General features: G+C 37.5%; 4 protein-coding genes across 8 annotated transcripts; 2 read left to right on the forward strand and 2 right to left on the reverse strand.

Moving 5' to 3' along the window:
• Positions 1-650: 650 nt before the first annotated feature.
• plppr4b (phospholipid phosphatase related 4b) lies at positions 651-15,323 on the forward strand. 3 transcript variants are annotated; one of them, XM_079601460.1, is made up of 7 exons: positions 651-967; positions 4,106-4,291; positions 8,065-8,194; positions 9,365-9,560; positions 11,812-11,869; positions 13,171-13,344; positions 13,771-15,323. In XM_079601460.1, the coding sequence occupies exons 1-7, from the start codon at positions 890-892 to the stop codon at positions 15,202-15,204; spliced, it is 2,256 nt and encodes a 751-aa protein (XP_079457586.1). In that variant the 5' UTR covers positions 651-889; the 3' UTR covers positions 15,205-15,323. The 3 variants fall into 3 exon arrangements, with proteins under 3 accessions (XP_079457586.1, XP_079457587.1, XP_079457588.1); XM_079601462.1 differs by having other exon boundaries at positions 862-967; positions 4,135-4,291; XM_079601461.1 differs by lacking the exon at positions 13,171-13,344.
• Positions 15,324-29,592: 14,269 nt separating this feature from the next.
• On the reverse strand, positions 29,593-42,128 carry LOC306993042 (asparagine synthetase [glutamine-hydrolyzing]-like). 3 transcript variants are annotated; one of them, XM_079602489.1, is made up of 13 exons: positions 41,939-42,128; positions 36,857-36,928; positions 36,521-36,770; positions 35,959-36,196; positions 35,052-35,237; positions 33,813-33,914; positions 33,589-33,716; positions 32,613-32,739; positions 31,505-31,611; positions 31,152-31,252; positions 30,983-31,064; positions 30,606-30,761; positions 29,593-30,519 (listed from the first exon to the last, which is right to left on the reverse strand). In XM_079602489.1, the coding sequence occupies exons 3-13, from the start codon at positions 36,767-36,769 to the stop codon at positions 30,310-30,312; spliced, it is 1,686 nt and encodes a 561-aa protein (XP_079458615.1). In that variant the 5' UTR covers position 36,770; positions 36,857-36,928; positions 41,939-42,128; the 3' UTR covers positions 29,593-30,309. The 3 variants fall into 3 exon arrangements, with proteins under 3 accessions (XP_079458615.1, XP_079458616.1, XP_079458614.1); XM_079602490.1 differs by having other exon boundaries at positions 36,853-36,928; positions 41,939-42,060; XM_079602488.1 differs by lacking the exon at positions 36,857-36,928 and having other exon boundaries at positions 41,939-42,065.
• Positions 42,129-46,658: 4,530 nt separating this feature from the next.
• Positions 46,659-54,950, forward strand: LOC306993043 (asparagine synthetase [glutamine-hydrolyzing]-like). The gene is made up of 12 exons (XM_079602491.1): positions 46,659-47,231; positions 48,972-49,221; positions 49,938-50,175; positions 50,462-50,647; positions 51,135-51,236; positions 51,333-51,460; positions 52,224-52,350; positions 52,988-53,094; positions 53,408-53,508; positions 53,596-53,677; positions 53,752-53,907; positions 53,994-54,950. Exons 2-12 carry the CDS (start codon positions 48,973-48,975, stop codon positions 54,201-54,203), a joined length of 1,686 nt encoding a protein of 561 aa, XP_079458617.1. The 5' UTR covers positions 46,659-47,231; position 48,972; the 3' UTR covers positions 54,204-54,950.
• Positions 54,951-55,392: 442 nt separating this feature from the next.
• Positions 55,393-69,145, reverse strand: LOC306993064 (60 kDa lysophospholipase-like). The gene is made up of 17 exons (XM_079602532.1): positions 69,050-69,145; positions 68,653-68,806; positions 64,808-64,937; positions 63,801-63,912; positions 63,596-63,721; positions 63,448-63,531; positions 62,958-63,084; positions 62,617-62,729; positions 61,641-61,826; positions 61,451-61,564; positions 61,211-61,330; positions 60,975-61,070; positions 59,411-59,574; positions 58,201-58,287; positions 57,470-57,569; positions 57,187-57,249; positions 55,393-56,766 (listed from the first exon to the last, which is right to left on the reverse strand). Exons 1-16 carry the CDS (start codon positions 69,065-69,067, stop codon positions 57,199-57,201), a joined length of 1,782 nt encoding a protein of 593 aa, XP_079458658.1. The 5' UTR covers positions 69,068-69,145; the 3' UTR covers positions 55,393-56,766; positions 57,187-57,198.
• Between the last annotated feature and the right edge of the window lie 2,944 nt (positions 69,146-72,089).

A 72,089-nucleotide genomic window follows, 5' to 3' on the forward strand; every position in this document is an offset into this window, starting at 1 on the left:
CTTTTGATTGTTTAATTCTCCAGTCATAGGCAACCATATGTCTACAGCTGCAGATAAAATGACATTGTTCACTAGAATAATCAGTGTTTGTAGCCTTTACAGCAAAGCATATACTTTTATATTATAATCAAAGTAACTTAAATTGATTAGTTAGCCAGCATTTAGCTGCAGTGTTACTTGTCTTTCTCTAATTTAAACTATCCATGAATGACGTTTTAGGCTAGCTTTTTTTGTATTGCATTGCTCATGCATTGCATTCTATTGTACTGGATCCCATTGAACTGCTTTCTATGGCATTGCATTGTGTTGTACTGTTCCTACTTGTTACATGTTCTGAACACACACACACACACACACACACACACACACAAAATGAAAGCATGACATTTATTTCATGTGAAATGAAAATGACTTTCTATAGCAATGTAGATTGTTAGTGTGCATATGTACAACCTTCTTGTGACATTTAATAATAATAAAAAATACTATTTTAATTCATCCCATATTCTACAAGAACACGTTCAACGGTTACCGTCTATATTCGTGACATTATTAATAATAATGCGAATGACTGGAGGAATGTAGCCTACAGCTTGTGCGCATGCGCGTCAGGACGAAAGCCCCTCATCCGAAAAATCTGATGTCATCTTGCCGGCAATATTTTCCTCTCTGTCTGTATTTTCAATTTCAATCATATTCCACTCCAATACAAATAGCGTGTGCAATTGGTGAAGGCTGTAGTAGACTGTGTGTCGTTTGTTTCTGTTTGCACCCACATCATGCATCTCCATGGAGCAGCAGCAGCTGATCTAGACGGCTTGTTTTGTTGAATGAAGGTGGACGCTTAGGACACAACAGGTTATTAGCGTTTTTAAAGGAGATAAATACGATGTCTGCGAGAGAAAGACTGAAAGAGAAGATGATAAAAGAGAGCGTGACACTGCTGCCATGCTTTTATTTCGTGGAGGTAAGTGACTATCTGTTTACATTTGCACGTTTGATTTGACAGGTGACAACTTAGGATATCAGAATAAGATGACAATTGCATCAGGATAAATATTTAGCCTATATGTTACATTCTGAATTGGTAAATGTATAACTAGCAATAGTGATAAATTAAACCTGAGGAGATTGTATTGCCCATGCTCTTTCATAGATCATGGACTTCCCATTCAGGTTTCAAAGTATCAACTTCATGTCAGACGTTTCTGCTAAATTTATCAGGAGAAATAAAACAAATGTTTGAGTTCATATTGTAATTGACCAGAAGAAGAAAAAATAGCTGTAGTTATCGAGCTTTTGATACGTTTTATACATTATAAGCTTTATTCACGACGAAAATTATAAAAAAAATTGTTGTTGCTGGTGTTGACATAAAGTAACAAATTAAATAATAATAAATTCAATTAAATATAATTTGATATAGGCTACAATTTTACATTTTTAAAATGATTTTTAAATTCAATATAATATTGAGTCATTTATTTTTAAAGTTTCTTTTTCTTAATAGCTGTGTAATTGATCTGAATCTTTGACTGTTTCTGGCTTTTTGAAAGTCACAGTTGAAACATCGAACTCAATGCTAAGGATTTTTTCTACTGGCCCAATTGGGCCAGTGGTTCAAATTTTTACTTGTGCTGCCAAAATTTTCACTGGCCCCACCACAAAAAGTAATTTAAAAAAATTGACCTCGTTACTGTCTTTTTTTCTTTGTCCTTTGTTGCTTGATTTGCATTAAAACAAAGACAGGTTTATTAGGCTGCTGTCACTTTAAGAGCTGCATGGATCCAATATACTGTTACACATGCATTTTTTTTCTCAACTTTTTATGTTCACTGATACAACAGATTATGTTTACTGGGATACTTGCAGAGACCAGCACTTTTTTACGTAATTTTGTGTGAAAATGCCCGTTCAAGTGCAAGAAGACGTGAAGGAGAGCTCAATTCAGCATTCACACACTGTCTGAGAAGCGGCTTTTAGGCGGGCGCTTCGGATGAGTTATTTGTATTAAATTAAACAAATAACAAATGAAGGTCACCGATTTTGGGATTTTTATAAGATGCTCGTTGGTTTCACGTTGCACCCATGCTTTTTATTGAGCATTGTTCATTTCTGTACATATTTTCCTTGTAAAATATCATATAGTTTGATATGTATGACTGCATAGAGTGATGTCAGCACTGGGATGCTGTGCTTCTGTCAGCTCTTCTTCTTAGATGTTCGCCCCAGGAGGTGCTGCTCTGCTCTCCATGCATCACGAAGGGGTTAGTGGAATATATGTAGGTCAGTGTGACATAAAGAATTGAGGCAGTGCAGCTTTCACACCGCACATGCATACGCAAAACACGTGATCTAGTACTTAAGAGGAAGATCTAAGCGTGCACTCATACATTATGCAGGGTTGTGCTGAATCGGACATTTTCATTCATTTATTCATTCCTCCATTTGCTGTTTTTCTGTGAGGTTTGCAAAAGTCTTTGTAAATACCAAGGTCTAGAAGATCAGGATTATCATATTTGAAGGTTTTAAGCTGGATTTTGTGCTTGTCAAGATCTCATTGAAGTTTCCTCAGGTCACAGAAACCTCCCTGACCCAAGCACATCTCCTCAGCAATACTCTTAACGTAACCGGTCCTTCACCAAGCGGACACCATCTGTACCTGCTGTGATGGTGGCTGTCCCACGTGGATCTGAAAATAGCCTCTAAGAAACACTATCCTCCCCAATTACAGCAATCAATTATTAAGACCTCAGTGTCACCTCTTCTTTTCATCTTAAAACCAACATGAAATGCATTCACAATCCATTATTCTTCCATAACATGATTGGAAATGGATTTTCAATCAGAAAAAAAATGTAAAGGATTTTATTTGATAATTTTTTTTAACTTATACTTTATATACAGTATCTGTAATCACCTTAATTATTCCACATATGAGCAAGTGTGTTTGCAAAATCGGCAGATTGTTTTGTTGGTATTTACCACGGTAAGCCAGTTATTTAAAGCCCTTCATTAAATTTCTTTACAGTAGAGTGATCAAGGTCAGTTTGCGGGCATTTGATATGCAGATGGTTACAGCAAGCAGCTGGCGTTCTGTGCTGATTCTGCAGAGCTGCGCTGTGGCCGACCGATACCACTGACCCATATTTTCTACCAAAGCACTGGCACTTGGGACAAACCGTAGGAGATTTACAGTCCAGCCAACCACATGAACGTCAAAGAGAATCATGACACATGATATGGCACCCGTCAAAACCCTACTTCTTAAATTACAGTAGATTTTAAGTTTTACATACCAGATAATTATTCTTACTGAGCCTTCTCCCATCAGAGCACATTGCACATTTCGGAGGGAGGGGCTTCATAGAGACAGAAACTAAACGGAGCGTTACTGACAGACTGGGAAGAGAGGTGCTGCAACAGTGTAAAATATGTGAAAATCAAACAAAATCAACACTTTGAAAGGGCGCACAATTGATCCCCTTTAATATTTATGTATTTGAATGGCATATCATTGCATTAAAATCTAACATAAACAAACCAACAAACTTAATTTGATACATATTTATCATTACATAAATGAAACGGGTAATATTTATACACTTACAGTATATGCACTCAAACATGGCATAGTTTATTATAAATTGTATTATAACTATATCATTGTGAAAGCAATTTATTTTAATGAAAAAGTATGAACATGGTTACAATATGGCTAGCTGTGGAACAAAAATCTGAGTGTAAGCCATACCAATCCCCCCCCCCCCAGTACCAATCAAATCATATTTTCACCATGTGTAACTATACGAGTTCCTGATTTAAAAAGAGCTTTCTCTATAATGTTAGTGTGACTCCATATAGTTTTACTGCAATTCTGTGAATCTGTCACTGGTCTGTTTTATACTGACCTGAACTCATTAAATGGCTTTCATATACCTAGGATATTATTTATTTAGTAAGTACTGCCCTATCTGGGTTTATTTTGCAATAATGACAGGCAGACAGTATGTACATTTCCATAGGGACATGTTATGTGGTGGACAATCTAATACCTTGAAAATGTTTGTTGAAGAGTTATATGATGTTTTCTCGTCTCTAACAGCTTCCTCTCCTGGTCTCATCTGTGGTCAGTGTGTATTTCCTGGAGTGGACGGACATTTTCAAACCGGTCCGGTGGGGTTTCAGCTGCCACGACCGCAGTCTGAGTCTGCCTTATATCGAACCCACGCATGAGGTTATTCCCTTCCTCATGCTCCTCAGCCTCGCTTTCGCAGCTCCTGCTATCACGGTCAGTCTAACCCTGTGCTACATACACACACATACATGTACTGCAAGATACACTCATGCTTCCGGATACTGTACATTGGATAGGATGTCAGAGAGATAGGACATGTCACCTGCATATAGGTACAAATGTGTCTTGATTTGTGTGTATTCAGGCACTTTGTGTTTCAGACAAGCAGGACATGACTGGAACAACATATTCAAACTATACTAACGCTAGTCTCGCAGTGCCAGAGCTTTCGGCTATTGGCATAGAGTCTAGTCTACTCTGCATCTTATTCTAGCCAAGAAACGCTCACTTAGACAGAGACTGTCAGAATAACATAAAGCACACAAACAGGTTGTATTCAGTGGACTAATTTTTAGTTACTGTATGGACTTTTCCATTCGTTTTATTTGTATTAAATATATTAATAATAAGAATAAATGTTTCTTGAGCTGCAATTCAGCATATTAGCGTCACATTCATGTTTAGTGTCTGTCTTGTTCATTTTCGTCTTTGCCTGATTTGACCAGTACACATTATACGATTTTCGGCTGTCCTAGACAAAAGATGAACAATCGTGGTGATTTCTGAGGTCGTGGATCCTAACGGGTGGTTCTACGTCGTACAGTGAGAGAGGTTCAAAGATGGCCGTTGTCACGGCGCTTCGACCAAAGATAGCATGTAATACTTTTCTGACAGTGTCAGATGTTTAGCATGATCATCTCACAGTGCGTTTGCTGTTACAATCTACTGACTAGCCAATAAAAATGCAACATGAAATGGCGTATTGATCAACGCTAAAGCGTAAAAAAATTTACCCTTAAGCTCCATTTGCAAAATTGGCATGACAATTTGGCCTTTTTTCACTAGCATTGACCATATTCTCCTCTTTCGCTTCCTCCTCCTTTTTTCAACGCACATAAAAACCACAATTGCCAAAGTGAGATTCATCTCGCTCTATTTGTTCACCAAGTTTTATTCTTCTATACTAACTTGCATCGTAGCTTACGATTCAATAGGTGTCCTCATCGTACGTCTACATGCATGTCGTACCAAAGTTTATTAGATCCATGTTGTACAGTGTGATTTGTAATATCTTAAAATTGCACAGTCTGTAGCAGGCTTTAGTTCTAGTTCATTCATTAGTTGCAATGGTCCTGATTAGTTCACTCCTGTTCCCTGTTCCTTTGATCTTTATTGGGTTATGCTGCACAGCCAAACCATGACAGTTGATTTCTGAAGGATCATGTGACACTGAAGACTGCCGTAATGATGCTGAAAATTCAGCTTTGCCATCACTGGAATAAATTGCATTTTGCAGAATCGCTTATGTCACAAATAGATTATGTCACAGACAGACTACTATATGTATTTGACTTGCTGCTTAATGCGTCAAAAACTTTGAATATCTTTTCCAAACTAAAACTGAAAACTCAATGATGTGCATGCAGGAGAATGTCCTACTTGAGTAAATGTATAGTTTGCCTGTGGTCTATTATCACAGCTGACACACACCAACTGGCCTCCTCTTCAGAGCCTTATCTGACACAGTACAGAAAAGAACGCTTGTGCACGAATAGCTCAAACACACAATGAGATTTTCCTCGCGCTACTCCGTGAGCAATGAGCTGTCAGATAGCATCTTCCTCTCCTCAACTCTATGACACCTTCAGTACATCAGTACACCGCCAGAACGTCTGCCAGCCCTCTGAGGATGCCCTAATGACACAGTGAATTTGCTGTTCTCTTCTTCTAGCTAGCAAGGAGTCCTCAGGTTAACTGCTAGTATTAGAGGAGATGAGTGCAGATTCGCAGCAGGCTTTACTGTGGATTTTTTTGGTAGTTTGGTTGTTCGCTCGTACTGAAAATCGGATTATTTCACACTCAAATTCATGTTGAGTTTTTGGGGCAGATTGCTGTTGTTTCGGAAATGCAGGATGGTTAGTTTCACAAACGCTAATGGGCACTTGGCGCTAATGAGTGCGGTTCTCATGTCTCTGATCCTCTGAACATAGTTACTCTAGTTAGTGGCAAATTAAAGAATCAAACATAGACGGAGATCATCTTCACACTTGGTAAGTTTTCTAAATACACCGCAGGCATTTTTTTATATTAAGGTCAAACATTTATCAAGCATGTCATCAAATTTATTTTACAATTCATAAGATGATTTTTTTTATCTTCAGGCATAATTAGATTGGATATATCATGTTAACATTAATCAAAAGCAATCAAACATTATACAAAAATCTCCAGTAAAATAACATCTAAATATGCCCAGAAGGTAATTGTATTGCTCAGACAGGGGTTTATATAAACTTTGTCTCAGATTTTACTTTTAGAATTCCTTAGGAGAAATAAAAATGCACACATTAGTTGACATTCAACAACAGTATAGAGCTATAATATTAATGCGGATGAATAATCTGGCCTTGGGAGACTCTAATGAAAAATGCTCATACTGAAACCTCTGACATTCTTTAGATTTGCAAATATGAGCACGTTTTGAGACTTTGTTCTCTTTTGAAAGTACAGAGAAGACATGTGAAATGAATGGATTTTTTTTCAGGACAAATTTTTTTCATTCCTACTGTGCAGGAAAGAGAAACAGAAAGCACTGACTGAACGACTAAAATGACTAGCATTACAAAGACACCCGATGTACTTTTCTCTGCAGCATGTGGCCACCATGCTAGCTATTTTAGGTAATTCAATAATTTAGTTTGAGTAGCAAGCATAGAGAGCTCTGATCACATTTTCATCTTATCTCAACAAGTTCTGCTGCATGAAAATGCTTAGCAAAGTGTGTCTAAAAACTCATTTTAGCTGTCCAATAATGACAGTCATTAAAAATGACCCACTCCATCCTTTCCTTAGCACATTCTGGGTCTAAAATCTGTTTACCTAGATAGGCCTGATTTAGCATCAGGCAGGAAGTGACTGCAGGCATTGAGATGTCCTGTTGTTTCTCCAGGTGTCATGACACAATATCAGTGTCTGAGAGCCGAGTTGGTCAGATGGGATGGGACGGTGGGATCTGCATGCTTCCTTGGATCCGATTCAGGTCACGGTGTGGCACATGGACATGCCAATGTTTAGATTGTATACTTAGCACCTCCCCCACTAGGCTGGAGCGTAGAGCACAGCCGATATCAATCCCATGATCCCACTGGGATTTAAACTCCTCAACTGGCGACATACGCAATGATATAGAATAGAAGATAGCTAGCTGTTGAGTATGTACAGCCTAAATTGAGCTATTTTTTAAAATAAAATTCTTTAAAAATACACATTCAACAATGTATTATATTGTATAAATATATAGAACTACTTTATATAGTTCACTTCAGCACTTTCCAGCCCTAATGCTTGTGCAGAAGTGGGTGCGTGATTTTCAGAAGACAGGGAGGTGAAACGAAGAGGACAGATCTGGAGCAGATTACGGATGGATGTGCCTTTGATGCACAGTGACAGCCCTGCTTAAGATGGGCATTAATACATAAGTGTGCGATGATCAAAACGGCCGCTCTCTCGACCCATGAGAGAGCTGATTGCATTATGGCTCATCAAAACTGTGCATTTACAAGTAGACAAGGACATTATGGCTGTTATGTTTGGAGGCATCTGTTTAGAGGCTTCACTTCAGAGCTTCTGGATTTGGTGTCATGGTAAAAAGAACCCCCTGAAGAGTTAGTATGAGACCGTTGAATGCAATCTGAGAGGAGAGATATCCAGCGTTCTGAACATTTGATCCACTCCCACCTCTGTCTTGGTGTGTTGCATGTCCACAGATCATGATCGGAGAGGGGATTCTGTTCTGCTGTCTGTCGCGAGCGCAGTGCGGAGGTGGAGCTGAAGCCGATATCAATGCGGCCGGCTGCAACTTTAACTCTTTCGTCCGGCGAGGTGTCAGGTTTGTGGGTAGGTCACATTTCTAGCAGATAATATTCTTACAATCCTGATTAGTCTTTATTCTGTTAAAGGACCACATGGAATGTTACATTTTTGTGGGTGGAATTCTGTGGAATGAAATTAAAATATTTTTTTCTTCTGCTGAGCTCAAAAGAAGAACTTCTGAACAATGTTCACGCGGCTACTTGTTACGCATTAAACGCACACAAAAGAAACATGTATCTCCCAGAACAAGCATCTAAATATTCCTTGCAATAAAATGACAAAATATCAGTGGACATATCGGTATCGACTGTATCAGTAGAATAAACTGATTCATTATAGCCAAATGATCATGGGATCCCACATTATTTCTAGTTGTCTAACTGGTTGATAAACGTGAAGGCTCCACACAAATCAGATTGATATGTAAGGGATAAATGTACATCCAGCCAGTTGTATCTCTGTCTTGCATCAGCCTGAAGGGGGTTTATTCTGAGATAACATCCGGCTAGATGTACATTACCTGCTTATTACACGGCTAACTTGCCACATAAGTAAATAATTAGACACGAAATATTGATCTGAGTTGAAATATTTTATTAGGTCTTTAAACTCAAAGCTTCCGCGGAGAGAGCAGTTGCTAGCGCGGCAAGTTCAAAAGACGGACATTTAAGATATACGGTATCGTCATACCACTTATTACACAGCATTTCGACACATAAATAATTATGGAGATAAGAGATATTGATTTCAGATTAAACTGTTTTAAAATCGTACCTGTTTGTATCTAATAATCCAAAAGTGTACAAAACAATAGACACTAAATGGCAGCAGCAGCGTTTGTATGAAACAAGAGAGAGCGAGCACACGATACTGGATGGCATAATTAAATAACTGTACACAAAATATTGATTTGACTGAGTTTTAATATTTTATTAGCTCACCAAATGCAAAACTTCCACACACACACACAAAAACAGTTCCTAGCTAGCAAGCGTATAGCGCTACTGACTTTAGTAACCCGGATGAGCCTGTGTTATTGGTTTTCAGCGGTTGATATCTGGGAATAACATGCCAAAATCAGAATCAAGGATTCCCCAGAGCTGAAATTATCCAAATATACTTGTTATCAACTTAAAGTTAACAATAAATATCAGTAATCAGATATCGGTGCATTAAAGTCCTTTTTCTTTTCAGGCATTCACGTGTTTGGGTTATGTGCCACTGCTTTGATTACCGACATCATCCAGTTGTCGACGGGTTACCCCGCCCCTTACTTCCTGACTGTCTGCAAGCCCAACTACACTCACCTCAATACCTCCTGTGAAGAAAGTTTCTTCATCCTGGAGGACATCTGCTCAGGATCTGACGCTGCTGTCATCAACGCCGGCAGGTACAGCTCTGATTCTTGGCAAACGGAGGTAGATCTCTGTTGGATTAACAGTGCCACAGTCATGTGAAACAGATTATCTTAACACCCGCTGATACAGACAAGTTGATAAAAAAAATCTTTAAGTGCTAGTCAAGTGTGGATTCCTGACACTAAGGAATTCATACGAAGGATACAGGCACAAGAGCCCATACAGATCAAAGCCAAGCATCACTGCAGCCTATGAATAGGGGCTGTAGATTAACGGAACAGCTTTTGATGTACTTTTTAATAAGGTTGGTTTTCAAAGGAATGGATGAGGCTGGTGGTGACCATATCTCCACTAGTGTAGATTCGCTAAATAATGAAGTACTAAAGTGGCTTATGAATTTCTGAGCATATGTATGCTGACAAATACAAAGATATTGTTTACCCCATTTATAACTCCCCCTCTGTCTGAATTAGATTTGCTGTTGTGTCAATTTCGGAACCCTTTATCCGACTTGGATGTGTGGTAGAAAGTGTAAATTCAGGTTTTGAAAGTGTAAATAATATGGGATAATTGCATCCTTTCCCCAGACTTTTTTTTTTTGTCAAAGATATATTGTATATGCAGTCAAATCAGTTTGTTGTTTCCTTATGTGAACTGTGCTACTGTGAATGTTTATTTATCCTCTAGACAGTCAGAGAAGATGCAGACACGCCATTAGGTTCAACAGATTCAATGCATCATGGGAGTCTCCCAAAGAGCCAATAGCCATAGGCATAAACAGTGTCTCTATAACATTCACATTAGTAATTACTAATCTCGCACAGACAGAATCTATCTATCTGTCTATTACTGCTGTCAAAATGAACTTATGATCACGCTCTTATTCAAGGAAATTATTTTAAACTATGTGTCTATGAATCTCCTGTCTGTGACACAAACACACAGTGTGCAACAGAATTGGGGATTTAAGTTTTTCGGATCACAAACCTGTGATGTTCACCTGTTCTTTTTCATATCAGGTTGTTAAAGACAAGAAGTCTACTATTTGGTCGCATAGGTTTAGCTCTACTTTTAGTGAGGATTTTGCTTCTCATTTTGATGAGGCTTGTAAGCTGGTCTCTCTTGACTGTCCCTCAAATAACTTAACAGCAACTTATTTTATTTAACTCTACCTGTACTGACATTTTAGATTCCATTGCTCTATTTTGCCTGAACCTGAACTATGGCTAAATAATAATACACGGGCTCTGAGATGAGTATGTCGGCGCGCAGAATGGAAGTGAAAAAAATAGATAAGTTGCATGTGTCTTTAGAGATACTTTAGAGAAACTATCAAAGTGCTGTGAAGGAGGCTAAATCAAAGTATTTCTCTGACATCTTAGCTAGAAATTATCAAAGACCCGAGATTCTTTTTTATACAATTAACTCTGTTATAAATCCTTCTATTGATCTGCAGTTTGATGACCCAGCCAGTGCTTGTAAACACGTTTTAAGGTGCTTTACAAACAAGATACGTGACATTACAGATTATTGTCCCCAGAAACTATGATCCTCCTCCTTCATCTTTTAATGCATTTGAAACTATCTCTATAAACACTCTTCATGATCTGGTTACGGAGTAAAACTAACCACATCTGTAACTGACATTATTCCAGCGCACCTACTTATTCAGGTTCTTGATGTCATTGGGCCTTGTATCCTATCAATAATAAATAAGAGTCTTTCTATAGGACTTGTTCCAGATTCTTTAAAGCATGCTTTTGTTAAACCTGTTGAAAAAAATCAAACCTTGATGTGACAGTTCTCTTGAATTTTAGGCCAATTTGTAATTTACCTTTTGTCTAAAAAGTCCTTGAGAAGGTAGTTTCTGTCCAATTATGAAAACATTTTTTAGAGTCATTGAATCTTTTCCGTCTGGTTTTCGGAAACATCACAGTACAGAATCTGCTCTTTTAAGACTGTGGCCTTTGATATGGTCAATCATGATATTCTTATTTCTCATCTTGAACAATATAACGTTTTCTGTCTATATAGAAGAGAACTGTATCTCGATTTTCGAGATAAAATAAAACAGATTAACTTTGGGGAGGAGGCCCAAGTCATATCTATGGTCTATAATAGCAATGCACTTAAAATCAATCAAACGCCCTTGCAACTGCATAGCAATACACTAAAAACCACCTCTAACGCAATGTGTAGGAATGTTTCAAATGTGTCTGCTGTATTCTTGTTTCAAACTCTTTTGATGCCAGAACTGATCGGAATTGCTTTCATTTATTTTAGAAAATCCTTCCCGTCACAGCATGCAACACTAGCATCCTTTGCTGCCGTGTATGTTTCGGTGAGTAAAAGTCACTCATTTAGAAGTATTCAGGCACTTTCAATTCACCGTGCTGCTAGAGACTAACAGATAAAAAAAGCTGCACTCATGTCACCTTCTGTGAAAAACTGAACCTGATGTGTGGATAAAAGGACTACAGCTCTCTACTGTAATTTGTGCTGCAACATCCAGATGCCTTCATGCACTTTAGTGGACCTTGTCAAAGTAGAAAAAAGTGTTTTGTGTTGACCCCTTTGAGTCATATGTATTTATGTGTTTGTATGTAATTGTCCATTCGAGGATAGGAATACAACAATTTGTGTCTTTACATGTTTAACAAAATGCTGTTAAATAGCAAAAATCTCATTCTCATTTTTCTCTGCTCTTGAAAGAAAAAAACAAACCAACATGAACCATGTGCACATTATATGTTGACAGAATGCCAATAAAGGCATTTACATTTGCATAAAAAATAAATTGGCTAATTTAGATGTCAAAGGGTGCGTTTACATGCACAATCTTACCCCAAATTTGCATAAAGAGCTTATAATGTGTTTGGCCATGTTGTGTTTGGCCATGTAGATAGTGTTCTTTTGTCAGTTAAAGGTCATAAAGGTTTTTCGCCCATTACTCTGCATGCAAACACCTTTACTGGGGTTCTGGTAGGTCATTCAATGTGCTATTCAATTATTCAATATCTCTTTTTAAGTTTTAACACCAAAACCAGAGAAAAACATGATGATTTCAAAGTGTGGTTTTCAATCCATATAGCTCTCTCAAGCTCAAGGTCATTTGATTCATTACATAAAACAAAGAATCAACTGTTATTTATATTGAGCAGTTTCGCTTAAACCCTTATGAATTTCCAAGAGCAGTTTAATGGATAGTTCGCCCAAAAATGAAGGTTCGGAACAACTTGAGGTTGAGTAAATGATGACAGAATTTATATTTTTAGGTGAACTATCCCTTTAAGTACAGTCAGTCTATTAATCTTGAGTCAGTGGATGCTGACTCGTTTCTCTGGGAATCGTACCAACCAACTCACAACTCTAGGGTCTTCCCAGTCACAAAATACTCAAATGATTAAAATGCGCTTCATTGGTGTAGCGGTAATGTGCTCTATGATACACTCAAATCAGCTGATTCATGTTCCCTGTGGTTAATAAAAAAAATTCTTAAGTGTTTGAAGATTATTATAATTATCAAAGTGTCTTTGAACATTTTCAATGAAAAGCCTATGGTTCTGGCTCACTACCTGATTCTACTTCAGCTTGGAAACATCACAGCAAATCTGTCATCGTGATCATCTCTTTCTTGTGCAGATGTACTTCAACAGCACGTTGACGGACTCATCCAAACTGCTGAAGCCTCTTCTGGTCTTCTCCTTTATTATCAGTGCTATCATATGTGGCCTAACCCGCATTATTCAGCACAAGAACCACGCCATTGACGTTTACCTGGGCTTCCTGCTTGGAGGGGGCATCGCTGTTTACCTAGTGAGATGAATATAGGCATTTTATTATATATCTCATAGCAATTTAAAGCATCTTAATCAGATAAAAGGTCTTGGTAATCTATTTACTTGCATGTACACAACATTAAAACATAAAAACCATGATTTAGCCAACTAGGACTTGTTCCTGGATCAGATCTGTGTTGGCTTTGGAACAACATTCCCATCAAACAATCATAAGCCAAGCTCTATACTGTAGCTCTTTCTTTCCCCTAAAATGAGTAGGAATCAGATTTGTTTAAATTCTCCAAACTCCAGCCTGAGCCTAACCATAAAATCAGACCAGTTAACAGCAAAGTTGTTCCAGGACCAAAAAGGATGTTGATCCAGGAATATGTCCCACTTGGCAAACCCTTATTATTAAGTATGTTGGGCAATTCCAAATAAATTTTGTGTTTTGTCTGTCCAGGGTTTGTTTGCTGTAGGGAACTTTCAACCGAGCAAGGAGAAAAGGACAAGTCAGTTTCACATTCGGGATTCTCATCGAACTATGGCTGACCTGTGCCATCAAGGTCACCACCTCCCTGCCAAAAGCTGCAGTGGCAGTGATGGCCTCTCATCTTCATGCTCCGAGGGCATCCTGCACCGCAGTGCCCAACACCACCAGGCAGGACCTCCAAGCAGCCTGAAAAAGACTAGCAGAGATGTGGAGGTCATTAATACTCGCAGCCCTCCACACAAGGAGAACATGGTGACCTTCAACACCTTGCCCAGAGTGCATACGCCCGCCATGGACGAGTCTGCCTTCCGGAACGCCACCATCCACACGTCCTCGGTAGATTCGAGTCGATCCAAGCAGCTGCTGTTGCAATGGAAGAGTAAGAATGAGAACCATAAACATTTCCTGCATGCCATGGAAGGTGGACCAGGACAGTCTCCTCCAAACTGTATGGATGTCCGCTACAATTCTGAACCCTCAGCTGTGGGGATCAACGGTGAACATCAGGGACCTGGAACCCCATATCTAAAAATGGCCACTGGAAGTACAACACTTCCAAGCAACCCCAGTGGAATTGCTGGCGGTGCTCGGTTAACCATCCAGTCTCGACCTGGTTCCTCGCAGTTGGTCCACATCCCAGAGGAGACACAGGAGAACATGGGTGGCTTGCCAAATAACTCCCGTGACAAATGGCTGAAAAGCATGGAGAGGACTGTGGAGAAGGGCGGTGAGGTACCGGTTGTTAGGACTAACTCTAATGGCCAGCCGCGCATCATGCAAGTCATTGCGATGTCCAAGCAGCAAGATCTCCTGCAGGGAAGCTCTCCCAGTTCTGAGAGCAGCAGCCACACCAGCTCCACAGCACCGCTCCAGCGCTACAAGAGCCTAACTGAGGAGTCTGGCGGTCAAGGCAGCACTGGAGCCATCATTCGAGTGGAAGCCCATCCGGAGAACGGCCGACCCCTGGTGCATGCGCACTCCACGGATGGAAGTGGCTCCTGGACGTGGAAGTCCCAAAGCAGCTTAAGACAGTCATTTGAGCTTAACGACTTGAATCAGGACTCGGAGAGCTCTGAATCCGTGAGAAATGGGAACAGTTCTACAGACAAAAAGAGCTCTACGGACAGAAAGAAGAATGGCTCTAATGCTCCTAAAGTCGTCGCTGTGCCAACTGTCCCAACTGTCCCTATTGTATCTACAGCAGGGAGCAACCAACATCCCATCCCGACCATTTCCACCATCCGGGTCACTCCCATGGAAATGAATGAATCTGGTCCTGGGAGCCACGACTCCAGCTTGCGTAGAAAAACCAGGATCCTCATCCCTGAAAGAGGAAACAGTCCAGATAATACCAGGAACGTTTTTTACAGGGGAACATCCACCACCCCTGTTTTTAAAGAGTAGTCAGCCATTATCTTGACAAAACAAACAAATGAAGAAACCAGAAGAGGTTGGGTGTTTTTACGTAGACACATTTGCTATGTTTTACACAGTTATGCATGAGATGATTCACTGACTTATATATATATATATATATATATATACACTTATAAATATATACATGACAGAAAGAAAAGCACAAAATCCAGGTTTCGGTCGTAATTCTGTTTACTTTTGTGGTAATAACATTGTAAACATATGACAGTACATCACATGGAAATGGTCTTACCTTTTATGACACACTGTGAAGATGAAACTGACTGTGCCAAGTTTGAACTGCAACACTGTATTCAAGTATTTAACATCACAGATATCTTAAAAGATTTTTCATATAGTCATACTTTCATATACATCATTCACTTATGCATACAATGATAACTATGCTAGCTGAAACCCTTATTTTTGTATTCTGTAAATAACTTTTAAACTTGGTGCTGCCCAATTCTAAGAACATTATGTAAAAAATAATAATTACAAATTAGAAAAAACAGATCTTGAAATAGAAAAAAAATACTGTTTTCCAATCTGTGCAGTGCACTCCTCTGAAAACTGTCATTTGAACTTTCTAATTACCATAAGTGCTTAGAATATTCTCTGTAGCAAATGATAGTCATAAAATGACATGCACTTCACGTTTACTACTGGCAATACAAATACTTTACATACTCTTATGTATCTGTAGGAATTTGTATGTAAAAAGTATGTTCATGTATTTCAATACACATAAAAGGCTTACGTTTTAGAATTGGTCCATACAAGCATACAAGAACTACACTTTACATACAAATACCAAGCAATACTAATAAGATTCATTTCTTCCAACTAATGTCTAAATTCCACTCTTTTCTCAACTGTATATTTGCATTACAGAATGAACTGTACTTTTTTCCAAAAGAACATTTTGATTGTATGTCAGTTATTTTAAGGTCAGCTGCATTCGTAGCAAGACAATATTCCACAATGATTACCTAACTGTGGTTATACCACTGTGAGCTCCAGCTTTTTAGGCCAAACAGTCATATTTAATGTTTTATACACTTGAGTAGCCCACTAAGAAAAAAAAAATGTCTTTACTGTTCACAAAGTGATTTGCAATGAGCAAATGAGCTCATTAAATCTAGTGTCATCTTAGCTGTTAAAAACTACAGCAGATACATTTAATTCCATGTTCATTTACTGTGTAACTTTTTATAAACTGTAAATTAATGTGCCAAAGGGTATTTTAAAGAGAAAATTCAGTTTTGAAACATTTCTATAGAAGTCTGTATTCTTATAAAACACAAACTCTTTCAGCACAGCTGTAGCCAATGCATGGTAGTTTGATATTTCACATTTATTTTTGGTTTCCTTTTTGTAAATTATGCATTTGTGTAGCAGCTGCAAGTGTGATTATTTATACTGAACATAAACTACTTGTTGACAATCTTTATAGATAAAGTTATTTTAAATCACACCAGAATACACTGTATGTTATATCGAATTTGTCAAGAGATTGTTTGGATACTTGTTAATGTGCGCTAATGATTTTTAGAAATGCATTAAGCATGCTGGTAGCAGTGTGTGTGTGTTTTCTGAGAAACATTTTACTCTGTAGCACTCTGTGTAACTATCATCGACACAGTGACGTGAGATTCAGTTTGGATAGGAATGAATCCAGTCAAACCTGTTACAGTGATGTTACGTGTTAATGTTGACAGAAAAATAATGTCAAACTCTGTTAATACACAAACAGTTTGTTTCTAACGTAACATGGTTCTGTTTCCCTCCAGTGACATGGTAGATGAATAAAAACTGTGTTGTATCAGTGTTTGAATAAACATTTGCCATTTAAACTGTCTCTTCAATCATGAATTGGCTCCACATTTGCAATGGCACTTTCCACAAATAGGGTAAGACTAAAACTAAAATATTACAAACTGAATATTACATGAGGTGTTTTAATTTTAAGAGGTTTGCCAGTATTTTTATGTCTGAATATATTTTAAAACCCAATTTGTGTTTTATGCCAAAATTATGACATTGTTTATGACACTTAATTGCTGGATACAGTCAAAAACATCAAGACTAGAAGTAGGACAGGAAAAAGTCTTAAATGGCAAAATTTTAATGGGACATTAATTTGTACCTTATTCTTGGAAAGTACCTAATACTTTGTTTCTTCGTCACTACTGTCATAAACATTAATAATGATCAGTCAGTGAAGAACAGTCAACAGACATACACGAATATGTATGCATTGTGTTTGAAACAAGTAACATTTTCAAACGCAAAATTAAGGCATAACAACTTTAAATTGCTGCCTTTGGTCTTTTGTCCATCCTCGAAAATACACTCTGTAAAAATTAGTGTGGTCAGATAACTCACATCCTTTCCCCTACACCATGCTACGTCGATTGCATTAAGCAAACCAAAGCTGGCATGCAACGCTTTATCCATGGGTAGCATTTAATGAGGATGTTTTAAAAGAAATATTAATTTCACACTGGATCAAGAACGTTCGACGCCACAAACACACACAAAGCTGCCTTAGTGATGTGGAAACGCTGGTCTCGTTGAGACTGCCATGTGTAATTATCATCGTACAGGAAAAAAGTAGGTCAGTGAATTGACCTAAATTGAATGTGAGCGCTGCCAGATACAACTCGTCTCTTATGAACCCCTTAAAGTAAACCAAAGGAAAATAAAACTATATAAACAACAACGGCAGCTCTGTCACACAGAAACACTTTACATTTTCTAGACCAGGGATGTCCCATCCTGCTCATGGAGGGCCACTGTCCTGCAGAGTTTAGCTTCAACCCCAATTAAACACACCTGAACCAGATAATTAAGAGGTAGATGTGTTGAGCTAAACTCTGCAGGACAGTGGCTCTCCAGGACTGAGTTTGGACACCCCTAGACCAAACATTAGTGAGTAGGCTATTTGTGGTTTTCAGTTCTTCTCAGTTCAAAGAGAATCGCTGATATGTAATATACTTAAAGACACTTTCTTTTAGCTTAAAAGATTCCCTAGTGTGAACATGTTTTACTTCAGTCTCCATATGAAAAAGGACCCTAGTTTTTTGTAGCAACCATCATTTAAGTGTGGTAGTTACAGCTAGTAACCAGAAAAAAATGGATAGCCTTTCATTATTGTGGTTCGGTCAATGTAACTGTAAAACAAACAAACAAAACATAGCTACAACTGCTGTAGTTGTAATAAAAAGGCATTAAATCCCCTCATTCCCCTAATAGGTTATTTTATATAAATACCAAAACACAGAGCTAGTTAGTGATATGATAAGGAAAATCCATAACACGTTTATATTCATGCTAACTTACTTCAATACAGACAAGCTTCTTCAAAAGCAGCCAATATCCTTGGCTAAAATACTAGTCTGTACTACTTGTGTTCATTTAACATGGGAGTGCTAACCAAAAACCTATTAGGCTACAAGATCTTGAAATCTGTAAAGCTAACATGCTAATGCTAACACTGTGGGTTCCCAATGAAATTACAGCTTCTGGATGCAAGCAACTATTGCTTTTGAATTATTTGGCATTCCTTGCGTCTGAAAGATGAGGATATGTATTGTTGAATAATGCATTAGATATCAATTGATTAACGTGAGACGGTTGACATTCAAACTGTGGGATAAAATATGCATAACTGATACAGTAGATGGAAATGATTGTTCAGGTGATGGCAAAACTTTAGCTAACCTAACAGCGTTTGAAAGAACTCATATAAAATCAGAGGGCATGAAATTCATAAATAGAGATAGCTAAAGTGGTCTCATGGATATTTAACACCTTTGCTTACACGTACACTTTTTTCACAAATCAAAGCTCACACAATTTTGAAGCAATTAAAAACATTATAACTGGTTATCTGTGCATACACAACTGTAATTTATAAATAAATAACATTTAATATAAAATCAATGTAAAAATATTACTCAAATATATTATTATTTATATCGAAATAAGATAAATAAATATAAGGCAAATATCAGAATAAGTAACAGAGTTGCAGATTTAGCCTAAATTAGGGGACATGATTGAAGGTCTAAAATACCTGCAGCTGTTAGCCATTAGCATTAGCACTCGCATTCATCTCAATGGCAACTGGTCGGCTGGTGCAGAACATCGAGAAGATTTGTGACCTGCTCATGAATTATCTGTTTGTACACAACAGCATTTTCATTGTAAATGGAAAACTGAGATCAATACTCTAGCAAATGTCCCATGAATGACATGATGGTGCTAAATAATGGAAGAGTTTTCATATATTGGTGAATTACTCTTGTTAGGTCAATTGTGAAAGTCACATGGCAACTTGATGTCCTTGTACGAAAGCTGCAACCTTCCAATGCCATTAGAAATTGAAATGCTAATGAATGCCCTTTAAGTGCAGCAGTGACCTTAATGGAACAACCATTTGTCAGCAGCACAGTTTATTTATATATCACTGATTTCATATTTAACTCACAGCATATGAGCACTGAAAGGTCAAAACTTCAAGTCATGTTGTATAGGATATAGGCAACAATGACACAGGAGAAATAAAAAACAATATAAAAAAACAAAGCCCTGATTGTAAGAGCAAGAAATGCATTGGGGGCTCAGGCCAGGCACTTACACATGATTTCTTCACACTTTGGGTGATAAATGACCCGTAGGCATTTACTGTATGGATCAGTACACTATGTAAAATGCAATTGATTCCAGCATTAAAGATGTTCCCAATATTTGCTGCAGTTTATGTCCAACCGCTTTTACTAATGGACCGCTGCAATCAGCAACATTCAGATTTGAGCAACATTCAGATTTGAGACCTAACTGACAGAAAAAAAGTAATTTAGTGAAACTTCGCAGGCAAAGAAGGTATCAATAATGTAAGCACTGCTTACTCAGAGGTTACTCAGAGGGCATCATTCGGGAATTTAAAATGCACTCTTTCCTGTTGGAATTTTCAGTGTGAACACACTCACACTATTTATACTACAAAATGGTATAGAGTAATGGACAAGTATGCAAATTGGGATGCACCTTCAGTTTTAAATGGTAATGGAATAATTACATTTTTACTGGCAATGTTGCTATGATAACAAGAGAAAAGAGTATAGTAAATTTAACATACACCTAAACTACTACACGACATATGGCATGATGATTTTTTTTTTTAAAGTCAGTGATGTCTCAAATTCTGGGCCCAGTGCACACTGTGGTTACAAACAACAACAACAACAACGAAAAAAGCCTGAATGGAAGTAAAAAGGCTTAAATAAGTTTAATTTGCAGTTTCTTCATCCCTAAAGACCATGTGCAATTCTTACTCTAGTTAATGGACTATAGTTAGTATGCAGGATAGTGAGGATTGTCTTTTCATTTCCATCCTCAGGGAAGTAAACCATTTCAACACATTCAGCTTTTATGAGCTGCATTCTCCACAACAAACACATTCAGCTTTAGGGACGTAAAGGAACTTGTTCCATTCATTCCATGGAGTGCCAGCTCTTCAGATGGCCTTCACCTTTACCAGCTCGCAATAAAAACATCTCTGGATCTCTTTACCACAGTTCCTTACTGAACTGACAACACTTGTGGCATATTTACAGCATAAGACATATTCAAAAACATTTTGTGATTTAGAAAAACTGACCTTTAGATAATAAAGTATAATGTTAAAATAATTACTACTACCGGTAATTCAATTAAAATCGATTTAAATTAATATTAAAATCTAATTTGAACCTTTTTATGTCTGTATTTTTATCAGATGTAATTGATCATTGTATATAAATTCTGACATTAAATTAAGATATTGTATACAATACAATCTTTAATTTTATATTTTACAATTATTATTTTAATAATACATACTTTGTGTCTGTACATTTTGATCAGATGTAGTTCTAACATTATAAACAAAATGTATTATTTTTTTTAAATTAAAAAATATATATTTTTTAAGATATACTTTGTGCATGTATTTGTGTCCAGATGTATTTGATCACTGAATATTAATTCTGATTCTCTCAGTTCTCTCAAGTGTGCACTGTAAAATATGATCAATAATTTATGACATGTTTTACATTACTTTAACTCATCAAAATAAGTTAAGCAAATTTAAACTTCTTATTTTTCAAATCAAAGATTCAAATCATTTTTCAAGTCAGTTTAATATAATTTATGTTGAAATTACTTAAACATCCAAGTTGATATGACTGTTTTTTCAAACTTTAACTAAGGGCTGCTGGCAGATTCATGAGATTTGTGCTGAGGATCATGTCATCCTAAACACCCCTGCATTTTTCATGAACGGCCCTGATGTGCCACAGGCAAGCTGGAGTGTTATTAATAAAATGCTCACTGGCTTGATGCAGGGGAGGCGGCGACAGGGACATCGTTCAGTTTTGTAATGTATAAGCCATTGGAAATGAGTCAGGTAAATGTGGAAAATTCAGGAGTCTAAATGTTTGTGTAACTTAAGTGATTTCAGAGTTAAAGTCAACATAAAATAACATTGGCACAACCCCTTTCCCTACATACTGTATTAAGCTATTTTTCAGTGAAACAAAATATTTACTGAGATTTTTTTCTTTGAGCTTCATTCACATTTTGATTTAAAATAATTAGATAATTCATATTTTTACTGCAAGCATTGTGGAAGAAAATACTGCAAAGTGAGTCTATTCTGATCTACATTAAACAATAATAAATAAATAAATGCCAAATTTAAATATTGTCATTTAAAATAAGTTTTAGGATTCCCAAGAAATGACCTTGTTCAGATGTACTGTTGTTTTATACAATACATAATCACTGCAGACCACAAACTGGGTCATGTATGGTGAGATATGAAATGTTAATTACTTCTGGGAGTGATATTTTACCAGTTTTACCTTCACTGCCATTGAAACAAATAACTCGGTGGGTCATTATTGTTGTCATGACAGCGAACTTCCAGAAGATCCTGAAAGACATGCATAAAACAGCATGAAAGCAGCTTGTGAAAGATTGGATGATGCCGGGGGTTTTTTTTTAGAGTGGATATAAATAATTAGAACATGTTAAATATTCAAATCGATCAGATTCTTTCGTGTTCTTTCTGTTCTAACAAAAGCTTAAATGTCAGAAACATTAGTAAATCCTGACCTGCATTTGTATTTGGTTGATTATGGATTGATTTTGTTGTACCAAGTCTACATTGTTGCGGCTTTCATGCAACCTTGAACTGACTTTGAATTTAATTAATTATGCAATGAAGTACAATTATGCAAATATATGTGTTTTTTGTTGTTGCTTTATAATAAACTCCACAAGACCCGTCTATCCTTCTGCTCATCTTTGGATAGATTTTCTTTCAGAGCAGAAACCGAAGGTTTTAGGTGTGATTCTCATGGGAGGTAAAGCTGTTTGTTAGCAGCCTACAATCGAATCTTTAGAAACTGGTGCATTTGTTCACCCTCATCTCTGTGGGTGTTCTGTGACTGTCTGAAACACACATTGATATCTGAAGAGCTGAGATATGGACTTGTACAATGATGGAGGAGGAATGTTTCGATGTTTACTCTAGGGGCTCTGAAGAGAGCTTGATCTTTCACGTGACCACAGTTATCAGTTTAGTTATCTAAAGGCCCGGCATTCACACCAAGAATGATACATACAAAGTTCTGTCATGAAACTGGCTGATAGGTTCTTAACTCAATCCTCTGCAATCACATCGTTCTCAATAGGGCACAGCTGATTGGTTCCTGCTGTATCAGCCAATGAGCTTGCATGCTCAACCTTCAAATACTTGCTCAGCACTGTAGCAGTTGCAGCCCGCTTTCAGAAACCCTTCACCTTCCCCAGCTCCACCTGTGTAGACCTGCTATGGGTAATTCCTGTGCGCTATATTGTACAGCAGCAGCATGTCTTGCTTGCTTACAGCAGCGTAGCAAGACCAAGACCAAACATATCAACACTTTCATATCCATTACCGTGCCAAACACTCCGAGAGTTGTCCTGACAGAGCTATGTTAGCGTCCAAAATGCACATTAACAATTTGTATATTATAACCACGAACTGCAGTTATGTCGTCTGCCGCATTAAATGCTCGAGCTCATTAAACGAGGATGGGTTCTGATTGGCTGCCAATATTTTTATCGTTCATAAGATGAAAAAAAAATTCTGAAAGTGATTTATCGCTATAGTTGTGGTGTGGGGCTAAAACTGTGCTGTACAAACCAGAGAAAGACTCCAGTAATATCACATGTGTCTCCTTTAGAGTTTTAGAACAGATCTCAGACATAGACATACATTTACAACATGTGTCCACTTCCACTGTAGAAAAATGAAGCCAAAATAGTGGGCAAATTTTGAGAGTGCGGGGTTTATGACCTATATTGCAGCCAGCCTCCAGGGGGCGATCAAAATATTTTGCCTTCACATTTTGGGACGTGTGCGGCACACTTGGGCTGTGTTCGAAATCGCCCCTTATGCCCTTATTCAATATTCCCTACTTTAGTCCACTAATATAGTCCACTTGAAGGAGTGAAAGAAAACGAGTGAGTGAATTCAGACCATGAGTGTGTCGGAAGGGCTGCCGCTTTCGCATGGTCACTCTGTGCTTGCGGTTTAAGAGTCAAAAACTGGCAGCAAACTCGAAACCTGGCAGCTGCAGTAATAAGATAAAAAGATTTATCTTAAACTCTAAATTTTAATGAAACAATTTAATAATCAAGTAAAATTTAATTTATACCTGCATGATATTATCAAGGGGGTAATCCATCCGCCAGAAACCGAAGCTTCCCCGGGGGCCGCCATTGGCTATCAAGCCATCACCTGCTATTAGCATTCCATTGACTCCCATTCACTTTGACAGCAAATAACTTTACATCTAAGGCGTTTAAAGACTCCATTTGTCCATTATTTATTTCTAAAGAAACACTACAATGTATAAAAGGCTCCATTACCTTGTATCTTACGTTATGGTCCCGTAGAAGCAGTTTTTGTAAAAATACATAACCATAACCACTCGACTCTCTGTCGCACAGTCGAGAAATTACCGTATAGACAGGCGGAAAAGCTCACAAGCAATCGGGGGGACGTGGAGGCATAAAGTCCGATAAAGTCAAGGGAGAAGCCCATAGAGACTCATAAAGTTGATCATGCTGCTAGCTCATGGACAGCTAATACTCACGCTCGGAAGGGAATGATTCAGATTTCTCTCGGCACAGCTACTAGAAGACTTACAACTGTCAGACAGGTTGCTGACGTCACATCTACGTCGTCAAGCTCAGTTTGAGCCTGCGCAGTTCGCCTGGCGATCAGGAAGTGAGTGCTTCTAATTGACTTTTCTCCATTGAAACCTATGGGGTCGCTGTGTCCAGTTTATATACTGTCTATGGATATTATCCTGTAGCCACATTGGACCAGCAGTTTGGAAAATGGATGGATGAATCTTCTGGCAGGTCTCAAGAATTCATTCGGCACGACCGTCACAGTGCATTATGGGTATTCTCTAGCCGTTGAGCATACATTGGTTGTACACTCGTTATTGCAGTGCATTGTGGGAGTGAATGAGCGCACTAGATAATGTCCACTATGGTTTTGGACACCACTACAAATGGCTGTCCCCTCAAATAGTGCCCTATTTAAGGGCATAGAGGATGATTTCGGACACAGGTTTGATCTCAATTAAGTCACAAACTGTGTATTCTCAGACACCCATGTATTAGCCCATGTAACAACTGTATGAGAAATAAAAGATTAACATCTGTACAATAAAAAATTAATCTGGGAACGGGTGGCTCACCTGGGACTCAGCATATTAAAGGAAGTTGAATCCTCACACTAGCATAAAAGAAGGGTGTTTTCCCCCCCAATATTGTCAGCATCAGTTACATTTATTTTTGTCACACTTGCTGTTTAGATCTAGGAAACTGTTAAGCCCTAGACTCATCTTTACACCTGAATACTCACATATATACACACAGACACATCATAAAGAGTTGGCCTCATTTCTGACAAATGACATATGGCGCTTTTTCACACGCGGCGTCGCACGATTAGCAGTGCGATGAGCCGTAAAGCTAATTGCCACAATGGTGTTCTCTCACGGACTGTGCTGACATTTAGCAAGCGAGGCCAGACATACATTTCCATCCAGTTTATGAGGATGAAAGTGGATTCTGATTTAAAGTAGCACACTAGCTTGAACAATCGTTCTGTCACAGGTTATTAACTACAAACATTTATTATTACAGCATTAAATCTGCAAGTGTTTTGTTTCATAAAAATAACAGCAAAAAAATAATAATATGGCACCACAATCTTCACAAGAGACTATCCTGGGCAGGAAAAAAAGGGGAAAAAATAAACATAGAACATAGCGGGGAGAATTAAAAGCTTTGGGGTCAGTAAGATAAAAAAAAAGAAGAAATGTCAAAATATTTATATTCCAAATAAATGCTGTTCTATTCATCACAGAATCCTGAAAAACATGTATCACGGTTTCCACAAAAATATTAAACAGCACAACTGCTTTCAACATTGATAATAATGAATTATTTCTGAAGGATCATGTGACACTAAAGACTGGAGTAATAATGTTGAAAATTCAGCTTGGCCATCATACAACGACTAAACCTTGACTTCTTTGGACTTGTCAGTAAGGGTATATAAAGCACTATTTAAATAAAGGTGACGAGACGACTTCTTACCGGTAGTTAGAATGACACAGGAACTTAAATTTATTAAGTTGGTTTAACAATGCATCATTTGTTTAAATTAACTAGTTTTATTCTTGCTGTGCCAACTTAAAGTAATTGCTTGGAAAGGTTTTTCTTCATTTAATTAAGTTCATTGAACAAGCTATTTTTTACTTTTGCACTTTTTCTTTTTTCCTCTCACCTTCTTTATTATGCAGTCTATTTTTACTCTTGCTGTGTGTCTGGTTAGGGGACAGCCAGGAGACTCTTAACAAGTTTAGATGGGACATCAGGTCCTACTGCTGCTGCATGGTTGAACAGGTGCTGGGTCTCCCATGGGAAGGGAAAAAAAAATCGGAAAGATAAGAAAAAGTGGGAAATAAGAGGTGTGAGAGATTGATTTAAACAAATAGCACAATTCACAGCAAAATAATGCGTTTAAAATATGTGCAGGTATTTCAGGGAATACATTAAAATTTTACAACATTCAAACTTCTATTCTCTGCATAAGCATTTTAGTTCTGCTCCTCACAATCTGACGGGTACTAAAGACTGGTTGAGTTTGCCTGTCATCTGCTGGTGGCTGGGTCTCACTACAGAAACAGAGCAAGATATGAGCTTTCCAAAAGAATATTTGAATTTATGAATATGAATTTAATTAGGATTATAACAACCACCTCAAAATATTTTTAATTAATAAATGTTGCAGTCTGATAATAAAAACAATTAGTTTATTGCACTGAGAACTATAACCTTACCTTGAAATGTATTTCAGATTTTTTTCTTAAAAGGATATAATTCATGATATTGCAAATGTCTGTGAATATGTAAAACTGTTGAAAACTACACTAAATCCACATGTTCTATCGATGTTGTTATACAGTTACTTGGATATTAATATAATAATAGAGAAGATCTGATTGCTGGCCACATGATTTCACACAGGAGGAATGCTACCCTCATATCAGACTGGAGAATGGTAGTATAGAACCCCTTTCACTTCCCTCTACAAACCATTGATCCAGCCATTACACACAGGTTTTTAGCTCCAAATCCCACCACACACAGAATCCACAGAATATTGTTTTGGTTATTTACTGATGAGATGCATGTATTTACATGTACATGTACATGTACAGTTAATGTATTTAAGCATGCACAGATATGAAAAAGTAAATTGTTAATAGTTTCAGCTAGAAACTCTTGTAAAACAAACAAAGCTGATCAACAGTAATAAGTGAAAGCCAGATACATAAATGCGGGAAAGGGGAATAAAAATGTAGAATGTAGTAGTACAATTATTTCAATAAACCCTGTAGCCTAATCATAAAAATTATTGACGATATTTATGTTATAAGCAATATTAACATAATTATTAATGCAATTCATACTAGCTATAGACATTATAGTCATAAACACACACCTCTTAAAAAGTATACTTTGTAGATATTGGCAGAAAGGTTATTTGACAGAATAAAACCTACGGCTTGTTTTAATGGCGTCTTCAGAATAACACATGATAGCCTACTAGAAGTTGAGTTGTTGATCACAAAAAAAAAAAAAAAAAACTACCTTATCTTAGAAAACGACATGTATCTGACAAGTGTTTCAACTGTCCCGGTGCTCCCCACTTTTACTTAAGTAAAAATCTGTCTTTAAAACTTTTACTTGACGTACCACTTGAATATTTGACCAGTAGGCCTATCTGTAGGCCTATACTTTCACTCAAGTAAGGAAGGTGTAGGCTACTTTGCCCACCTCTGGTTTTATGTCATTCACAAAAGAGTTTACTGATCTCTCTTCCTCTTTCCCCCTCTCCTCGCTATGCTCTCCTGCAGGGTTGTGAAAGAGAGACTATCTATCTCCAACAAACAAACATTGACTGGTGCTTCAAAGACGTCAAGCTGTCATTCGGGGGTTCAGCCGCATTGAATCCTTAACATCACAACTGCATCTGGAACTGACAGATTCATAAAAGGTCTGCGTTTCTCATATGTTCAAATGGATGTAGTTTTCTTTTACATGGTTTGATTTCCTCTCTTATAAGAAAGACTGTATGTAGGCAGCTTGGCTCCACATTTTACAGGCTCAGGTAACGACAGATCCGCCCTAGGTTTCCGTTCATTAGAGGGCCAGCGGGAACGTGGCAGGCTGCAGTAATGTCCCACATTTCTGTTCACCCTGCAAGCTGTCCTCTTGGTGTGTGCGTCCCGGTAAACCCTACAAAATGCCCCCACAAAGATGGCAATATCTGAAATCCTTGTGGGGACAATGCATGTTGGTCCCCACTCCCCATGAGGATTACAGCATTTGATTGACATTGCAGGTTTCACAAAACAGTGGCAGTCATTTTGTCAAGTAATGCGTGTAGGCCTACACATTTTTTTTCTTTCAAATATTTTTGTGTGTGTGAAAGAAATGGCTTTTATTCAGTAATAAGGAGGCATTAATTCGATCAATTTATTGCACGCTTTTTGCTCTAGTGCATAATAATATCCCCCCCCCCAAACTGGATCTACACGGTTAACATAAATGACATTGATTCAAATGGCAAATTTCACCAAAAAGCAGCTATTTGCAGGTTTGAATATTTCAAATATATTTCAGACTTCAAAGCCTATAGGTGTGATCTCGTCCTCGTGAACTGTGCATGTCCTGTCGCTGCTATGAACAAGATTTCTTCTAAAAATTCATTTTGGCCTCATTGGTCTAATCGTGTATTTACAGTGGGTGCCCTCTCTCCACCTACAGGCGAACACAGAGGAATACTCAATCATCGAAGTACCGTTTCACACCACGCATACTGAAATAAATCAAAACACGTCAAGATGCATTAAAGCAAAGGTTTATACACACCATGACCAGATCTTACAAACCGATAACAGCACGCATCAAGGTCTCAATGTAACTGAAAAGTCTTTTGATTATTCAGTGCAGGAGGTGGAAGATGCTTTACGTGACTTACACACATACATTAATTTAATTAATGTGATCCCAATTTAATTCTGTAACAGGTTACAGGGTTTGTGCACCAAATAAAACAAACATTAAATAAAATGTTAAAAAGAGCAAGACTAACTCCCCATAAGGCTAAAAGGTTAATCTTCCTTAAACCAGAACCTCTCTGGAATTCATATTAATAGGAATACATCTATATCCATTCAATGGTCACCAAAACCGTTTGGTTTTCAACAATCGTAAATTTCATCTATGTGTTTTGCAATAGAAATGCATTCAGGTTTCAAACATCGTAAGGGTTAGTAAATATATATATTTTTTAGTGGACCATCCCTTTAACTTAGTTTAACTAGCCAACCAATTGCTAATCTGTCAAATAACTAACTCTACACATACAAATACACTCAAAGGGACAGTCCCAGTGAAGGAACATGACTAAGTGCTTAGGTCAAGTGAGAAAAAAAAAAAGGTTGTTTGTGGCCTGTAATACAGCTGTGCATTGATTAATCACATCCAAAATTAGTGTTTACACGCGTGTACTGTATCATTTTATATATATATAAATACACACATGCATGTATACATTTAAAATGTGTTATTTATATGTTATATATAAATATATACAGTATATACACATGCAAATATTTCTTAAATGTATACATGCATGTGTATTTATTTATATATATACAAAATAATTATACACAGTACACACACTTTATGTAAAATGTTTTTTATTTTGGATGCGATTAATCGCTGCACAGCCATAATCAAACCAACAACTTTTCCAGCCCATGGGGTGCATTTCCCAAAAGCATCAGTCAATTTTGTTCGCAAGTTCCATTGAACTATTGGTAATGACAGAAATTGTGACCATCGTTGACTTTGGGAAATGCACCCCTGATCTTAAAATCTTATGGATCCCTTCAAGCTTTCAGAATCTTTGTATAAAACTCTTTTGTTGACAATGTTGGCTTATGTTAAATTCTGAGTTTTAAAGTAGTAACAAAAATAGTATTTATAGGCTTCTGTAAAAAATTTTTACAGAACCTTTAACCAACAAGCTATACCTCGCTTCGATTCCCAAATCTTTTTAGATTCCGTTTAATAAAATAAAGCTTAATGAAGAAATTTGAAGAGAAAATATAAACTGCATGAAAATGGCACTCATGTTTTATATAAATAAACTTATTTTCAGCAAGGCAGGTTGAAGGCTTGACGAGTTGACAGGGATTCATTTCTGTGAAGAACTGACCTGCCCTATTACAAATTCAGTTCTCTTTAGAAAAGAGTAAACAAACCACCCAGAGAAAACTTAAATTTAGCTAATTTAACAGAGGAAGGTAGCATCATACATTTTGAACCAGCTTCTTGAGGCAGATGTGTGTGCTATAGAGAATGTAATTTTTAGCCAAGGTCTGAAGAATGATGCGATTACTCGTCTTTATCAGGCTTGTAGATGGACAGGGTTCTGGCTGAGGGGTCGGTGGCCTTGATCCAGCGGGGCATCCAGTAATGTGGCGTCCAGTCGCTGCGGCCGGGGTACTTCTTCTCAAACACCTGCCTTATGTAGAAGCCTTCTTTGGTTTTGGGGGGGTTGAAAGGGAACAGCTTATCAGCCTTCTCCAACTGAGAGTCGTTCACCTGAAGGAGAGAAGATAGATTAAAGGATACACACCGTGTACTGTGCACATCCATGACATCATAGTCTGTGTGTACATGTGTAGTACCTCAGACTCGATGTGCTCCTGCAGGCTTGCGTACCAGGATTTCTTCAAGGATGTCATACCATCACTGAAGGCCTCTTTCCTTCTCCAGAGAATCTCATCTGGGATCAGATTCATCCCTTTAAACGATTCCCTCAGGAGATGCTTCTCCACACCATTCTGCTCCAATCAAACAAGTTATTCAGTCGGATTACAAAAAACACTTCAATTAAAGCAATACCAATAAATTAAGCATCACTATTATTATTATTGCTCATATTTGGGCTTTTGGTTTTTGCATTACACTTCAGAGCAGGCACCGTAACCGATGTGGGAACAGACACATTTTAGACTGACATGAGGAAGGATAAATCACTGAATTGTGCGGTGTCAGGACTCACCTTCGGCGCTCTCATCTCTGCAGGGAGAGAGAGGTAGTATGCGGTGAATCTGTGGTCCAGGAAAGGCACTCTCAGCTCCAGTCTAGTGGAAAAGGTTTGACGTCACAAACAGTGGAAATCACCAAGTTACTGTGGGAAGGGAAGAGAGGGAAGGGGTATCTTGTCTTACCCGTGTGCAGCTGTGGTTCGGTCCGCTCTCAGCACATCAAACAGATAAAGCTCTTTCAGCAGACGCACACTTTCCTCAGCGCCCGCTTTAGGGGACGGCGCCTAATTCAAATCAGGTCACAAATTCAGCTGAATCCAAGTCTTAAGATACAGCGAACAATGCATGACAAGACACTTATGTCTCAAAGTGACCATAGTGAAGTCCCTCTTAAAATGTCTGAATGTCATTGAATTACATTATAAAACTACACAAATGTTGCTACACAGTTTTTTAGGAGCATTTTTAAGTGTAGCTTTTTTTTAATACATTTGGAGTTGACAGTAAATGTAAACTGAGCATATCATGACATGTACCTTATGAAAGTAGATGTATCCTTGTGTCAGCTCATCAGAACCTTCGCCTGAGAAAATCACAACGCTGTCTGTCTTCTCACGGATGTACTTTGATATCAGGAACATACCTGCATAGAAAAAAAACAAAACAAAAAAACACTGAATACAAATCTTTTTCTGAAAAGCACTGTTGCCACCTAGTGGCTTTAAGCTGAGCTAGGAAATTCATATTGCTGAAGTAAATGATGCTATATATATATATATATATATATATATATACATATACATATACATTATTACACATTTTATTTGTGTGCACTTGCAATAACAATAAAATATCAAACTTTTGTAAGATAATGAAAACAAACAGGACACTCTTTCTGCCATCTCGGTCTCAGCATGTCAAAATAAACCGAAACTTGGTGTATACTTGCCTCACAGACATGAGAAATGCATATATAGAAAGGTTGAAATGTCTACTTTTAAATTAATAAATTCAAACATTCTCAATTATGTAATCCATATGAAAAATGCATACAGACAACCACTACTGAGGAGATGAGTCAGCATCGTTGAATTAAATCTCTGCATCCGAAAACACAATTTTATCAATAAATTATTAAAATATTCAGAGTCTCCTTGCTATTTTTTATAACACATTCTTAATCGGTATGCTACGGCAAGCACGGGTGTGTGTGTGCACGATTGCCGATTACAGTATTATATATAGGCAATTAAAGGATCATTATCGATTTATACCACATAAATTGTTACGGTTGAATTAATTTAAAGATGCACTATGTAACATCTGGCACTCTAGCAGATAATAAACAAAACTGCATCTGGTGGAAGAACATTGTGGTCAGAGCGACTTCTCTCCAGTCAGGCAGGTACTGGGCTACAATAGTCCAAATATTAACATTTATTATTCAGGATAAGACAAACACGGTTTGGAAAATGGATTCATGATGTACTCGCTCAATATATAAATTTTTGAACACAAATGTTACACAGTGCAGCTTTAAACATGCGATCAGTCAACTAATTGCTTAAATGAACTAATAGTCAACTAGGAAAGAAAAAATCATTACTCGTGAGAAGCCCTAATTCCTTCTACTCCTGTACTCACCAACAGAGGCACGCACAGTGGTGATGTCAAAACTCTCCAAGTGAAAGATGACTTCTTCGACCGCGCGGATGCCCTCCTCAGGCGTGAAGTTCACCTCATGGTGTTCGCTGCCAATGTAGGCTGCCACCTGCCACACAACACCAGTTAAAACCAACTCGATCTGCTACTAAATACTCAAAACCACATATGGCATTTAATTCAACTGGTTTTTAAAATGGAAGAACAAAACGATCCAAAAAATGACGATCCTCTTTTGCCTCTTTAATAATTAGATCATTGGTGCAACCGGTTCATATTGGTTACTGGAAGCATCTCAAAAACGTGTTTTAGACTTTCATGGCCCTTTAAACCATGGAGCTTTTACTTAAGTTTTTTACATTTACTTTTAAGTTTCTATGACAACATGCTTGATCCAGTGCAGACCACATTTCAGTTTTTATGGACACATTTCATACTCTAACTCTCCAAACATAAACCAGCACTGTATATGCATGTGCACATATTTCATTGTGTCTTCTTCAAATGAAATGTTTAAATAAGCACACTGATACAGCTGTACATCTGATGATGAACAATAGCACATTGAATTATTAAACAAAAGAAAATGAAATTGACCAAAAATTTAAAGAATGGACAAAAATGTTTTCAGTCCACTTAAAGTACAGGCATAAAGCCATTGCAAAGATTAAAAAGATAAAAGTAAAAGGTTAATGCTTTTACTCTTAAAGTGCACCAGATTAAAAAATGTACACAATTTTCTTCAGAAACAAAATTTGTCCCTGTAGTATCCAAAAATGGTATTAAACCTTCAATATTTCTAAGGTATTTTATCGAGGTTAGAAATTCCACAATCATAACGCTAGCATCTAATGCTTTTAAGTCATATATAAATGCAATATCCACAGAAAGTGCAACACATGTTCAGGCTATAGAAGCATAAAGTGCATATGATATGCTGAATATACAGTGTCAATACCTTGCGGGCAGCAAGAAGATCTGGGCTGTCATCTGCACCAATGGCAAATGTCTGAATGGGATACTGAAGCTCCTCTTCTTTGGCCAGTTTCACGAGTGTCGCGGCAACCAGACTGGAATCGAGACCACCTGGAAATTAAAACATCATGGATAGGGTGAATGTAATAAAAAAGTCAGAGTGACAAACCCACTTGAAGCAAATAACAGAATGAGCAGCACAGGCACCTGAGAGGAGGCAGCCGATTCTTCTGTGAGCCATCAAGCGTTTCTTTACAGCATTTTCAAACAGGATCCTAATGTTGCTCTTGACCGTCTCCAGTTCAAAGCCTGATGACAAGGGAGAAAAAAAAGTATTTCTTTTTAGTTTACATTGATTGCAAGCAGACGTACAGTGCTTTTCTATATTTTTTTAATAAATATGATCCAAAACATCAGATATTCACACAAGTCCTAAATGTAGACAAAGAGAACCCAATAAAACAAACGTGACAAAATAATATACTTGGTCATTTATCTATTCAGGAAAATCATCAAAAATTGCATATCTCTGAGCAGCAAAAGTATGTGAAGTTCTAGGATTAGAATTTAATTTTAAAAGTGAAATTAGGCTCCACCTGTTCAGTCAATGGGATGACATTGAGTGAGTGTCCGGTTTTATTAAAAGAACAGGGATCTAGCAATGTCTGAACTTCACAACACATGTTTGTGGAACTTAACTTCTAAGCAACTAAAGGTCTCTCTCATGTTGGCAGATGTCCACCATCAGGAGAGCACTGAATAACCATGGTGTGAATGGCAGAGTTGCAAGGAGTCACTGCACTCCAAAAATAACATTGCTGCTCGTCTGCAGTTTGCTAAAGATTATGTGGACACGTGTTTTGAGGACAGATGAGACAAAAATATAATTTTTGGTTTAAAGGAACACTCCACTTTTTTTGGATATAGACTCATTTTCCAACTCCCCCAGAGTTAAACATAGCTTAGCATAGATCATTGAATCTGATTGAATCTGATTAGACCGTTAGCATCTCTCTCAAAAAATAACAGAGTTTCAATATTTTTCCTATTTAAAACTTGACTCTTCTGTAGTTACATCGTGTAATAAGACCGACAGAAGATGAAAAGTTGCGATTTTCTAGGCCAATAGAAGTGGTACGTGTAATACTGTCTACTTGTAGGACTTTTGTGAACATCTGATAATGTTTTGGGTTAGGGTTATTAACCTTAGGGTCATATTAATGCAGAAATATAGAAAATTATAAAAGGTTCATAAACTTTCAAGCAGCAGTGTATACTACAATGATTGGAAAGTTCCAGAAATATTTTTCCCATTCATCTGTTCCATAGTAATTTAAATGTAAAGAAAAACAAAGCGACAACACTTGTGTGTGCCTACCCTGAAACACAGAGAATATAAATGTACAAGCAATCTGGACTATTTTTACATCACTATATGACATCTACCTGTGCCGAGGCCCTGAAGGTTGTTATAGGAGGCATGTTTAGGTTCTTCTGTGCAGCAGTGGAAGCGACCCATCCGGAGAGACTTCACTTTTCCAGTGAGCTTCAAGTCAAACTCCTCAAAGTGTCCTGGGGGGAAGGGGGTGATCTCTGCAGGGGTGGACATGGAGTGTGTGATCTCTGTCAAACCTGTTTGGATTAAATAACAGTGAAAATGTGATGCTGCTCAAATCATTCTGCAATAAATGTGTGCTCGAAGTATTGCACCAGGAGATATGAACGAAACTAAATGAAAATGTAATTACATAAATTAAAAAAAACTCCTGGTTTGCTGTGCTTCTTTGTAGAGCTGCACAATTTGTCCCAATATTGTATATCAGTATGACTAAGATTATTAATTAAATATTACAAATGTAATATTTTAAAATTAAAATAAAAAACTATTTAAGTTTTTTTTCAGTACCTCTGTGAAATTACAATGCTAATATTTATTTATTGCTGTCTAACAACATTGTTTACTAACTTAACTAACTTTTACAGAAAAGTTCATATGAGATTTTGTTTAGGCGATGTACCAAAAATAGCCACCGGGTGTTGAATTTTTGTTCTCCTATAACAATACATTTGTTAAAATTTCACTTCTATCACAAAACAGTCGCCAAATATGGAACCTTGAGGCCTTTTCAAAGATAGAGAATTGAGAAAGTATTCAGACGGCAGATATGAGCTGCAGGCATGCAAAAGAACAGTGCCGTGCTTCACTCGGAATCATGCATTCATTTCTTATTTTAAATGACAGTTTTGCGATTTGATAGTCACACTTATTTGTATCGGGATCACGGTTTTAGTTAAATTAATCATGCAGCCCTACCAGGAGAGGACAAATATGACTTGGTTTTATTCATTATACCTTTGGCCTCAGAACTGACTGCTAGAAAGCCATCGTCGGTGAGCAGTTTGAACAGTGGTCTCACACCGTACGTGTCCCTGCCCAAGAAAACCTTTCTGTTAGCAGTGTCCAACAGGATGAATGCGAACACGCCATCGAGCAGAGTTGCCATCTTCTCGATTCCAAAGCGATCATACAGATGCAGAAGGATCTCTCCATCAACTTTGGTCTGATGCTCAAACTCAAACTGCTCCTTCAGCTATAAGGAAAAAGACAGATTCAGATGTTACGTTAAACCATCTAAGATCATATCAACTACAATCACATGACATGACTCAATCACACAAAGGCCTTAAAGAGGTCATGACATGAGAAATCAAATTTTCCTTGATCTTTTGGCATATAAAAGGCCTTTGTATCATTAATACATCTGGCAAGTTCCATAACTTAAAAAAATCCAAGGTGGCATGTGATGTTTTTATTTATATTTATATATATTTTTTTTTTTTTTTTTAATGGACAAACATGAAATTATCACTGTGCTAAAATTGTATTTTTGTGTGAACAACGTTCAGCTACTTACCGTGATGTGGTTGTAGATCTCACCGTTGTAACACAACCAGAGGTAGGGGAACTTCTTGACACGCAGAGGCTGCATGCCATACAGCTGGTCCACAATAGCAAGGCGGTGAAACCCAAAGCAGCAGTTGGTGAATCCATTGACATTCTCGAAGCGGAAAGCATCTGGACCACGGTGGGCGATCTTCATGGCATTGGTGCACTGAGCCGCCAGGCACTCATCACTACCAAACAAGGCCCATATACCACACATTCTGATGGGAAAAAATAATGAATACAAATGTCATTAAAATTAGAAGGGAGCAAAAGTAATCATGTCCAAATGTTTTAACAGACCTACTGGAATCTGACTTCAAGTGAATGCCAGTTTGAAATTTTTTCCAGTCTTCAAATGGCACCAATGCCACATGAGCTGCATGCCATCAAAGTACAGAGAGCATGATTAGATAGCAGCCAGTTGGCTCACTTTGAGCAGATTCTCTTTTCTCTCTTTCTTTTTTTTCTTTTCTTTTTAATTAACAGAACAAACAACAGTATACAGAAGTTTACAGAAAAAAAAATCTTTTTTTTAAAAAAAGTCTTTCTTGATTTTTTTTGTTGAAAATATCTTCCAAACAAGTGCTGCTGACGTTTTGATCTCCTGGAGAAAGTGAATGAAATTTGGCATACTGAATGCAGAAATACAGAAATGCAGAAAAGTGTGTGTGTGTGGTTTTACCTACAGCTATCAAACTCCCAATGTTGATGAACATGAAGAGAAGCGTTAGCATAATGTGTCAAAATAGAATATTCTTCTCAGGTGTTTTTGGGGTACTTAACTTGCTTAGAATTTAATTAAACTCGACACAGATCGGCATTAATGATAGTTAGACACTGGCAAAAGCTCAGAAATGGGCTCTATAGCGCCACCTTTTGACAGGTGGGGGATTCGTTTTTCCCACAGCCACCATACTCAAGTCCGTACATTTATTGTTCTCATCAAGCCGGAACTCTTTCTAATTTACAGTCATTAGCTATGCCCAACTTAATATTAACTAAGATTGTTAAGATCAATTAAGATTTAAGAATTAAGATTGCATTGACCAAACTCCTCAAAACTTTTTACATATGGAGAACAAGTCATTGCGAGGAAACATGCTTAGTTTCATGAATTTGAAGCGAATTGATTCGAATTCCTTTAAGCCTAATCCTCTTTGTGCCAAGTCTCTAGCAGTTAGAATGCCAAATCACTACATATAATAAATTAATAAACACTGTTCTGGTAATATAGTTTTATAAAAATATTTCACAAATGCTAATATCTTTAATATAAAGATAAAAAAAAGATTATAGATAATAAAAGGGCCATGAAACCCTAAACTAAATTTTCTTTTAAAAAGATTTTAACAGAGCTGTGTGTTGAACATCATTGAAGACAAAGTTAGCATCTGTTAGATATAATTGTAGGGGAAAACTGGTTAATTGAGTTTACTATTTTCGTCTTCCGAGTTTAAAATCTACATCGTGTCCTGCACTGTAATACTTTGATGATGCGTCGGTGCCATAATTATTCATGTTTTTTTTCTTCCAATCCTATGAGAAGACAGACGCTGTCTCTTAATTATTGATGACACCACATGTGTGCGTTCCAATGACAGACGTTTTAAAACTGTGAGAAAATATAGAAAATATGTGAGAAACTGTGAGAAAATAGAGCTGTGATATGACAAGTGCTGAGCTCGCCCGTCTCTGGCTCAACGCCAGCCAAAGCACAAAAGCTCATTTGAATTTAGATCACCTGATGCTGCAATTTTCTAATTACATCGGTGTGATTGTATGGGCCAAAGGGTTAATCTAATATATAAAGCAGCTATAAAAATCTTGCATTTCCACACATTTGACCCCTGATTTTTAGTGTGAGTCAGCATTAGCCACTGACAGTTGCTCTTCCTCTCCTGCCTTGCCCCGCCACACCCACTTCCCCGTTCCCTCCCTTCTTCTCACAGACAAACACGCCCATTTAAGTTGCATTTTTCAAAAAGATTGTGAGGTAGACTTGAGCTGAAAGAGGGGCGATTCATGACCCTTAAAGGTTTTGGTAACAATTTACAATAAGTTATCATTTGTTAATATTAGTTACAGCCATTCATCAGCAAACTAAAATGCAGGCAACCAAACATATAAGTTACACCGCTCAATTTAAATGGTCATCTGTACAATCCGTGCCTAGGCAAACACATTTGTGCATGCGAAGGATATTTTGTGTGGATATTGGAATAGTATAAAACCTCGTTTACATAATGAACAATAGTTTCACATACATAGTGAATAACATGGATTCTTGCCAAATGAAAGTAGTATGCGAGTACAATTGCGAGTTTCTCTAAATAAATTCATTTTGGCTTGCTTGTACGTGGTTTATAATGAATGCCACAATAGCCGAACTTGTGTTTTAGTTAATAGTTTAATATACAATTCTGACAACTGGATAAACATTAAAAACATATCACCATGTTAATTTTATGTCCCGTACACATTTTGTAGCATCAATGATCTTAGAGGTTGATTTGACACCAGGCTTGTTTAGCTTTTAAGTTTCTTAACATAACTATAAATATTAAAATATGTTTACTAATTAATTGTATTATATCATCCATATATAAAACTACACAAACAATTTAATTGAATCTTAAATGCATTTCAACACAGTATTTTAGTATACAGTAAGAAAAGCTGCATTATGTTCAGCTTCATAATAACGCAGATATATGCACATGTACAACTGTCTCATGAGAGGTCTGTATGAAAGGCGTTTAATCTTAGAACTGGTGAGAATGGGACACTTGGCATTGCTCAAGGTTTGGGGCGAGAGCGTGTGTGGAAACAGCTGAATGTTTGACAGAGTGACGAAAGGCTATAAGGAAAGCGTGTGCGGAAAGCCCTTTATATGGAGATGGCTTGGGATAACCTATTGGACGTGGCGCTCTTTTAGAATCCTTCCAATTCACTAAGATAAGAACGAGGTCAAGAAATTAATGTGCATACACACGTTGTGAATTGGGTGGAGATTTTTCGTGAGAAATTCTCCCGTGTGCGTACAAATATGAAACAATCCACAAAATTATTAGTGAATGAAACTTCCTTATAACATGCAATGGCCCTGACCTGGGTCATTTATTCACAGAGCTATTTACGTAGTCAACAAGGAAACATAACACTGTAAAAATAAATATAAATAAAATCTTGTTCTAGACGTTTAAACTGCTGGGGTCCAATTGACCCCAGTGGGGGGGAAAAAAGTTGGGTAAATCTGAGGGTGATTGGAGGATTAATGTTTGTAAATATTTTGTTTTATTTACTAGTATTTAATATTCATATAAAGGAATGTAACCTCGGCCGGGTTACATTTCTCTCGTGTCGTAAACTACAGGACGAGGCTTCTAAAATTTGAGCCATGATTTTTAAAGACACTTGTTTTCAGCTGCCACATTTATCAACGTACAATCAGTCATATGTGATTGACGAAACATTTGTGTGCTGCCAATCCCATCATGTGAACCCTGTCGCAAGATGATTTCTGTGCTTGGATCGGTGTTTGTTTCTGCGTTAGATTGGTAAATGAGGCCCAGTGTAATTTGCCTCTGAAGTGAACACCACTTGTACATGATTGACAGCGCAGTACCTGGAGACCTGACACACCAGTAATGCAAGTCTGTCATTTTGCAAATATTATAAAAACACAGCTTTGACAATGAATTTCAGTTTAGTGGTAGTTTAAAATGTAATGTTTAGGAGCAACACTGCAGACACAAAAATAAATTAACCCCTCTATGGCGTTTCGTCATTTATAAACGATGCAGAGAAAATACAATAATAATATTCAACCGAAACTAATTTTAGCATTATCATATGATATCCTTCAGTCAATAAAATTAAAATCTGTTTCATGTGCTTGACATTTGGCAACAAGGACGTGAGGGAGACATGAGCACATGTTAGGTCACATGCTATCAAGGCTCCTTTGTAAGTTCATTTTTGACTAGGAAATTCAATTAAAGAAAATTGAACATCCAGATGTGTTTTCTAAAGTTTCTGGTCAATTAAAATGCACATTTTGCTAATTCAATAACTTAAATACCAAAAAAAAAACTGTTATGCAGTCCTTTTAGGGGATTTTTTTTTTTTACATAGCTGCAGTATTGTTCATTACTGGCAGGCAGTATAATAGGTTTGTGAGAGTCAGGCATTTTGGCACATTATTCTATGCCAATTTGGAACATGTGATCCATTCCATACACAATACTACAACCAGAGGTCAGGAAAGACGCCACTGCCTATTGGCCTCACTTCACTGACAAGCAGGGATGCTTCAAAAACGATGACTAAACAGGTCAAGCTTATGTTGTGGAAAGTGTGGGCTACACTGAAAAAGAAGAGACTTGTTGATTTTCACTTGTGCCACAATCATTGATTTGGACTTTCAAGAAAGAAAATGTTATAGATTGTTGTAATGTTTTTTGAAGCACGAAGACATGGTTTCAATATTTTCCAGCCAGCGAAGTTGCATCTGAAATTTTTACATGCGAGGTCGGAATGAAATATGGTAGCACAAGATGATATGGAATGTTCCATAAATCTTTTTAATGTTTTTTTAAACACTAAGACCTTTTCAAATGACGAAACGGAGCCCTGGTGCCCTTTACAAAAGGACAAGCTTTACATTAATAAAATATTTATAAAAAAAAAAAAAAGGTTTTCTTCCCTTGTTTATGCTCTGTAATGTCATTAAAAATGTCTAAATTCAAAAAAAACTTTATTTCCTGGGTCTTAGGAGGTTAATGGTATAGGCTTAGTAGCACGAGCATCACAGCCTCAGTTTACAGCTCCTCCCTGATCGGTGACATCCTCAATGTCGAACACACCTGATGACGAGTCATTATAGGGGGAGGGCTAGATAACTTTTTTTTTATTAAAGATTACGATGGCACGTGAATTTAAGAAAAAATAATTAAGTACACCAATAAATTATTTATATTAAATACTACAATATTCCATTAATTTTTTTTTTTACAATTGTCCATTTTGATTTCATTGTGACTTTAATATGTCATCTAAAACGTGTCCTCGTGGCTGGCTTAAACAGGAAACCTATGTAGTAATGCAAATCAGCATACTATTATTAATTGGAAGAAATCGTACATAATTGTTTGACAGATTTGTGGTTAATTTATGTTTAAGCTGTTCGTTTATCCCATATTCTCTACATCTCTAGTAACGTTAGCCTATACGAAAGGAAAGCTGAAAAACTGCTGTGGTTTAGGCTAACATTTGAAGCAATCTGCATTCCTACTCCCATATAATCACTTACAATCACTTCTTGGCATTTTAAAAACACATAGTGAGATAAATTCTTAACAAATCAATCAGATACAACGTGAACTACCTTTAAACGATGCTTGATTCGGTGTATCTCGGATGAGGTATGAGAAATACCCGCTCTTCAGTGAGGATCGGCCCGGCTGATGAAACACACGTGCTGCATTTCTGCATTAGATATTTGTCCTTGTTCCTCCCTAAAATGAGAATCGCTTGCTTGGATTGGTCGAATGTGACGGTCTTGGCCATGTGACTGCAGGGCCGTCGCTAATAGGGTGCCCCACTAAATCCAGTAGCTATGCTACATGCTATAGCATAGCTATATATTCCCCTAATCTTATGAATCATATATATTATAAACATCTTCTTTTACTCCCCTCCATAAAATGGTTAGTCCGATGCAGAGGAACACAGAAGGCTTGAGGTGTGTTCGGCTGGATGAACATGTAACCGAGTTAACACATGAGTTGAGCTGAAACCGGTGACGTGAAGTTAGACACTTTCTGCTTCCCGTAGTGACGCTCGCGCTGTGTTTGGATTCTTTCTTCGGCTGCCTCCGAAAACGTAACGTGCAGCTGACTTGTTGCCTCGCTAAAGGCAGCGTTTGTAAACGAAGGTACCTCAACGAAACTGATTTCGGACAGGCTTCTAATGCAGCGTAACGGTTTAACAATCCATTCTACAGCAAAATAGAGCGAGCTTTGGTGAAAACTAGGTGAACTTGTAATGGCTTCTCGCTAGAAATTACATCATAAGTGGAAAACGTTGATCAAAAATGTACAAACAGACGACCAGCCGCAACTTTCCCAGATGCCATCTTTATTTTTGAATGGAAAGCACAGGATTGTGGGATATCAAAGGCAGCAAAGTATAGTACGTCTATGCTGCCTTTAAAAGTTGATCAGATAAAGGTATCTCAGGTGACAGAAAGTGAAACTAACATTGCATTCGGACGTGGCTTGATGTCTTCCGACCTAACGTTACACAGACATTCCAACAATGCGTCCTCCGAAGGCAGCATCATAGGGCAGCATGGTTTTCAGACGCAGCCTTCTTCTTCTTCTTGGTTTTTACGACTGCCAACTGCCAAGCCAACCAGCGTATTGTGTAGGCCTACATTACCGCCACCTTCCGCTCCGGAGTGTGGAACAGCGTTTTATATTATGTATCAGCCCTTTCTCAAAGAATGATTTACTATTTATTTCACTTGACTTGACCTTAATTTAATTCTTGAATTCCACTTTTCTTAATTTCTCCTTTTATATTGTTCCTTTCTTGGTCATACTTGATACATGATTCACAAGAATCGCATGAAGTATTGTTTCTTCAATATGACATGTTCACATAACCCATTTGGATGTTTAAATAGCTATTTAAATTGGAATGCCCTAACATTATTCTATTATAAATAACATAATCTTTCCTTGATTTACCATACATCTTCTCTTTTATTAATTAAGATATAATGAGTTCTACCCTTTTTTTCCATTGTTCCACTTTACCTGCCATTGTTCTATCGCTTTATTCCAGATTAAAGCTTAAAAGATTAAGACTTGCTTAATGGAACTTGTATATTGTTTCTCTCTTTATTTTGCACATTTATCCACATCCTCATTTCTCTTTACTCCTATATGTGTGCTGGAAACCATATAACACTGACTATATATAATTTTGAACAATTCCTGAATGTATTTGTAATATACTAAAGAGAATATCTTGCCAGCTAGATTTAAAAGATCTCAAGCTCTTTAAAACTGAAACTGTTCGCTTTATTTCACTGATCCTCTGATTTTCACTGTCTGTAATTAAAAAAGCAGCCCCAGTGGTCTGACGCTCAGTATCTTTTGAGCCGTCTGTAAATATTTGTATTGTGGGGATATTGGGCTCTAACATGAAAATGCTTTATTTCTCATTCTGCTTTTTTGACTTCCAACAGATATTGTGGTGTTGTTACATAAACCCATGGCTCAAATCCCGGCCGCTCACAAAGACCCGCCCCCAGTTACTGTCGCTATGTCCGACAAGCTATACGCCGCTCTCACGCCACACCATGTTCTCACGCAGTGAAAAATACATCACGGAGCAGCGAGGACACTGACAACGCGCTGACAGACAGGACAGACCAGGTTACTTTTGATAATATTAAACAAAGTTTCACCTTTCAAATTTGGTCATTTTTTAAAAGAAATTTAAACAATAAATATTGTTTTGTGGCTCTTTAATGTGTCTGACAGATCGCTGTAGAGTTAAAGCTGCTCGTGAACCGATCATCTCTTCCTTCTAGTTTATTTATAGCATCAAATAAACATGAATGAACATCAGAATGAATGTTGTTTTCACCGCGGAAAGGCGTCAGTACACTCCGTTTTTCAAGTTCAAATCCTCCCATGTTAATCTACTAACTCTCCTGACTGCTTTGTCGGACAAAATGGCGGATGGCAAATTATGATTGGTCAGATCACCTGTCAATCAAGCTTCCTGCAAAGGGTCAATTGTGTACAACTGTTTTGCTTGATACTATTTACTTCTGCATATATTTTACCACCCGAAGCTTTTTCTACAACTTTTATTTTGTCCCCAGCACTTCTGTAAAACCATATTTGGTGCATGTGCTTCTTTATAACCCTTGAGGTTAGCCCTGTAATTGACCATTAATTGTTTTCTTCTAATTTCTAGAGGCATCTCTCTTAACAAGACTTGTAAAGCTGGGTGTTGTCTTTACTGCTTCACAACACTGTCTCAAGACATGCAAAAAGTATAGCGGACTGAAATGAATAGTTAACTCAACCGTTGGGTTATGTTTACCTGGCCAATGCATTGGGTTAAAAATAACCCACAGTTGGGAAGGTGCTATACATAGTTGGGTTAATCGTTGGGTTGTTTTTCACTTCTATAATAATAGTAAGAAAAAAAATAAGTCTGACACCCTAGAACCACTCACTTTTTTTTCTTCTTTTTTTTTACTATTATTATAGATTTGCTTAAACTGATACGTGCCTCGCTTGATACTTGTTTATTTGCAATTATGAATGTCATTGTATTTTGTTCCTTATGTGAAATAGAAAAGGAAACCATGCACTACGCTGAATAGTCATGACCAAAAACGTCATGGAAACTTTGCATATTCAACCAATCAGCAGCGATTCCCGTTCTCAGGAGTCACCAAGGTCAAATATATGCAGAAATGTAGCATGTGTGTTTCATTAGCCGATCCTGTACTCACACCTTCCTTAGCCTAGTGATACTGTACATGTGTTTTCATACTGTTTACATTCACTAAAGACATTACCGACTATGTTCATGTTCTCACAGCGTTAGAATTCATAAAAATGTTACCGGCCAACTGAATCCTATTGAGAGGACTGTATGCTTTACACTAAAACAGTTTAAAACCAGCCAGGAGAGGACAGGTTTTACTAGTCAGATGACTTTATCAAACACACAGGCTGATGCAATTAATTCACTGCAAAGCATATTAATGCCACTTATCAATGGCAAAACTGAATGCAAGTTATATTATTTTTGTGTCTGCAATGCTATACAGCCGCTTTTCACTAAACTGTCAAATTAACTGAAAAGAATTGTCAAAGCTCAGCTGTATTTTTTATAATATTGCAAAAGATTTATTCAAACAACAGTACAAATATCAAACAGAATGATGTGGTGTGTGTGTGTGTGTGTCTATATACAGCACTGTCAATCATTTCCATCATTACTGAAATTTGGTATTCCAATTCCTCCATGAGAATATAGTATTGTATTTGATGCAATACCAGCAGGGTTTTTTTTAAGATTTTTGAAATTTATATGCAATTAATGTTTAATAAACATATCTTATTAAATAGGGTTAATATAAAAATAAAATAAAAATGTTATTTATTTTTATTTTTTATGTTTGACTCATTGCCCTGAAACATTTCGATAAGTATTTTTGGAATAACCATTTTGAGAATAATAATTGGAAATTAAATTGGACTTATAATAACAAATACTGTGTTAATAATAAATGTACAAATCATTTATCCAACTAACCTGTTCCTAAAGAGATATAAAACTGATCTCTCTGAAAATGGTTGTATTACATCTTTTTTTTCCGAATGCATGTATGTTACTTTTTTTATTGATTTTGAATGTTTATTTAATATGCTAAGTTGATGTAAAATGTATATAGAGAAAAGGGATGTTATTTCTATAATAATAAAAATATATATGGACAAGAATCTAATTTTCATGTTAACCTTTTAATATTATTATAGGCAAGTTTTACATACACAAATGTTAAATGGTCTGAAAGGATACCCAATATCTCCCATTTCAAGACAGACATAAAAAAGACTTTCAAGCCGGAAAGCAACCGGAACCATGGACACGTTTAAAGAACTGAAGTCCTCTTTTACGTTGATTATTTAGGCTAGGCCTGTTGTTGGCTACCCAGATAGCAAGGTGACATTGATTAAATGTTGAAATTCCATCAGAATCATAGTTTTCATTGATTTTTCATCGTTGATCGTTCATTTTTCATCGTTTCATCGTTCATTTTTCATAATAACATTATTTCAGGGTGCAAACCTGATGAAAAATCAATGTTAAATTTCAACATTGATTCAATGATCTTTTGGTTAATGCATTAACATTGATTCAATGTAGATTCAATGTTGGTCTGCTATCTGGGTACCCTTCTTGTTCTCAGTTACATTTATTTCCCATAAGTTATGGCATACATGGTATATGTTTCCTATTTATCTTGCTTGAATTTGTGATATGTTTAATGTAAAAAAAAAAATTCCATCGTGCTTTTGCCCGGTCAGTCCGGTAGGTCAGCATGACATTAGGAGCCAGTCGGAGCACGTGTCATGACAAATCGGGTCCTTCCTGGAAATCGGGTATCCATCAACTTCCAGTTAGCCTAATTATTATCCTAAGAATATATAAACGATTGATTTAAAATACCTATGGCTTAGCCTACTATATACAAATAAAGAGAGTATAGGCTACCAAAAGTAATTTGAGCCAATGGGGTCCTAAAAGACACCTGTTCAAGGGGGGACTCGATATGTGACCACACGCATGCATCTCGCAGTGATCACCGGTGTCTGCGCACATTTTGATATCCTCAAAAAAAAAAAAAAAATACAACAAAATCAAAACAATCGCCAGCAAGTCTAAATGCTGCCAGGAACCAAATCCATGCCGAACTGCTAACAGTTGCTAACTGACCAATCAGCAGCGCCTGTGGACAAATATAGGCTATGCTGAAATACAGCAGCAGGTGTTTCATTTCATCAGCCGGACTTCACTGAAGAAGAACAGGTTCTTCTCACAGAGTCACCGAGATACACCAAATCAAGCATATTTTACAGGTAGTACACGTTGTATCTGACTGATTGATTTATTAAGAATTGATTACACGGTTTAAAGGTAGGGTAGGTAGGATTTATATAAAAACTTTTTACCAAATTTGATTAAACTTTCTATATATATCACTGCATAATTAAAATGTAAGTACTCTGATAAAAAGAGTATAAAAATCGAGTGACTCTAGACCGTTTAATCTTCATTAAACACAGCTCATTATTTCCAGAGCTCTGATTATTTCCATTCGGGACGAATCACAGGATTGGCTTGCGCGACTGTCACTCTCCGTCGCCATGACTACCGCCGTTATTACTGGCTCTGCCCACGTGCGCGCAGTCGCGCACCCGTTTTTAGGTGGGAGTGAATGGAATTAATGAGCTGTGTTTATTGAAGATTAAATACACTAGAGTCACTCGGTTTTTTATACTCTCTATTTCAGAGTACTTGCATTTTAATTATGCATTGGTATATAAAGACAGTTTAAACAAATTTGAATACAAGTTTTTTTTAGACAATTCTGACCTACCCTACCTTTAATATGCTAAAAATGTCATTATAACATGTTGGCATTCTCCCGCTTTCTTCCACCACTCTATGAGAGTTATTTGGAGGCTAATGAAGAGACTCACCCTTTTTAAACATTTTATTTATTTATACGTACATTGCTTGATACTTGTTTATTTGCATTTATGAATGCCATTGTAGATGTTTATTTTGCTCATTTATGCATCATTATGTAAAAAAAAAAAAAGTAATCACAGTACCATTTTTTTCTTTTTTTTAAACACAAGAAACACAGACAACACAGACAGTGATATATTACATGCAAGGGAGCAAGAAAATACCTTTTGAAAAGATTCACAGTTTTTATAGCTTTCTTATTGGAAGAATCAGAGATCATATACATATACAGTTTTAAGTCAGGCGAGAAACAAAATAAGATTGAGTTAAAAAAACAAAAAAACATTTCACTGTGTTCTTTCTCAATGCCACACACTACCACTGATCTATATCAGTGCACATTCAACCAACTGGTGCATAGCATACTAGTGAGATGACTATGTTTATATACACTACACTACAAAACAGTTTTACTGGACAGGTTTTACTAGCTCAATTGGTATTTTCTAGCTTTGTACTTTTTCACATGTTTAACCACAGCAGCCTTTCCTGGAAGCTTGTTTCCGCCACAGAATAAAACTTTTTTTTCTTTTCTTTTTTATATCGCAGTTCTGACTTTATAACATGGAATTGCGAGTTTATTATGCAATAAACTCAATATTATGCAATTCTGTGAAAAAAAGAAAAGAAAAACAAATTTCACAGAACTTCTCAGGAGAATAAAGCTCTGGATAAAATTGCGTGTTGGCCTCATATTCTCACTGTATCATACTATATGAGCCATAAAAGCCTGATGTTTCAAATATGACAGAGTGCGACTAAATGCAAACAAAAAAAACATTGGAATTCCTTTCTTTTCTGTCATAAGCGCTGTCAGAAACAGAAAATAGTGCAACCTCTGTCCTTTGTCCCTGTATTACTGCTGTTCCATAAGTGCCACCTTCTGAATTAGCATTTTAATTCAGTCTGTCTTGTCCACTTTTGTGTTGGGGTTTACATCAGAGTGCGAGTGCATCTTTGATGAATTTTTGTGTAATGTTGTGTGTTTGTGTATTCAGCATTTGTTAGGATAGCATTACTAATTTGACTTCCTTCTAATCTTAATGCAATTTTTTCCCCATCAGAATGTGTGGTATATGGGCCTTGTTTGGTAGTGATGAGTGCCTGGCGGCTCAGTGCACCAATGCCATGAAGATCGCCCACCGTGGTCCAGATGCTTTCCGCTTCGAGAATGTCAATGGATTCACCAACTGCTGCTTTGGGTTTCACCGCCTTGCTATTGTGGACCAGCTGTATGGCATGCAGCCTCTGCGTGTCAAGAAGTTCCCCTACCTCTGGTTGTGTTACAACGGTGAGATCTACAACCACATCACGGTAAGTAACATTCTTGGCCAATTTCACTTTCACTTTATTTCACAAAAAAAGCACAACTTCAAATTATATTTTTTATCTTTGCTTTTAAAATCTGTTCTTCCACTAACAAAAGTTAGTTTCTACTTTGTACTGATTTTCTCTTTCTTCTTCCTCTTCCTCCTTTTTCTGCCCTAAAAGTATATGGGATTTCAGAGAACATATATCATAGAGACCCCCAAATTGGCAGGATTAACCCAGATTTGTGTAACACTACTCTGGCACACAGACACATCCGTTCTACAGTAGATGGTGCTATGAGGCAATTTGTGGTTTGAATCATAACTTCAGAACCTTAAAGGAACACTCCACTTTTTTTGGAAATAGGCTCATTTAGAGCTCCCCTAGAGTTAAACAGTTTTACCGTTTTTTAATCTATTCAGTCGATCTCCGGGTCTGGCGGTAGCACTTTTAGCATAGCTTAGCATAGATCATTGAATCTGATTAGACCATTAGCATCTCTCTCAAAAAAACAACCAACCAAAGAAAAACAACCAAAGAAACTTTTTAAAACTTGACTCTTCTGTAGTAACATAATTTACTAAGACCAACAGAAAATGAAAAGTTGCGATTTTCTAGGCATCTGCCACATTTATTGTACCAGTATTACTCTCCACCTCACATCATCTCTCAAATTCCTTCATGGTTTAACATCTGATGATCTGTCTTTTTCCTTCTAGCTGAAGGAGCAGTTTGAGTTTGAGCATCAGACCAAAGTTGATGGAGAGATCCTTCTGCATCTGTACGATCGCTTTGGAATCGAGAAGATGTCAACTCTGCTAGATGGAGAGTTCGTATTCATCCTGTTGGACACTGCTAACAAAAAGGTTTTCTTGGGCAGGGACACGTACGGTGTGAGACCACTGTTCAAACTGCTCACCGACGATGGCTTTCTAGCAGTCTGTTCTGAGGCCAAAGGTATAACGAATAATGTAAAGCACCTTCTATGGTAGGGTTGCACGAATAGTTGAAACTAAATAATAAAATCCCACTAATGACGAGTTCACACTGACAGATTTTGGGAAATCGCCTACAAATGCCCAGAATCAGAGGCAAATCATTACTCGTTCATGCGAGTGACAGTGTGCATTATCAAAGACGCGATCTGAGAGAATCGCTGACGCCAGTGAGATATTTAATTTAATTAAATTTTATTTCAATTTAATTTTAACAACAAAATTTCACTGTGATTTAATCCAAACAGGTTTGACACAGATCACACACTCCATGTCCAGCCCTGCAAAGATCACCCCCTTCCCCCCAGGACACTTTGAGGAGTTTGACTTGAAGCTCACTGGAAAAGTGAAGTCTCTCCGGATGGATCACTTCCACTGCTGCACAGAAGAACCTAAACATGCCTCCTATAACAACCTTCAGGGCCTCGGCACAGGTAGATGTCATATAGTGACGTAAAAGTAGTCCAGATTACTGTTGCATTTCTATTCCACGTGTGTGACACTGAAACTGAGTTATTCACATGTTGGAAAAATTATTTAGTCCACTTCTTGATCAATAGATTAATTTTTAAAAAATCCAATTAAAAACACATTCTCGAATCAGACGCCGCTACCGCCCTCATACACACAAAGGAAAAAGCTCCACGGTCTTATTTGTGCCTTTTTTTTAATTTAACCCTTTAGAACCTGAAGCTAAAAAAAATTTGTTTTAATAGTAAAATTCGAACAGAATGTGCACATGAATAAAGCTTGGTTTGTGTCGGCGCCAACACAACCAGTTTAATAGAGTTAAATATCTATGGAACGAATGAATGTAAGAGTTACTTCTAGAACCTCCCTGTAATATACATCTACTTACACCACCATTTACTGGACCATCAATCAAAACTATAGAGAAATGAATTTCTCCCTTGTCATCAGGCTTTGAACTGGAGACGGTCAAGAGCAACATTAGGATCCTGTTTGAAAATGCTGTAAAGAAACGCTTGATGGCTCACAGAAGAATCGGCTGCCTCCTCTCAGGTGCCTGTGCTGCTCATTCTGTTATTTGCTTTAAGTGGGTTTGTCACTCTGACTTTTTTATTACATTCACCCTATCCATGATGTTTTAATTTCCAGGTGGTCTCGATTCCAGTCTGGTTGCCGCGACACTCGTGAAACTGGCCAAAGAAGAGGAGCTTCAGTATCCCATTCAGACATTTGCCATTGGTGCAGATGACAGCCCAGATCTTCTTGCTGCCCGCAAGGTATTGACACTGTATATTTAGCATATCATATGCACTTTACACCTAGATATCCTAAATGTGCGTGGCGTGGTGCTTTCTATGAATACAGTGCACGGCACGCTGTTTTTAAAGCATTGGAGCAGGCCTATTCAAATTACGGGTCAAAACAATGGAGCGGTTCACACAACAAGGTCTCTGGGATGTTTATGGGCATTATATCTCCTTATATTTTTATCCAAATGCAAATTTTTACCAATGAAAGACAATGCAAACATCAAATAAAAAAGCTTTTTTCAAAGAATGTGTGTCTATCACTGTCGGAGAGAAGAGAGAGCGAGAAAGCTCAACAGATACTAATGCTGTGAAAAATGGAAAGAGTATCAAATATTTCAGTATAATATGCATCGATATCTATATTTTGACAACACTATTAGAGGCACAAATCCTATGCAAAATGTGTCTAATAAACCATTATCTATCATCACATTAAAAGTGGCAAATGTCATCAAATGTTCCCTCGTCCCAACTTTAAAAATGGGGGTTTGTAACGATCCCATAGAAATCTCATAAGAAATTGAACGGCTCATAAATTTAGTATGACTTTCTGAGGTTGACAATCAGTTTTCTGAAGCACCTATATTTACTGACAATTTGTTACAAAAGATAGATGGATACTGAGGGTTTTTGTTTTTAAGCTTCAGGCCTTGTGTTTTTCCCTATTTGTGGTAAGTGCCATGAGTATTTAGTAGCCGATCACTTGGTTTTAACTGGTGTTGTGTGGCAGGTGGCAGCCTACATTGGCAGTGAACACCATGAGGTGAACTTCACGCCTGAGGAGGGCATCCGCGTGGTGGACGAAGTCATCTTTCACTTGGAGAGTTTTGACATCACCACTGTGCGTGCCTCTGTTGGTGAGTACAGGAGTTCAGACTAATTATGAGAAGAGAAAAAATCTCTGAAGTGCAGATCATCTTCAAAATGGAGGGTGCTAAACTTGCGGTCCTTGTGTGGTTAGGGGGTGTCAGCATATGGTTTTGTTTTGCGGGGTTATCACTGCTGCTCGCCTTGCTCTTTTCCATGCTAGACTGCATGGATGGTCAGGAGTTTGCCTGGAACAGAACCATGCCTCCAATCCAAACTGTATACTAATTGTCAGTCATCATTGGCGATAGTGGCCCGGACAGAACTGTGCTTTAGGGCAGATGCCCCTACACTGATGTCTCAGTACGGGGGAAACTAGAACAGCATATTCTCAGACACTGCTTCTGATTGGTGGGGATTATAAACAAAGGAGTGGTTGAATTTTTACCATTACCGGTATAGGGTGGTCTTTTACACACACTTCGGACACACCTAATGTTTTAACATCATGTAAAAATGTATTTTGTATAAACTTCAATACTTTGGGATCTGAACAAAGCACACCATGCTTATGAGCAATAGTAACAGGCCAGCCATGCTAGCCTTAGCAATATGAGTTTACATTGTCAGCTAATAGCCCCTAGGTGGCAGCAGTGCTTTGCAGAAATGTTTTTTTTTTCTACGCAGGTATGTTCCTGATATCAAAGTACATCCGTGAGAAGACAGACAGCGTTGTGATTTTCTCAGGTGAAGGTTCTGATGAGCTGACACAAGGATACATCTACTTTCATGAGGTACATGTCATTATATACTCAGTTTACATTTACAGTCACTTGAAAAGGTATAAATGTCACTAAATTATATAAAATATAATCAAATGTACTTTTTTGATCGCTGGTGAAAATTCATACAAAAATTGTGTGGAAAAGTGAAGCTGGTTCTAAAAAAAAGAAAAAGTAGTGTAGCATAGTTTAGCAAGTCTAGCATGTCCAAATAGTTTTGTCAGTGTATGGTCACTATGACTTGAGACATAAGTGTCTTGTCATGCATTGTTCGCTGTATCTTAAGACTTGGATTCAGCTGAATTTGTGACCTGATTTGAATTAGGCGCCGTCCCCTAAAGCGGGCGCTGAGGAAAGTGTACGTCTGCTGAAAGAGCTTTATCTGTTTGATGTGCTGAGAGCGGACCGAACCACAGCTGCACACGGGTAAGACAAAATACCCCTTCCTTCTCTTCCCTTCCCACAGTAACTTGGTGATTTCCACTGTTTGTGACGTCAAACCTTTTCCACTAGACTGGAGCTGAGAGTGCCTTTCCTGGACCACAGATTCACCGCATACTACCTCTCTCTGCCTGCAGAGATGAGAGCGCCGAAGGTGAGTCCTGACACCTCACAATTCAGTGATTTATCCTTCCTCATGTCAGTCTAAAATGTGTTTGATTGGAGCAGAATGGTGTGGAGAAGCATCTCCTGAGGGAATCGTTTAAAGGGATGAATCTGATCCCAGATGAGATTCTCTGGAGAAGGAAAGAGGCCTTCAGTGATGGTATGACATCCTTGAAGAAATCCTGGTACGCAAGCCTGCAGGAGCACATCGAGTCTGAGGTACTACACATGTACACACAGACTATGATGTCATGGATGTGCACAGTACACGGTGTGTATCCTATAATCTATCTTCTCTCCTTCAGGTGAACGACTCTCAGTTGGAGAAGGCTGATAAGCTGTTCCCTTTCAACCCCCCCAAAACCAAAGAAGGCTTCTACATAAGGCAGGTGTTTGAGAAGAAGTACCCCGGCCGCAGCGACTGGACGCCACATTACTGGATGCCCCGCTGGATCAAGGCCACCGACCCCTCAGCCAGAACCCTGTCCATCTACAAGCCTGATAAAGACGAGTAATCGCATCATTCTTCAGACCTTGGCTAAAAATTACATTCTCTACAGCACACACATCTGCCTCATGGAGCTGGTTTATGAAATTTATGATTCTATTGCTCTGTTAAATTAGCTAAATTCAAGTTTTATACAAAGATTCAGAAAGCTTGAAGGGGTCCATAATATTTTAAGATCAGGGGTGCATTTCTCAAAGCCAACTATGGTCACAATTTTTGTTACCAATAGAGTTCAATGGAACTTGCGAACAAATTTGACTAACTATAATTTTGGCAAATGCACCCCTGGGCTGGAAAAGTTGTTGGTTTGATTCTTACAGGCCATGAACTACTTCCATTTTTCATTTGAGCTAAGCACTTATGTTCCTGCAGTGACACTGTCCCTTTGAGGGTTTTTGTATGTGTAGAATTAGTTATTTGACAGACCAGTGACTTCCATTAAATGGACAAAAACAGACTTAAAAAAAAATGTAAATGTGAAAAGAATTTAGTAAAAAGAAAAATGTGTTTTTCTTCTTTTTCTTAAAAAAAAAAGAAGAAGTTTTTATTTGGTGCACCAACACTATAATCTTGCAAAAATAATAATAATTCTGGTTTTAATTAATGAGATGGATGTGTATATGTGACATGAGTGTATAAAGCATCTTCAGCCTCCTGCACTGACGAGTTTTCAGTTACTTTTTAGTCCTTAATGTGCGCATAAGTTATTGATTTGAAAGATCTGGTCATGGTTAATAAAACTTTTCTTCAATATATCTTGATGTGTTTTAATTCATGTCAGTAAATAAAATAATATATAAATAAGCTATAACTACATAATTATACAAAGAAATTAGATCTCAAGGTCCAGAGTTGAGGGCCCTAATGTAGATGATAGAGTTCAAATTAGGTAGATAACTTTAATAACATAAAACAAACAAAAAGCAGTATTCCAACATGAAGTGTTGTGATTGATTTCCCCTACGTGCCTGACTTAAGTTTTGCCCAGGTGTCTCAGACACCCAAAAGTTTTATACTCTACTAAGTGTACTTCAGTGCCTGTTCTAGTCAGACAACGTCTCATCCTTTTTTCTTTTTTTTTACATTAGCACTCTTTGTGCTCAAAAGTGCTTTACTACTACAGAACTATCACTTGTGAATAGAAGATCTCTAGTGTCTAATCTGCAGCGCAACAAAAATCTAACGGACTCCAGTAATTGCCTTTGAATATGCTTTAATCGGCCAGGAGTTCTCGTAACAATCATAGAGAATCTCAGCTTCATAAGTTTATAAAGGATAGAAATACAGAACACAGCAAAATAACATGACATACTACTCATGATCATTGTGTCATTTTTCTCGTATTTGATTAGTTCAATTTGTGCAAAACAGCATCCACCCACAGCCTGTGGCATACTGGCAAAGCAAATTTAGATGTTAGAATCATAAAAATCAACAAAATCATAGTGTTGGTGGTTCACTGTTAGTTCATCGTTGAATACTCAATATATCATGGGACTATTACATTTAAAATAACTGTCTAGCCAGGATATCTTCAGTTTCTGAAACCACAACCTTGCTAAAAAAAAAACAACTTCTGATAAATTTTATTTTTTAAATGTTAGGCCTGTAAAGAGAAATCAAAGGTTAAATGTTTTGGCCTGTAAAGAAAAAGAAATGTTAGTTCATGATTATGTTTTAAAATTCCTACCAAAAGGTACAACGCAACAGTGCATGGACAACACCAGACAAAGAACTGAGGGGCTTTTATACTCAAGATAATGAACTGAATACAAACAGCTAATCTAATCAATAAGTAACCATGGAGACACAGTGGTGGGAAAAAGAGAACAAAAGGAAATCTATCATAACTAAGGCACGTAAAACAGGAACTGAAACACAATGAAAATAAAGTGTTTAGAAAATTGGGATTTGTAAGATAATTTTTAAAATTGATTTAAACTTTTCCAGGTTAACAATTTCAAACATGAATGATCAAAATAAGAAGCAGATTTTGCTAAAGAATAAAACTGCATAAAGAAATACAACTGACCTTTCACTGGATTAAAATTAATCTGTTATTTTACCTTTCAAGAACATTTTTAATGTAATTCAACATTTTTGACAATTTAAACAAAAACTCACTAAAATCTCACTAAATCTCACTAAATACTGTGCATAAAGACACTCTTTAGCTTGACTGACATTACTATGGTAAGTGCTATAAAAAAAATACATTCACACTAAGTAGACAACACTGATAGGTGATACTGATAGTACTGCTGCTCCCTGAGAAATCTGGAAAATTGTAATGTTTTTAGACAAAAGCATGCTTAGATTTTTAAAAACGTACAACAAAAACAATATCTCACATTTAAGCAGAATGAGACAGACAGAAAAATGCATGATTTAGATAAAAGCGTCTGCTAATTGAATGAATGTGAAAGTAATCACCACCCCCAAACCTCATTTTTTAAAGCGACTTTTGGAAAAATGAGAAGCTGGACAGATGATAATGGCAAAAAGTGACAGCTAGCAGGACGGCCTCCTCAGGATTTTGCTGCCAAAGTAATCTCAATAAACTCGCCATTCTAGAGAACAGAGAAAAAACAACAATGTAAGCACGTTTCCGCAGTTTTAAGTCAATGTAGGTGCGTCCCAATTTGCATACTTATGCACTATTCTATGACGTTTTTAAGTAGGCTATAAATAGTGTGAGTGTTGCGTTTGAGTGCACTTTATATACCCGGATGATGCACTAAATTAACGGAAAACACAAAGTGTGGATGGACACTTCATGCACTCAACTGTCGCAGTTTTAAATGCGTAGCGGAGGGGGCGGATCTACCAGAGTCTGATGTTGAATGACAAAATAACCATATAAGAGTACATAGTGCACAAGTACACAGTGTGTAGCAGGGGCGGATTAAGGTCTACACAAGCCCCTAGGCTCAGGGATTTCTAGAGGCATTTCTAAATGCACGTGTTATTGTAAGCATATATATTCATACCTGAGATTGGCCCTAAGCAGCCTGTAGGAAGTTCACAACCTCCTTACGTTCAAAGGCTCTTGCCTGAAGGTGAGAGAGGTCAATTCATGAATGATTACAGGAAGCATGACATTATCAACACATCTTAACATACATATTTGATATTAACTGACATAGAAGACAAATTTGCATAAACAAGTAAATGCCTCATATCCACTCATACAGCTTTATGAATGACAAGTCACTGCAGGCACTGGTTGTTGGGTTATGTACTTTTCCACACTGCACATCCCCATTAACTCACCACTTCAATAGGCGTCTTTCCATCATAACCGGACATGGCCATATCAACCCCAGCTAACTTCCAAATCTTCAATCCTTCCAAGTCACCACTTGCAGCAAGACTGTAAAACACACACCAGAATATCTACATGAGCCATCATCTACATGAGCTCCTGAAAATTCAGTTCTGGCATGCGTTTAATACGTTGATCTGTTCAGGAGGAGACCTCAACCTCATGTCAGCAAGACGGCAGCTTTAAATTGACACTTCTGATCTGTTCTAAATGTGCAGGTGATTTATCATTGCTAGTGAGATGTGATATGAGTGCAGTTTAATCTTGTTTTATAAAACCGTTCTGACCAGATGAATCATGTTCAAATTCATTGACTTTAGTCAACAACATCAACTGACACTGCTTGTCAGTTGTAAACAGACTGTTTAAAAGGCTACTAGTACTACATTCCATAGAGTAATATTTTATTTTATTTTTTTATGCTATTATTAATAATACAATTATAGATGTATAGGTCTTTGGTGACATTCAGTATGAAGACGTAGCCGAAGATGATGTAGCCGAAGGTCTGACATGCCACAAGAAACAAGATGATGCCATGCTTGGATCCAAATTCCAATTATACTGTATCTTTGCTGTGTCAATGTAATGAAAGTCCCTGAATGACTGGTTAGATCAGAATGAATACTGCAGAAAGGGTGAGAAGAAATGTGTGTGTGAGAGAGAAAGAGAGAGAGACCGGCACAGCTCTGTTCCAGTATCCTGCAATTCATCACGGGAGAGGTGAGCTCCACACTTCCTCAGCAGATCCACAACATCCTTATGCCTACAGACAGGGAAAAGTGGCATGTCTTAAAGGGATAGTTCACCAAAAATGAAAATGATGATTTACTCAACATCAATGGCCTTTATTAACCCCCTGGAGCCATGTGGATTACTTTTATGATGGATGACTGACATGCATCCCATTTTCTCATAACTCTTTGCATTCATTCAAGACTTTATTTAACTTGTTTAAGACGGTGCTTACAAGGATGCTCAACAAAATGGGCATTTTGGCACAGTTTTGTTTGTTTTGTGGTGCGCAGTCTGTGCGCACAAGTTGTGTCACACAGACCGGAGATTCTCTTTTGTGTCTAGTCACATTAGAATGGTTTAAAAGCATTTGTGTGAATAAAAGCGTCATCATAATGTAACACTAGCCAAAGGATAAGGGGAAAAACAGATTTTTGAACAGATGGATTTGGTCCGAATGTAATGATAGAATGTCCGATCTGCCTGTTAATGTATGTATTTCTGTCATGACAAGTCTTGGAGTGTTTGGTATGGTAATAATAGATATTACAATGTTGATATGTTTGGTCTTGGGGGAAAAGATCTGCTATGCTGCTGCAGAGCAAGTACAGGACTTTCTACTGCCAATACATACACAACACTCAGCTGTGATCAAGTAAGTCATGCTGCTGCTGTACAATATCATACACGAATAGCAGATCTATACAGGTGGAGCTGGGGAAGTTGGAGGGTTTTTGAAGAGCGTGCTGCACTGCTAAGGCAAATACTACCAAACTTTACACTGTAATGCACCCACGATCAATGTTTAAAATAAGAAAAGAATGTAAGAATTACATGGATGCTATCAAATGGCTCTATAAATAAGGTGGACAAACTAAAACAGAAATAACATAAAAACCAAACCTCTAGGTGACTTTAAAAACATTAATGGTGTCAGTTTATGTTAAGGGAAGAAATATGTTTCATGATTAAAGACCTGTTATACAACATGCCTACACACATCTGCACACCCACACATAAGTTGTGGTGAAAACAGAGAAAAAGTTTTAAGGTACAGCAAAACATTCAGTTATATTCCCATTTATAAGCTTCCTAATGCATTTAATGCAAACAGGTCTCAAGCTAAACCATCCGAGCTTACTGGCCTGTCTTACTTGAGGTGAACGGCATTGCGAAGGGGTGTATCGCCAAAGCGATCTTTGACATAGACTGTGGCCCCTTTACTCAGCAGATACTCCACCACTTTCAGATGTCCCTCACATGCGGCGATGTGAAGGGGAGTTCGGCCATCATAATCCGCCATGCTCAAGTTAGTGCCCTATATTAACAACAACAAAAAAGAAAGCAGAATTTATTATGTCTCTTTTTTCCCTTACGCTATTTGGTACAATCAAGTATTTTTACTTCATTACTTAACTTAGGTATAATTTTAAAGTATCTGTTCTTCATTTTGGGAAACTTTTACTTTTTCCTCATAAAAACATGCCATTCCTAACTATTTTGAACAGAAGACACAAGCAGTGACACAATAGCAGTGTCCAATTCATTAACGAGTTGATTGTTTTCAGTTCAGTTTTCAAATCAGTTCGCAAATCACACTGAACGATACATTTGTGAACTGGACTGCATCCGATATCATCTGTTCATGGATTCAAATGATCTGGTCAGAGTCTCCGGTTAACAATTCACTGCAGTCTGACTCAAAATGAGCCAAGAATGGGAGATCATCGAGATAATGCGAAGAGTTATTAATGCTGATTTTTAATATTTATTATTGTAAAAGAAAATCATAGATCAGGACTGCCAGTTGTTTGTATAGTAAATCTGCTGCAAAAGAGTGAGCCATTTAAGCCCATTATATGAAAAGCTTGAATGTGTGCATGTCCATATTTGTGTATTACCATCTGAATGAGGTAGGTTTTAGATAAAAACTTAACATAATGCTAAAATAACACAAATGAATGCTCATGCATCCTCCCCGCTGCCATGACAGTTTCAAATGATGTAAACTAGTATGTTTGCATTGTGTTCTTCTTCAAATGTTAACGCATTTTGCCCTATGTGATATCTGTTTATATTTGTCAAAACACATTTACGGTAGTTTGTTTTTCTAATTTGTATATACTATATGGCCTATTTTGTTATTTTTACTTGTTAACACAACTGAATTATCAGTAATAGTTGTCAGTGTCAGTGTGCATATACAATTGCTAAATAACTAAACATTTGTTCAGTCAGTAGTTTTACCTTTTAATACTTCAGAACATACAATTTTTTTGTACTTTTACTCTAATAAATTTGAAAATGAAAACTTAATACCTTTACTGGAGTAGTGTTTTAATAGGGTGTCATACTTTTACTCCAGTACTTGATTTATGTACTGCCAGGTTATAAGATGTTGAGTTGCTCTAAGGCCTTAAAACAGTTATTTGGATTTCTCGTTGACGGGATATTCTGGCAGATGACCGTTTATGCTGTAAACACGTTTGAAGATTCAGCTTGTGTGGAAGTGTCAAGGCAATTCACAATGCATCGACACGCTGACCAATGGCAACAGACACTTGGTTTTGTCGGATCAGTGTGTTGCTGTCTGTGTCTGTTGGTACACCGACTGGATAAACCGAATTAGCATTTGTTGGGTCGTGAAATGCACAAAGAGTTACAAATGCAAGTCATTGCAAAGGCACTTGCTGTTACAGCAAACACCCAAATGCTTACCATTTCTCTTATGGCCTCTAAAGCCTCAGTATCGCCAATCTTTGCTGTAGCACAGGCCAGAGTGGGCATTAGCGCATTTCGTATGGCTTCAAGCTCCTGAGGACATAAATAATATTATAGTGGATTACAAAAGTTAATCACAACTTCTTCTGGTCCTGAATATGCTTGTTCATTATGTGGCTATACAAACACAACCAGAATAACAAGATTAGAAGCAAAAGGTCTGGCATACTCACCTCTTTGCAGCCAATGCTGAGGGACCTGGCGATGACCTGAATAAAGCGACTGTCGCTGAGAGAGAGCTTTGCACCCTGCAAGTCAGCTACCATCTCACCACGCAGGTTGCGAGTCAGCATCTTATAAACAAATAACATGTGTTGAATCCATAAAGTAACATTACTAACACTGTGCTGTGCAAATTGTCCTGGGAGATGCAAAATTGTCACTTTCTGTTTTATACATAGTCATTGTTTTACCTTCTCCTTCTCTTCTTTACTGATGTCTTGTTTTGCCAGCACATAGGAGAGTTTTGAAAGAGCAGCTTCTGGAGTCATATCAAACCCAGCGATCACACCCGCCTTAGCCAGAGCCTGAGAGGGAATGTTAAAGAAGTACACACTCCTGGAGTAAACCAACATGAAGCCTTTCTCAAGCAAACTCCCATACCTGGCCAGTGGCGTATGCTATAGTGACTGTGCCCCTGAGGCACTGAGTGCAGTTGACAATGATGAGTCCTCTCTCAGTCGCTTTACGGATCTCCTCCAGCAAGTCTTGGCGGTTATCAGGGGCGTTACCACTGCCGTAGGTCTCCAAAATGACACCCTCCATGGGAGCCATCAAAAAGGCCTTGACCTAATTTGAAAATATACGTCATTTGAACATCTGAAAACTTGCATGTCGATATTATATTATTTATTATTAAACATTCACAAGCCATTTTATTCCCATAATGTAATTCAAGTCTGAGTGACACAGAAAACTGAATAAGAAAATAGGGATTGGGATACCCCAACAGTTTACCTTTTTCAAATCTAACATTATTTGCTACTATGGCCATAATCTTACATTAGTTTTATTTTTAAATAATAATAACAATGTGAACCAGGATATGTTCACTTATTTTTTATGCAAAAATACATTAAATAATTAATTCATATCTCTTCCATGATGGCCATGTTTTCATGTAATTATTCTTAATAACATACTTTGACCTTTTTGGTAAGGATAATATTTCATACATACACAGTGCCACCCAATGTAAGGTTTGTGCTGCAGCTGTCCTAATTTAACAGTATTGGTGTTTAAATAATATATTGGTGTTTATAAGAACCTTTTAGAATATATATATAGATAGACTTGGCTAAGCCATAATGATAAGGAGAAAAACACAAATGTTGGCATTATGACTATAAATTATGAACATGAAGTCTGTCTGATCACATACAGAACAAATAACAGCAAATCAACAGCAACTGGCCAAATAATCCACTACAGCAAATCTACGAAGTGTTCAAAGCAGAACGTCTGAATGTGAGTTCAACTTTCATCATCAGTAACAGATTTCAATTTACTAAAAATGTTTTGTCACTCAACATTAAAGACGTTTGACCAAAATATGTGGCATATTTCCACACAGCCTTACTGTATCAGTAGTAATCCCTGGGAAGAGTCGCAGGAGACCCACATTTTGGTTCATTTGTGTGCTGACGGTGAATTTGGCAGTTATGCTTGGTCGCCACACAGTGTCCCAGTTAACTAAACAATAAGAAATAATCATTTTTACATCAGAATACAGACATTAGTGCAATTACATCAGTAATGCCTTGTGACACAGTCTGTTAAACTATTTGAAATCTTCTACAGATTACGAGATACATTTACTTTATATATATATATATATATATATATATTTAGAGAGAGAGAGAGAGAGAGAGAGAGAGAGAGAGAGAGAGAGAGTTTTGCAGCCATAAATGTTGGAATTACTGTTGATGTCAACTTCAGCATCGGCTAATGGCGAAAGATTTGGTGAGGCAAATGCTTTAAAGCTTCCAGAGTCCACCTTGGTGACACGATTGCCTCTGTACAGCTTATGGTGAAAATAGAGGCAAACCTTTGTAGAAATAAAGAGATAAAATGTTATTTTCTTGTCCCTTGCACATTTCAAACAGTTTTCAATAAATGTATAATGTCCCTTTATTGTGTGTCAGCCTTCACTGGAACACCTTATCATGGACCATCAAAACATGTACTGACTTATTTGACAGGTGGTGTACAGATTCAGCGCTACTAGTGGAAGATTTTTGTGCATGGTGGCGGGCACACGTGACTAATCAAATATGACATTCGTTGTCGATGACGAACTCAATAAACACTATACGAACACTATACACACATTTTAATATCTGTATCATACTGCGTACTCATACATCTTTTGCATTGGATTTAAGCATCTCTTAAAATAAATATTTCTCACCTCGGGAATGACAAACTGTCCTGCAATCAACAGCGCCCCCAGGAGGTTGTCCCTCCCATCACTCCTCATCTCAAAGATGGGCACCTGCCAAACATAAAATGGTTAGTTAAAGGAATAGTTCATTTAAAATACCTTTAAAACTTGTTACCTGTGAGCCGGTGAGGACGACAGGCTTTCCCAGATTCTCACACATGAATGATAAGGCAGAGGCGGTGTAAGCCATGGTGTCAGTGCCATGCAGAACAACAAAGCCATCATAGTCCTCATAGTATTTCTGTGAACGAGACAAAACAATTCTCAGCACTGACTGTCTAAAGTGAAAAATAAAGAAAAAAAGATGGGTAAAAAGGAACCTCAATGTCTTTTCCGATAGTGATCCATTCATTTGGAGTCATGTTGCTGGAGTCAAGCAGGGGAGAGTACTCTAAAAACGTATACACAATCCTCTTGTCCTGTTTGGATCGTCTGAGGTAAGAATAAGACAAAATGAGGCTCGATTTAAGTCAACACACACTGGAAATGTACCATAATGACAACAAGCTTAAAAAAACAATCAATATTTCATTTAGTAGTGTTAAACAAAAGAAAAAAGAAAGCTGTAAATAAAAGAGGGCTCGCACCAAGGGCCACATCCACCCGGTGGCGTTAGGAAAACAGTGAACTGTGGGTGATTTGCTTTTAAGGGGTATATGATGGCAAAGTCATTTTGATGTGCCACACTTCCTGTCGTCAGCAGGTGGCGCTTTGACTATAACTGAATATTGCCATGTAGACGTCTTCAGGCCAGGACTCTTATCAAACATGTGAAGTTTGGGGAAGATCTACTACTGTTACACTTAAGTATACTTAAAATGATTATTTTATATACTAAAAAGTGGGGAAATTCTGCATATCAACCAAGGAGAAAGCATTTTAGTGGTTCTCAACTGGCTGGACAACACACAAAAATGTATCGCAAGACTTTTCTGATAGGATCAAAGAAAGTACGGAAAAAACAATGCGATAATAAAAGGCTATAAATACATAAATGATTAGTTAGGATGCCAGATTAAATAAACTTATCAACTTTACAGTTTTTACAATATCTTTTGTTCTTGACATCAAAGGTTTATTGTGTTTTGGCTAATACTAATACAAAATAGTGTTGTTTTTAGTCTTGTACACTGCACAGCCACTGTTCTTTAAGCATTTAGACCATTTTCAGCAAATTGTCAGTGCTTATACGTTTGAATATTGTACAGGTCATTTTAACTTTTGATTTTTTTTTTGTGGTATCACCAAATAATTTACCATAACACTCCGGGTCCTGATCAGCCACCTCCTTAAATAAACTTGAGTACATGTGTGCATGGGAACTTACGGCAGCACCAGTGTTTTATCCTCAGGCTTGTAACATTCATACAGCTTTGTCCGTCGTGCGTAAGGCTCGTCGTGCAGAATGGGGAGTGTGCGTAGAGTTTTAACAAGAGCATTTGGTTCTGGAGACAGAACTGCAAATATAAAAGAAAAGCATGTAAGAAAGTTGCATCTGACAACAAGTTCACATAGGCCTATAACAGTAGTGCTGCATGATTGAAAACCCCTGGCACAGTTGCCGCGTCGTATTTTATCTGTTTAATTCAGCGTTTCGTGAACACTTTGAAGAACCATACCAAACGACTATGTTTCATCTATATGGCCACATACTCTTTTCCCACCGTTGACAAGATTTTCCTGTCCTTTATGACACAATGCTTCTTCGCCTCTTTCTAGTTCTATTCCAGGGATATTGGAACTCTCCCCGTGGACAGCATGCCAAACACGAAGATTTCATGCTTTTAATTTACAGAATTTGATCATTTGTGAGTGTGAACTCACGAAAAAGCAGAACTCGGTTCATTCTTTTGATATAGACTAGCCTTACTGACTGAATGTTCATACAGAATATAAACGGGGCCATGAAACTTTTGTAAACATGTTAAAAAATGTATATTTTATTTTATTTTTTAGAAATGATTGGCAGGGAAAGAGGGATTGCTCGAGGGATTACGATTAGATGCTCTAACTCACACTAACAGATTGAAAATACACTCCTTTGTAGTGAATCTGAGTTCTTTGGACCCAGATAAGATTTTATTAAAGATAAAGAGTGAAGTTTGTGAGCTTTCTGAAGCTGTGTTATTGTGCATGGGCAGCATTTAATGGTTTTATAGTAGGCTTGCAGTAAGTAGAGCTCTGCCTGACATGGTAAAATAAGGCACAAACCTGATAGAACAAACTAAACAGTCCCAAAATATTGTCTTTGACAAACAATATAGATTTTTTTCTGTATATCTTCACTGTTACATCAAGTATTTAGGCCTGCTATCTTCCTGACTGACTTGCACTGTTAAAGAATGTATTATGTATGTAACCTTGGTTCCCTGAATAGGGAACAAGACGCTGTATAGCCGTCGCTATGGGAACACCTTCGATATGATGAAGCTTATACCACCTTATACCATGCTATTTCATCAGATTTCTTTAATAAAGGAAGCACTTTATAGCAAGGTATGGGAATGCAATGTCATATTCCATATTAGAGAACTGGTTACATTACTAACTGAGACTTTACCTTTCACAGGTTCACTCACGCTGCATAGCCATCTCATTTGGGAACAATAGCCTATATACCATAACTCTTTCACACACCACCTTTTTTTAGGACTAATTGGAAGACCGAGGAAAGGGTTTGCTCAAGCAGATAAAACCTATAGGATAAGATGAATATACTGTGGTCTGGGTCGCAGCAAGACTTTAACCAGACCTGAGGCAAAGTCCATAGAAAAAGCCTGCAGGTCCCATACTCTTAAGAAAGGACAAAGCCACGTTAAAGACAAACTTTAACATTAGCTATACATAAAAGTTTATGTGGGTTATAACAAAGTGGTTGTTATTTTTATTCAGTTTTTGCCATAATTGACACAAAAACACGATATAGCATAGGCTACTGAACTGTGTGATTGACTGGAACTCTCTGAGGTCTGAAATGGGACATTTAATTTGGGATATTCCCACTTCCAAACTCGTCTGGAACGCAGCATAAGAACCACTGGTTTAGAACAATCAATGCAACGTATGATCATCAACCGCTAAATTAAAATGTGCTTTTTAGCACTGACTGGCACTGAGCAAGAGGCGCCGCTCAGCTCTTGTATCACAGCTATTCAGTGTTTTCAACCACATAGGCTACATTAACGTATAGGCTATTTTAGGTTTCAGACATTTCAAATACACATGCGTATACAAACAAAACAAAACAAAAACATGTAGAGTTTTTAAAAAACATGTCTATAGAATGATATCCATAGCCTATCGTAATTTGCATTTAATATGCATTTGATTGCATATCCGAAAATGAGATACTAGCCTAAATGCCATTTGCGCTGTCCCACTATTAGGCCTACTTAAAAAGGTCAGAGTTACGACTGTCTGTCTGCACAGGATATGCAGTACATCTCCGTGCCAATGTGGTTAGGCCTACAGTATGCTATTGTTATTGCATGGGCCAATTCAAACCGGCCAATAGACCGTTCGACCACGGAACGAGTCCAGTATCAGTGCGCATGATCGTTGTTCTTGGGAAAATATTTTTTCAAAATATTAGTTCTGCAATTTAAAACACAATTTATAAAATGTATGCTAGCACTTTTCGCTGCCAATTAAACATGAAAAGGTAGCAGGCCAATGAAAAGCGTTCAAAGAGGCTATTTTAATTAGCCTAAACCCAAATTCAAATAGCCTAATTTTAGTTTAACTTCTGGATAATGACTCATTGTATTGTTGAGTGCTCAACTCCATTAATGCGATTATAGGCTATTTGAAATGGTAAACAAAGTTTAAAATATCTATTTTTTTACTTTATTATTCCGCTCCGCTCACAATAACTGACGTGTGCGGCGCTGAACACTGTATGGCTATATTTAGATATATAGGCCTACAGTAGCCTAAATAAAATGTTATGCACTATAGGCTAGGCTACTTAAAAAAATAGGCTATATGATAACAACATTACACATAGGCTAATCTTTTTTTTGCACAATCTACCTGAATAAATAATGTAAAATCTCCTAAATTATTTAGTCTATGACACAATTAATTTAATATTAGGATATTAGAATTTATTAGTGTGCTTTTTTATTTTAAGTTGTTTATTAGAAAACGGAAAAGTTAGCCAACAATTAAACGTAGGCCTATAGCTAGCACAGCACAAGAATGGCACTTTTCCACTGCGTACGGCACGCTGCACTGACATTAGCTAAACTATTGCGCATTGAGCAACATACATCACAGTATTAGGCCTAGGAGTTATCCAGAATATCACCATAAGCTCTTCTGCACAATAATGATAAAAAACTTCAACATATATAACATATATATAACAGAAACTCGTTTAAACGCCAAACCTGAACATTAAACATAAACAGATGTTTCCCTTCACTCCAAAAATACACAAAATAACACAGTCACCTTCAAATGGTGTCTCCAAATAAAACCATGTAATTTAACTAATTATTTTAAAATTATAGGCAGCCTTGAATCCTTGATTTGATCAGCTTTAACGGTTCCTCAGTTAAGTCTAAAGCTCCTTAATTAAGATTCCTTAAAAAAGGGGGGAAATTTAGCTAGGCTTTCTCTTTTATTAGTGAACTGTTCTCAGTATTTTTTATACAACACAGAACCACAGTTTCTTTAATAAACATACACGCTATTTCAATTAACAAATTAAATTACTAAATTACGTTTTTACAAAAAGCGGCTATTAAACGCATCTTCTGGCTGATTTGGAATAGGCTCAAACAGTCGCATGAAAAGATAAATAGGCCTATGCAAAGGGACAGCCTCATAGCATATCGTGTGAGGGTGTTGCGTGCTTTTTTTAGGACTGTGTTTTTATTTTTTTCAACGAACACTTGTTATGCAAGTCAATGTGAAAGTGTAACTTTTTTAATTGATTTATTGATTAGCCTATAAAACAATAAAGTAATTCGGAAACACAGTGCTCATTTTGTTTTAGATATACGTCATCAGAATATGACATGCATTTTATCATTTTATATAGGCTAATTATAATAATTTACATTAGTAAAATCAAGGCCTATTACAAAAAATGCCATTGCTGTTCAATAGCCTATTGTGTGTATGAACCGTGCAGTCAGGTGTGAAAGCGCAGCTGATGGTGTTTACCTCCGTCATGTAAGATCATTCCTATGGTTCCGCCGGTGTTTATGACCAGGACCCTCGCCTCGACATCGGTACTCAGATCAGGAGAGCCGGAACTGTCGCAAGAGACTCTCCTACGACCCGTTCCCACGGCGCTTCGGCAGAGAGACTTCTGCGACTGAAACACATCAGGTTGATTTAACGATGTCATGCTTGCTAAAGCCCTAAACTAACCAACAATTTCTTTGAGAGACAGCGCGTTGATTTTAAATAGACCTTTATCAACTTTTATCAACACAAAAGTGCCATTAGGCTAAAGCAGAACATGTGAGTTTTACAATGAGTAATAAAAGAAACCTTTGTCTTGTCAAATCGAGTTTTTTTTTTTTTTCAAAAGGAAAAAATAATTTAAAAAACTTACCAGGATATTCAAATCCATGTTTTTTTTTCTGGTCTTTTTTGTAAGGCTATGTGAATTGAATTCACTTAGGATGACTGTTGAAGATGCTCGTGCATATTTACAATTTACTCTTTTATTTGTTGCAGACATGAAGTGAAACTTTGTTTAAGCCAATGAGGGCACTGGACAATTGGCATGTGACTGCGAAAATTAATTGATATAAAAAAAAAAACCTTTTCTGCGAATTGCATAAGGTCAAATTACTTAGAAACTGCTGTTGCAATAACACAACCTTTAAAAATGACGTGGTCATCATCCTTTATTTCTTTATTTTTAGTTTCCTTTCATTTTCGTTCAAACTTTCTTTCAAAGTTGCTCAGATAACCCAACAGGCTGAGTTAGACATGTATTAATATCTCACATTAATAAACACAAAGTAGATGACGTTTAAGCATGCTGAGCAGTGATCACACCAAAATATTAGCCAAAATTAAATTAAATCACACTAAAATATTGGCAGAATTGCAGAATTATGTTCTCAGGATGATCTTCACAACTGGAGCAGTGAGCATGTCAAATAATAGTGATCAACTCCTATTCATGAATTAAAATCCTTAAAATGTTGGGTTTACTCAAATATATATATATAGGCCTATATATATATATATATATATATATAAAATATTTCTGAATGTATAATTTGGTGCAATATGCATGTTACAAAGGTAGCGCAAAGGCGCCATCTAGTGGCCATTAGTGGATGCGCCGGAAGCGATCGCTCACGCGAAATGCGCGTGAAATGCGCGTGATGAATAACAGCTGCGCTCCTCAGAGAGTAAGTCTGTTCTAGAAGTCACGGTGCGGTGTTCGCATTGAACAATAATAACTGTGTACGTCCTTGCGAGAAAAGTGAGTTTAATTCATTCTTTATTCGTTCAAGATTGATTATATATGTAAATATGGGTCATAAATCCACTCGAGAGAAATGACGAGTTATGCTGTGTAGTTGGCAAAGAGTGAACGTCATTGTAGAATGCTTATGCATGTTATTTGTAATTGATTTAAGTTTCGTGCTTATATTATTCAAACAGATATATCATTATTGTTTACATTATTTGTTCTGTAGCGATTTATGTTAAGGAACGGTGACTCACGTGTTATAATTCACATGTTTTGTGTATCATGTTAGATATAATGTTAAGCTAATGGATAGACTTCATCTATAATGCTACTACACACAATGTTACATTTATTAATGTTTTGTTTATTTTCAGCTACACTACACTACACTACACTGTATTCATACACTCGAATACCTGATGTAACCATACCATTCCTGTTAATCTGAATGGAGAGGCAACTACTGCATTCAAGTCAGCATCTGTGATTAATGTCTAATGTATGTCTGTGCTGCCGAAGATAATTCAGTAAAATGTTTATTCTGATATCTGCCTCCTGTCCTGCGTTCTGACCGACGCTCCAAGGCGAGAACTATAGCCTCCTAAGCACCTGTGGTCCTTACTCTAAAACATTTGGTCCTTCGAGCCGGATTAACAGTGCTTACCTTGGTTAAGGATGGCTACTTCTAAAGAAATGAGTGAAGCCCTTTCAGAATCTGTGCGTCCGAAACGGCAAGTCAGATTGCCAACCTACTTGTCAGACTACCAAGTGAATATAACAGGCCACAGACAACTGACTTCCTCTTATACAGAAGAAACTGCAGCACAGACTACATTCAGACTCGAAGAGGAGTACAAGGCAGGTAGTGATGAAACTGCCAGAATGGGGTCCTCAGCGGGTTCAGCAGTGGCCAGAGCTGGAAGTCGGTATGTAGAAAGAGATGAGTGGGGAGCCTTTTGTACTGAATTAGAGGACATTCAAGCTCAAATTGGCCAAGATACTAAGCTCATACAAAGTTTACGTGATCAAGTGCGCCATCATGTGTTATCCAAACACCGTGGGACTTTGGAGGAAACCTCAAGTGCAGATACTCGCCTATCACTGGACCATGACCGAGCCTTTTTCCCTGAAGCAAGGCAGCCACTCTCACACCCTTCTCACTTATCATCACCAGCTTCCTTCTCTGAATCATCCCAAGTCGCACCGCTCCGGTCCCAAGTATCAGCAGTGTCCTTGGCTGAGTCCCATTCAGTTTCCCATCTCACACCACAGAGACCTAGAACGACAGTGGACAGTCCTCAAGAGGATGAGTCATGGCCTGAACCACCACCTCCGGTATGTGATGATGTCCCTTACAGAGCTAGGAAAGAGCATAAATTCCCAGTCACTTACGTTACTTCTGTTAGTTATTCAAACCCAGTGAAACTATCAGCAGAGAGATTAGTAGCACAGCCCTACTACGGACAGCATGCTCCAGTCGAGGGAAACGCATTCCATGAACAAGCATTCAGGTCTCACAGAGGGGATATCATGATAAACCCTATGCTACACAATATTCGGGGTCAGGGCAGTCCACCATATCATTCCCTCAACTGCCCTCCGACCAATGCTCCATATTTAATGCCTCATTCTGCACCCTGGCTGGACTTTCCTTCGCCACCTCAGCAACAAACTGTGTATGCTCCACAATCAGTGCAGCAGAGTGACCCATGGCTTACGCACCCAGAAATGCCATACAATAAGCCACAACACCAGCCTTATGATATCGTTCCCTCATCGCTGCCGGCACAGGAGAAAGTCTATCTAGGTCCTAAACCACGAATTCCCATGTTGATTCATCGAGACCCTGCGGAGTTCGCCAGGCTGAAGATGTCATTGGAGAATCTACTGCCAGCTGGTGCTACCGAGCTCTTTAAATACCAAATATTGGTTGACCATCTTAAATTAGAGGAAGCCTCTCTTATTGCTGACTCTTACCTGAACTCAATCACTCCATATTCTGACACAATGACCGCCTTAAATGAGAGGTTTGGTCAGCCGCATCAGTTAGCACTTAAAAGAATAGCACAGGTCATGGATGCTCCTGATATCAAGCGAGGGGATCATGAAGCATTTCAAAGATTCGCACTGCAGATCAGAGCTCTTGTTGGGATGCTGGAAA

The sequence above is a fragment of the Phoxinus phoxinus genome (assembly GCF_949152265.1).
Source record: "Phoxinus phoxinus genome assembly, chromosome: 24".
Taxonomy (NCBI): Eukaryota; Metazoa; Chordata; class Actinopteri; order Cypriniformes; family Leuciscidae; genus Phoxinus; species Phoxinus phoxinus.

Coding starts and splice junctions, on each gene's coding strand:
- LOC306993043 (XM_079602491.1), top strand. CDS start 48,973: ATGTGTGGTATATGGGCCTTGTTTGGTAGTGATGAGTGCCTGGCGGCT. Junction 53,095..53,407: donor GATACATCTACTTTCATGAG/GTACATGTCATT, acceptor GATTTGAATTAG/GCGCCGTCCCCTAAAGCGGG. Junction 53,509..53,595: donor CGAACCACAGCTGCACACGG/GTAAGACAAAAT, acceptor CTTTTCCACTAG/ACTGGAGCTGAGAGTGCCTT.
- plppr4b (XM_079601460.1), top strand. CDS start 890: ATGTCTGCGAGAGAAAGACTGAAAGAGAAGATGATAAAAGAGAGCGTG. Junction 968..4,105: donor CATGCTTTTATTTCGTGGAG/GTAAGTGACTAT, acceptor CGTCTCTAACAG/CTTCCTCTCCTGGTCTCATC. Junction 11,870..13,170: donor TTGCTGCCGTGTATGTTTCG/GTGAGTAAAAGT, acceptor TTTCTTGTGCAG/ATGTACTTCAACAGCACGTT.
- LOC306993064 (XM_079602532.1), bottom strand. Junction 63,913..64,807: donor GATAAAACACTGGTGCTGCC/GTAAGTTCCCAT, acceptor TTCTTACCTCAG/ACGATCCAAACAGGACAAGA. Junction 57,570..58,200: donor ACTGGAACAGAGCTGTGCCG/GTCTCTCTCTCT, acceptor TGTGTTTTACAG/TCTTGCTGCAAGTGGTGACT.
- LOC306993042 (XM_079602489.1), bottom strand. CDS start 36,769: ATGTGTGGTATATGGGCCTTGTTTGGTAGTGATGAGTGCCTGGCGGCT. Junction 33,717..33,812: donor AATCGGCTGCCTCCTCTCAG/GTGCCTGTGCTG, acceptor TTTAATTTCCAG/GTGGTCTCGATTCCAGTCTG. Junction 31,065..31,151: donor CGAACCACAGCTGCACACGG/GTAAGACAAGAT, acceptor CTTTTCCACTAG/ACTGGAGCTGAGAGTGCCTT.